The sequence below is a fragment of the Medicago truncatula genome, chromosome 8 (genome assembly GCF_003473485.1).
Source record: "Medicago truncatula cultivar Jemalong A17 chromosome 8, MtrunA17r5.0-ANR, whole genome shotgun sequence".
Lineage (NCBI taxonomy): Eukaryota > Viridiplantae > Streptophyta > Magnoliopsida > Fabales > Fabaceae > Medicago > Medicago truncatula.
Window position 1 is genome coordinate 25,460,847 of NC_053049.1, and position 72,089 is coordinate 25,532,935.

Sequence of the window (72,089 nt, forward strand, 5' to 3'; positions counted from 1 at the left end):
CCGTAGACGGAATTGCATACTCTTTAAGAGTGCATTCCTCAACCATATTAGTATTATTTTGTGTTTCCAAGAAGTTAACGGTAAAAAGAAAGAAATAGAAAAGATAAAAAGAAAGAAAGAAAGAAGAAGAAAAAGAGAAAAAAATATTTTATTATTATTTTTTATTTATGGAGAGAGAGACAGAGAGAGTTGTATATATATATATATATATATATATATATATATATATATATATATTAATTTGTAGCTGAAGGTGAAAAAGAAAAGGAAAAAGAAATATTATATTTTTTTATGTTTATTTTTATTTTATATATATATATATATATATATATATATATATATATGGGGTTTGCTACAATAGACCCACCCTTTTTTATGAAGGTCTATTTTAGCAAGCTGCACCTTTTTCTTTTGACATAAATACCCATATTTTTGTTTTTTTAGAAAGAGAAAAGGAAGGGACAGAGATGTAATTATGTTTTTGTCATTAATGTTTTTATTTCTTTTTTCTTTTTTGTTCTTCTCTCTCTTTCGGTTCCCTTTGTTCAATGTTCCTTTTTTTCTTCCATTCTCTCAATAACGAATCAAGCATAGGATTATGAAGAAAAACCTTAAGCTCTCAATGTTACTTCATAGCATCTTTGTAAAAGGCACCACCAAACAACGATCTCTTCATAGAAAAATCTGAATTACCTTTGTTTTTGTTTTGCTTGAAAGAAATTGGTAAAAGGAAGTAGTTTTTTTTTATCTCTTCATTCTTAATTCAAACAACAATCACCATCATAAGACTTAGATCTATGGATTCAAACAATTGTGAGTTTGATTCAAAAAATTATAAATGGAAAGGCCATCTCATTGTTTCCCTTATCTTTTTTACTTGTGTGTTTGATTAAAAAATTAAGGTATGTTAATGTTTTGAGATTTTTGTTATAAATTCAATTGGTTTCATCAAATTTTATTTCTTGCATTAGCTTTGTGATTAGGGATAAAATTGTGTTGAAGATGGCAATGGTTATTAGAAAGTCCATGAAAAAGAATGGAAGAAGAATAGAAAAACTGCAACCTGAAAGGGAGAGAAGAAAGAGAGAGAAGAACAAAAAAAGAGATAAAAAACATTAATGATTTCAGTCAAAAAAATAAAAACATTAATGATGAAATCAGAATTACATCTTTGTCCCTTCCTTTTCTCTTTCTAAAAAACAAAAATATGGGTATTTATGTCAAAAGAAAAAGGTGCAGCTTGCTAAAATAGACCTTCATAAAAAAGGGAGGGTCTATTGTAGCAAATCCCTATATATATATATATATATAGACATATATTTTTTTCTCTAACCACTATTAAAAAGTTAATCAAATTGCAAAACTTTCCGGCAGCGGCGCCAAAAACTTGACGAGATTAATCTGCAAGTGCACGGTTTATCGAAGTAGTAATAAAAGCGCCTTGGGATTATTGGTTCATCTAAATAACAAGTCATTCACAAACAAACCCTAAATCGGAATTTTATATTGAATTTACTTTCTAAAGACAAGTTTCTCTTAGGCCTATTACATCTCCTTTCGGTTTCAGTGAGTGTGTTCCTCTAGAAACCACGCCTATTCTCATGGTTGATTGCTATTGGAATCCTTGAAGAACAAATACTAACCCTCCACTTTCGCTTTATGAGTTTGATATTTGTTAATTCATTATAACATCGGTGAAATTAGATTAGAAATTAGATTCATATAAAACTAGGGTTCAAGGCTTGGTTTGATTAGGGTTATGTCATTTAGACTTACCCAGCAATCCCAAGACAAGAAGAGTCTATTCACTCACGTTCATTGAAGACATGGAAGAGAAGAAGAAAAAGAAGAAGAACATAAAACAAAGGGTGAACTTTTATTCAAAGAAACAATTGTCACTTATTATTTTCAAGAAGAAAAGATGAATTGTTATGATAGTTAGCTACTCTATTTATAGTTTATATCGACTTAAGCCATAAGCAATACATCACTAGAATGTTCCACATGAAACCATGGGCTTTTAGGTCAGAAATAAACAAATAGGTAGCTTGTCTTTGAAGCAAAAGCAGCTAGAGCTGTCAATACGGGCAGCCCGGCCCGTTTAGGCCCGGCCCGGCGGGGCCAAGGGCTTTTAAGGGCCGGGCTAAAAAGCCCGGTTTCAATATGGGCTGCAAAAAATGAGCCCGAGCCCCGCCCTATACGGGCTCCCGGGCTAACGGGCCATCCCTGGCCCGTATGTTTTTCTTCCCTTTTCCATTCTTGATACAGACAATTGTGTCGTTTGATTTGAAAGAGATAATTCATTATTCATATGTGGACTTACCTGTGGGTTGCAGTATGTGGTGTCAAGAATTAAAGTGTGAATAGGACATGTCTGCAGTAAAGGATTGTTTGCCATTTCTTCACTGTAACGAAAATCACCCGTATGAAGTACTGCCTAGATAAACAAAAACAAAAAACAGCTGGTCAGTGGCCCGAACTCTTAATTTTGTGCGGGCTGCCAGGCTTTTTCGGGCCGGCCCATACGGGCCGGCCCATTTTGACATCTCTAGAAGCAGCAAAAGAGCATCATGGGAGTTGGCACAGCCGTGTCGACGGTGGCACGGGCCGTGCTAAGCTTCTAACTTGGGGGAATCGTATTTTTCTCGTCAATCTTCGTATTTTCAATCTGAATCAGCTCCTAGTCCTCTTTATTTTGCTCCAAGACTCAATCTTTCAATTATTCGTTCCTGAAATTAAATAACTTGCAAATGAAGTAAAATAGTTCTAAAAAGAAAATATTATTAAATAAAACGAAATCAAATCTAAATAAAACGGACTCAAATATTATATTAAAAACACTAATTATTGACTCATCATCCACCTCTAAGGGTGATTTCGGTACTTGTTGGGAAAAAATAGATGAGATGTTAGCAAACCAATTTGGGGAGATATAATCATCGGTTGGTAGGAGCGTTATGGTCTTGGAAAATAGTTACAAAGATGTCACTTTGTACTCCGAGTTGGGGGGTCACATGTCTAGACAAGCCATAAACTTTATTTTTGTGGAAGAAGAGTGTGCTACGAAAACCTTGTGCATCGAGAAGAAAACTTGCGGTTGTGTTCAAAGGACGTCGTATAACCTACCTTGTGCATGCTTCATTACTATCAAAATCCGTCACAACAAACCCATTTGATTGGATGAGATACACCCGCATTGGCATAAGTTTTATATGGGTGAAGAATAAAGTAATGAAGATTTGTTTTCGGTCACGGAGGAGTTGCGTGGTATCCAAGAACGTCTCGAAAGAGTTCCGTTCCAAATGAAACTAGAAATCAAATAGGGTTTGCGGTTGTTAGCGTTTCCGAAGACCACAATGTTGTCACCACCTCCAAGAAAGGTGCCAACCAAAGGAGCTCCCAAAAATATCAAAACTACACCAAAAACACACGTAGGATCCCATCTTCGTGGAGACTATTGATTCTCAACATCCAGAAAGTCAATCTTCACCACCAAAAAAATCTTCACAAACTAAACGAAAAGGTGTTCGAATTGGCATTTCTCCGGTTCCGGTTCCTAAGCCTAGCTTGGTTTCAAGAAATTATGATTCATCGAGTCCTATGTATTACATGCCAAAATTCATGAGACTATACATTGAGGGAATTGTGGATGTTATTGGTGATAGATGTAACAACCCAATTTTCGCTAGATTTATTTTTAATTGTTTTAATATGTGTTTATATGTGCTTTTGTGTGATTAATTATCATTGGGTGCATTTAATATGTTTTCTGTAACGCCCTAGTTGTTATAATTAATTATTTTAATTTATGTGGAGTATATATATATATTTATATATGATGTTTGGTGATTTATGCGGAGTAAATATATATATATATGTGTGTGTGTGATTTTTGGATGATTTATGTGGTGTATTATTTTATTATATGGTTTATTTAATAATAATTAGAGTAAATATGAAATATTGGTTATTTTGGAGTTTGGGGAGTTATTTACTATTTATTATAATTAAAGGGAGTTAAATGAAATTAGTAGGGAGTTACAATTAATGGGAAGTTAAGAAAAGGATGGATGTCAGAAAACCAGTTTTACGTAAAACCAAGCCAAGGGAGAGGAAACCAGGAACAAGAGAGAAGAATCAGAGGAACCCTTTTTGCTGTGCATTTTTCATTCTAAATTAAGGTAAGGGTGAGGTTTACTTCAATAGTGTAGATTTTAAAGTCTGATTTTGAGTTTAACAGGTTTTGGAGTGAAATTGAAGAATTGGGTATTAATTGAATTTATGGTTTTGGGGTAGATATTGCTGTTCTGATGTTAGAATTTGGTTTTGGTTGCATAGAAACATTCATTTCTCATCTGTAAACTGATTTGGGGAGTGATTGGAAGGAAAATGGGATCTTTGGGAAAAACCAGTTTTCTGCCCGTACAGAAGTTCATCGCTCGCCTCGCGAGTAGCTGTGCTCGCCATGGCGAGTGAGCAACTTCATAGCTCGCCTCGCGAGCAGACCAACTCGCCATGGCGAGTAGCCCAGATCAAAACTTGATTTTTGAAAAGTTGTTATAAGACGTTTTGGGGATGGTTTAAGGTACCTAGATGATTAAAATGATGAATGGTGAAGGTTTTAGGTTAAAAAGATGAATAGGGAGCTTAGAATTGGGATTTGAATGAGAAAATGGCATTTTTCCCGAGAGCCCCTAATTTTCACTCGCCTCGAGTTCGCCTTGAACTCGCCATGGCGAGCAAGTAGTTTTGTGAACTCGCCATGGCGAGCAGATGTGCTCGCGAGGCGAGTTTCACAGTTCCTGAGTGTGGAATTTCGTGCCTGAATGGTAGTGATTTAATGTTGATGTGTTGAGCATAGTTTCATGTAATTATGCATTATTTTGGTTGATTGGATTGCTGAGTTGATAATTACTGATGATGATTGAAATGTATGCTAATTATTGAATCATACATGTTGTTTAAGTGGAGTCACATGGAGTTGCATTGCATGGTCAGTTGTATGTAGATATACACAAGTAGGTCCATTGCATATGCATAAAACAGCGGTGAGGGCTTCGGTCCTGGAGTACTAGTTGCTCAACAGCGGTGAGGGCTTCGGTCCTGATGAATGCTTTAACCATTCAAAAGCGGTGAGGGCTTCGGTCCTGTTGGTACCACATGCATATTGCATCCATTGAGAAGTCTAAGATGGTGTCTTAGCAGTGTTGTCATGTCATTTGCATGAGTCGTAGTTGTTGATTGCGGTTGTTACTTGATGATTGATGTTGATGATGAATATGTATTTATATACTTATTGTGATGGAGGTATATTGAGGATGTTGTTGTTGCTTGTGACTTATACATATATATGTTTGCAAGATGATGTGTTTGTTGATTAGGGTGTTAGATTCAATTGAAGATTTTAATATCTATATTTATTGTTGTAAATCTCACCCCTTCTGCTTGAAAATGTTGCCCTTCCTATGGGTAACTTGCAGGTGATCCTAAGTAGTTGGTGGTGGCTCAATGTCGTGTCTAGGGCTCTGATACGTAGGATGAGAATTTATTGCTTATGTTGTTGTTGTTTTTCCTTTCCATGTATCAAATTTTGGAATTGTGTTGTGGAGCCTTTTATTGTCTTATGAACAATGTTGTTGACTTATGCTAAGGCCTTTAATGTCATAGACTGTTGTTGGATGTTCAGGGGGTTATGGATTTGAAAACTATTCCGCTGCTATGTTTTCATATTTTATCAAGTGGTTAAATTAAATAGTTTTATTTTCTACTTAAGAAATTTTGAAATGACATGTAGCATGCCCGTTGTGGAATTACTCTGATGTATAATTGTTATTTAATTGCTTTTGGGTAACGGGGTGTTACATTTTCGGGTTAGAAGGGTAATTTAGTTATTTTGGACTCAGGGGTATTTTGGTTATTTTTACGAGTAAGGGTAAATTAGTAATTTTAGTGAGAATTATTTTTAGTGTTTTAGTGAGAACCATTATTTCACTAAGTTACTTGTATAGTAATTAGTTGTGAACCATTTAGTGACCGTTGTTAGTATTTTACAGTTAAGTAGTCGTTATTAGTATTTTACCGTTGAGAATGTATAAACATTTTATATTTGTGTTTGAGTGGGTTAAGTCCACTAAGGTATTAGGTTAAGCCCAATAGAGGGACTAGCCTATATAAAGGGTTAGAGAAGAGAAGCTTGAAGATTCAAGAAGAGGTGAGGATCCTAGGAGCTAAAGTGAAGCTTGGGCTAGGAATTTGTGCTCATTAAGGTAAAGGGGTTAGAATTCATCATAATCATTTTAGTGCAATTTTTCAATTATTGTATGAAAAAGTGTTTAATTGGAATGATTAATTGTTCATAGATGTTAAAATTTGTGCTCTAACTATGATGATATGTTTGTATGCATGAAATTGATGATAATTGAGTTGTTGTTGGTGAATTTGCATGTCAAAAGTATGTATAAGTGTTAACTTATGAATTATGCTCAAATGATTGAATTATGTTATGTTGTTGTTGAATTATGATGAGAACCATGTTCAATTGATGTTGTTGTTGCTAAGTGATATTGTTGTTGATGATTCATGGCTTGGGTATTCATAATTCATGATTTGATTATGAGAAATGGATTGTTGTTGTTGGTTTTGTAAGAAATGGGTTGATTGGTGAATTGTGTTCAAATGACCATTGTTTCCATGTTTATTGTGTTTTTGTGAACCCTTTTAGTTGTTTTGACATGTTAACAAACTTTGGAAACACATTTGGACATTAGGGAATCAAAATTCGGGGTTTTGGGTGAAAAAGGGTTGAAACCCGTATCATTTTTCTGAAGAAATATGGTTGTTCGCCTAAGCGAACGCGTAAGCGAGCATTCATAAGCCCGGTCGCTTAAGTGAGCCGTAAGCGAGCAAGTCTGGTAGCTACTGGAACATGTTTCGGGTCTTAGGGGGCCAATCCGAGCTTTGTAAAATGATTCTTTCAACTTGTTTAACATCTATTTGAACCCCTAAACCTACTGGAACATGTTTTGCTCATTCAAATTTGGAATTCTTCACTTTGGGTTGAAACTTGAAATTTTGGGAATTATCTGATTTTGTTGAAACAAACTTTTGTGAACTAACTAAGGTTACAAGTTGATTCTACAGTTCCTATAGACTTAGGCAAGGCTTTTAATACTAGTTAAATGTCTTAATCATGTTAAACTTGAATTTCGGATGGGAATGTGGAAAATGTGAACTTGGGTTTTCTCATACGGACTTAAGCTATTCTTTGAACTAATGTCCAATAGTTTGTAAGTGGCTTGAGCTTATGACTAAATGATTGATTAAGATTGTCTTGTGAGCTTTCAAACTTAAACAAGTTATTTTATCTTGGAAATTATCAATGTTAGCCGTTTGCTACTTGATATGGATTTTGCCGGAAATGACCCTTTTTAGCCAATTGTCTTACAACCTTTCGTGACTAGCCTTATGTGATTAAATGAAGATGTGTGATGAATTGTTAGATGTTGGATGTGATATTGATCATAAGAAGTTGTGTTTTCTCGTTATTTGCAATATGAGGAACGTTTGAATTGGTGAAACTATATGATATAGTTAATGTTGAATGATATTGATGATCATTAATGTTTGTTGATAATGTGAGGATGACTTTTATTGGATTATGACCTAATTGATTGTGTGGATGTAAATACTTGATAATGCAATTTTTGTTGGAGTTGAACAATGTAACTGGAGGTGTACTTTTACATTGTGTTGGTGTGTATGAATTGAGTAGTTGCATTATTCGGTCTTTTCTTATGTCCATGCATTATCGTCATATCGAGTCATATGTGAAATGTAAAAGGAGGTGTACTTTTACATAGTTGTGCATAAGAGGAGGTGATGGGATAAAACCGCAAGTGCACGGTCTTAGCGAAGTAGTAAAATATGAGTATCGTTCCGACAGGGAGTTATGAATTCAATTAACTTTAGATAATGATTAGACTAAAGTTTTATAAGGCGGAAAGTTTTGGATTTTTAATTGAAATTAAATAATAAAAGAAAAGATAAAAGTCTTGGAATTATTGGTTCATCCTAATGACAAGTCCTTCACAAACCAAACTATTAAACTTATAACCTTATGTTAGACCTAATTTCTCAAGACAGTTTCTCTTTTGTTCCTCTAGCAACCAAGCCTATTTCGCTGACTTGATTACTATTAGATTTTGGTTCCTCTAACAACCAAGCCTATTTCGCTGACTTGATCATTATTAGTTCCCTTGAAGATCGAAACTATATGTCTCAAAGATTGTAAAGACTATTTCGCTGCCTTTACAATCTTTGTCTAAATTCACTTGTTCGAATATCAAAGCTCCACTTTCGTTTTATGAATTGATATTTGAGATGATGGATAAACAATTATCAAACCCTCCACTTTCGTTTCCACAGTTTGATAATGGTTGATCCATGTTAAAACGGTGAAATTAGATAAGGAATTAGGGTTACATAAGATTAAGGTTTAAAGCTTGGTTTGATTAGGATTATGTCATTAGACTTATCCAACAATCCCAAGACAAGAGAAGTCTACTCACTGATGTTCATCGTAGACAAGGAGAAGAAGAGAGAAAGCGTAAAAGTAAATAACAATAAAGTAAATGAACTTTTATTAGAAAGACAATTGTCACATATTGCATTCCAAGAAAAGATGAATATTTGTGATGGATGGCTACTCTATTTATAGCATTCATTCGACTTAAAATCTAAGCTATTACATTCAGGCTAAAAATAGAGTAGCTTAAAATCTAAGCAAAAGCAGCAAAAGCAACTCTGGAGGGTGGCACGGCCGTGCCAATGCTAGCACGGGCCGCGCCAAGCTTCTGACTTTAGGGGAGACATATTTTGTCTTCCAATCTTTGTATTTTCGTACCGAATCAGCTCCAAGTCCCTTTCTTTTGCTACAAGACTCAATCCATCCAATATTCATTCCTGAAATATAATAAAATGCAATTTGTAGTAAACTATCTTAAAAGGGAAATAATATTAATATAAAATAAACTAAAATCTAATTAAAACTAAACTAAATAACATATAAAAACAGATAATAAATAACTCATCAGGAGGTGTACTCTTACATATGATGTGCGGTTGGCATCATGGGTAACGGCCTAGACGTTGTTGTGCTTGGTACCACATGCATGCATGTAGGTGTCGGTTTAGGCGCATATCGTGTTGACATGAGTCTTACTTGTTGTATGTGAATGGTGATTGTGGGTGATAAATGTGTTTGTTAATTACATATTTATGAATTTGGATTTATGACAAGAATGTGTTTATGAAAGTTGTTTACTCTCGATTAATCCTATGATACTTGAATCAATTCATTCATGTTAAACTTTTATGTGGATTATGATGATGTAATGCTTACCCCTAGTGGTTTTGACCGCCTACCTGTGTGTATGGATGGGTAGACGCTGTGCAGGATTAGTTGCTCCAGTGAGTTGCTCGGTGGTTGCTGGATAGCGGGAACTATCTCCGCTATCATGTCTTTAGGGTCTAGGATAGGCTCTGATCTAGGTGTTCTTTATGCTTACTCTAGATCATCTGTTTGGATTTATTTATGTTGGATACTTCCCATTTGTCGGGACTAGGAGAACTTTATGTTGATGTATTTTTGATATCACGGCATGTATGTTTGAAGTATATGGTTTATAATTCGTTGCGACTGTTGAGATTTTATATATGTATGATTGTTTGGAATTTTGTATGATGACGTAGCGTCTATTTCTTGAATATTATTATTATTCGTGTGTTTTATCGCTTTAATAGAAATATGACATTACAACGGACATTGTGGGTTTAAGGCTATAGCCGAATGCGTGGGTTTGACAGAAGAAAGTCATGTTATGGTGCGGAGAGCACTTATTAAAGAGTTGAAAGAGCATAGGAACATATACATCGAGATATATGCGAGCGAGTGCCATTACAACTACATCTTGGATGGATTGCATCCTCCCGAAAATGCTAGTAGTTTTGCACCTCCCGACAGATGGTTAACATTGTCGGATATGGGACACATCGTTGCATCTTGTTACAATAGGCCGGTGGTAGAGATGGCTACCCTTGATATTGGAGTCTCCGAGACTTTTTTTCCCACTTAGAGGTTAGCCTCCGGTTAACCCAAAAAGCAGCATGATTTGCCTTGGTTTAATCTCAAATCATTTTGTCCTTCTTTCATTGAAAGATGGTTGCCCACTACCTCCATCATCCACGGAGTGGAGAAATCACAGGAGCAATGAGGCGGCAACATGGGATCATGAATTCTTGGATCAACACGATCGCTTTCGAACACTCATGGAGATTGAGGACAAAGAGAGACCGGTTCCAACAAAAAAAACCAACAAATCAAGAAAATCCAATTATGTTTAATGACACTCCCGTTAAAGCAAACACCGAATTTGAAGATGTTCTGGAACATTTAGATGATTTACTTTTATTAGATGAAATATGACACTTTTTATTTGGTTTTAATTCGTTTTTTGGTCAATTCACACCGACGTATTTTTTGGGATATATAATGTAATGACCAAGTTTTTATGCTAATATGTAACTAACCTTTAACTATATATATATATATATATATATATATATATATATATATCATTAGATTTGAGTTAGTTGATGATTCTCTTAGGTCTTTAGAGAGAGAAACTCCAACTTCTCTCTAAACTTTCTTTCTCCTTCGTTCATCGAGGATGGGTGTTTTAGGTCAATTTTTGACCAAAAATCACCCCTCTACATCTTTTTTCCCCTTTTTCTTTCAATCTAAATAAGTGGTTTTCATATCTATCAAGTTTTTTCTTTTGTGTTTTTGTGATTTCGTCGTCTAAGTGCGGCGATTTGTTGTTCGTCGTCTTGTGCGGCGTTTGATTTCGCGTCTTGTCGCGGTGTTTGTTTAGTTCCTATTGGAAGATCTACATCAGTCAATTACAAATTCAACCAATGACTTGGGCGTCAACGTTGCAGATCCGGAAGCATGGGTATTTCGGTGACTTAGGTTTTATCATATTATTTGTAGGCATTTTGTCGTTGTATGCTATTAACTTGGGTGTTGTGAGTTTGTTCGCAGATTCACCATTTACACTTTTAGCGATGTTTGTATCTGATGTACTCTATCGATTTGAATGAATGAATATCGTTTTGCTTTTGTCAAAAATAAAATCATTATATTTGAGTTTCGCATTTATTATAAATTAATGTATTTTATGTTTAATGTGTTGCATAGTGTGGAAAATTTGACGAATTTCAAATAATTGTGAAACGTTAACGCATTATCGGTTTTGTGTAATGTTACTGAATAATTGATAAACTATGAAATGTTGATGTTTGTGATTGTTGGATGTTGTTGTTTCGCTTTGATTTCATGCAGAATTGCCGTTTGAAATTATAGGTACAAATAGGCCAAAGTTCTTGGAAATCACAATGCACTGGTTTTTTTTTTTACTAGTGTGAACGACAGTTTACTGCCGCTGGTGCCAGCGGTTGTCAACTGCCGTCGGTTTCTGAAGCGGCTGTTAACTGCCGCTGGAGGCTATTAGGTAATTTACTTGTGTCATTGTGAACTTTTCTATGTCAGAAAAACAATTTTCTTCTCCTTTTAGGTCACGTGACATAGGCCGATTCCTATCTCATCATTTTTATATTTACACCACCTATGAATTACAACTCTTTGTGTATGTGGCTCTTTTGAATCAATCACATCTTCTCTTGTTTTCATTTCTTTCCTTGTGTACATGTTCCTTCTCAAAGTTGGCTGCCCTATAGCATATTTCTCTATGTTTTACTGGTTGGAATTCTATGCCACCCTGCCTCTTAGAGGTTTTATTTAAGGGATCTTTGTAATCTCCCTGATTTTTGATCTTGTTGATGTTTTATTTTAAATTCACTATTTTTATTTTGGGTTAAGGGTAAAGTCCCGATGTATTTGTATATAATTGTTTCCTATTAATTCTGTAATAGGTTCCTAGAGTTTTACAGGTCTTAGACATAATATGAGAAAATGACCTCTTATATAGTATATCATAAATTTTTTAGCTCATTATTATGATTTTATTAGGTCTTCATTTCGTTTTTTTTTCGCTTTTCAATACCAAGTAAATATTTTTTTAGGCAACATCCGGAAATAAATCAAATATTTCATTGACACCAAAATAAAATAAAATACCGTAGAAGTAGAGAACAATAACACCTACGAAGTATACTGAAATTTTAGTACCTAAGAATAATAACACAAAAAAGGTTGACATTACTAAATGTGTCTCATGATCCAAAAAATAATTAACAGCGGAGAAGAATAGGGCCACATGATCCTAAATGCGTCTCACATCGGTTTTATGATCATGAATGTGTTTCACATGATTCTGCATTATCAAATTCAATTTTGCAATAATTTAATTTTTTGGAACATTTGAAAGAAAAGATTAAAATTAATTTCTTCAGTAGGCTCATTTTCAATTAAAATATAATTTATTTTGGTTATAAAGTTATCCTAATTTCTTCAATAATAAATATCACCAATATTTTTAATATTGGCGAGGCACAATATTAGAAACAAAGGGCTCAAAAAAATACCACCAATTTTTCGATGATAAATTTTTTGACACATTATTAAGAACAACCAAATTTTTCTATATGAAGGGTGTATATAGAAATCTTTGTGAAATACGGGTGTATATATAGAAAATCACGCCAAAAGGGTCAAAAACATTAACAGACTTCAGCCTAACCTTTCATCATGTCAACTTTTTGGACCTTTAAGTGAATTTTTTCTATATACACCCCTCCAAAAAACAAAATATGCATAGGGTTGGCCCTGAATATATACTAGCACTTGGCGTTGAATTATAGGATATAAGGGGTGTCAACCTAGTTAAAATGTCTTGTATCCTCTTTAATGTCATCATGCACTTGATTTAGCAAAAAAAAAAAAAAAAGAGTTAAAAGGACAACCATGTTACATCAAAGCAATAATGAAGTCTAACTACATGCAATAATCTTGGACGAGCTATATCCAATGAATTAAAGGGACAAACATTATACATCAATGTGATGATATGATGATATGGGGAGATTTTTATTATATAAATATATAAAACAATTAATATTTGTTACCTTGTTTAATTTTTTTATATTGTCAATGATATGGCTCACCTTTTAAAATAACAATCTAATTTATTTTGAAAAGGTGACAATTACTATTTCTTCTGCAACGTGAGGTTGTTTAAAACAAAACAAAACAAAATGTTATATCTTTAAATCAATGAAACCAAACAAAACAAAACAAAATGTTTGGACAATCAAGAAATGAAATCATAAACACCTTACCATATTCAAGAACTAGAAATCAATAAACTAAATCAAATAACTTAAAGCTATGAAAAGCTAGATAAGAAATATAAAAAATAATGAAACGTTATAAAGACAATAAATATTTTTATGTTAGCTATACTCTATGAGTTAAAGGGACAAACATAATATATCAATGTACTTTCGAAACATTTAGAAATTGTTCTAATTTTAATAAAGGAATTCTTGCAACAACATTATTATTAATAATTATTTAATTGACATAAACATATCATGAGGTATTTTACTATATAAAGTAATAAAGGAGTTCATATTTTTTACACACAAAGATAAAAAAATGGCTGAAATGTTCAAGTTTTTTTATACTATGATCATTTTAGTTTCCCTATTTCTTGTTGTATCCTTTTCTAATGGTAAGTTCGTTCAATTTTTTTCTTTTGTTAATCTTAAAGGAAATCTTTCATCTCATCTTCGTAACGTGTCTTTTGTATTATTTTTTTGAGCAAGTCTTTTGTATTATTTTATACTATAGAAGAGTGTACTTCGGACGCCGATTGTTATAAAATATATCCCCATTTAAGTCTTTTACACATTAGGTGCTTTGAAGGTATCTGTTTTTTTACTTTCTTTCTTCCAGGTAAAAAATATTTATCTATTATGTTTAAGCTTTTCATTTTCTTTTGGCTTAATTGCACTTTTGGACCCCTATCTTTTCAAAAGTTGCGGTTATAGATCCCTAACTAATTTAAATACAAAATGGCCCCCTATGTTTTGATTCTTTGGCAGTTTTGGACCCCCAAGGCAAAACAAAAAAAAAATTTGACACGTGGCACCTCACTTAGGGTGCCACGTCAGCGTTGACCGAGTCAACAATGGACTGGGGGTCCAAAACTGCCAAAGAATCAAAACATAGGGGTCTGTTTTGTATTTAAATTAGTTAGGGGTCCATAACCGCAACTTTTGAAAAGATAGGGGTCCAAAAGTGCAATTAAGCCTTTTCTTTTCTCCATAATATATATATATGTGTGTGTGTGTGTGTGAGAGTGGAATATGTTGATTCCAAGAGTACTTATGAGATAAGTTGGTAATTTTAATTAAGTCATTATAAACAATTAATTTAACTAAAATCGAGACGAGTCACCTAGCTATAGAGAGGAAAGGATGATGCTCTGGTGATAATTTTTTTATGGGCAATGTTATCCGGTGCCCCGGGCATTGGTTAAGGAGTAATATGAACATGTAATAAATGAATCAATTTCATTTATTTTACCTCTATTAAAGTGAAAAATAAATCAACTAATTAAAATAAGGAAAATGTGCATTCAATACGTTGTCAAATTTCCTATTTTTTTTTATACAAGCATTGAATCCTTTTTTTTTTCTTTTTAAAAACGATTCATAAAAAATTCACGGAGGTTCGAAAGAGAAAAAATGATTCATAAAAAATTTACGGAAAAAAGAAAATTGATTTGAGTAAAATCCATGTGAAAAAAAAATTGTTAAGAAATGACAATAATAGAGCTCTCTTTTATTTTAATTAGTTGACTTATTTAAAGGAAATCATATTTTTAATAGGATAAGGAAGTAAAATCCAGGTGAAAAAAATTACCAAAACTAAAATCACAGAAAAAATAAAGGAAATGAAATTTGATATAGTATTAAATACAACTCTCTTTTATTTTAATTAATTGACTAATTTATCACTTTAATTAAAGTAAAATAAATGTAATCTATTCATTTATTACTTCTTAACCAATGCCTCAGGGACATCGGTTAGCAACACCCTTTTTTTATTACATACCTAGCTTGTGAGAAGCGAGGACGACATTAATATTTTTTAGATGAGAATTAAAGGATATTCATTTTTTTTTTTAAATATGTATCATAATAGATTGTTTCACGTGCTTGTGAAATGCATTTATTATATAATTTAGCATAAAAAATCATATGACTCCCTTTTTTATTATGTGTTTTTCTTATATTAATTATATGTAGGGTATCCTATAGGACATGCCTGAACAACACTATCATTAACAAGAATAGAAGTGGAAAATTATTCGCTCACCTCTGCTATGGTGTTCCTGAAAGTGTGTTGGATTATAATTTATGTATAAGTTATGTTCTAAGGATCTGATATTGTGACGTCAGGGCTGGTTTTAATAATCTAGGGTTGAATTATATTTTTTTTATCTTTAAAAAATACTATGTAGGTTATTGTATTATGATGATAAATTAAAGCATTTAGAAGCCAAAATATTTTATTTCAAATTATGACATTGAGTTGTTATTTTTTCGTGATAATGACTTATTCGATATTGCACGAAAATTTATTTATTCTACAAGAAAAATTATTTATGAGGAAGATGAGGAGTGCAAAATGGTGATATGTGATGAAAGAAGTGAAGGTTGATAGGATGAAACACTCTTAGAAACCTTAGAACATGTCAATGTTACCTTTAGTGCTCTTGAGCATAAACCAATCTTTCTGAGGTTCACAAACAAGTTCCTTGCTAAACAACATGAACTTCGAGAAATCGAGGAGGCAAGAAAAATATCTCGTAGCCAAACAGTGCATAACGAACTAGTGTTTTGGACTATGAGATTTCAGAAATCTAAGGGAGTCAAAGGACAAATTAATTTGGGTAGAAAAGAAAGTAGGAAAGAGATACTATCAAATGAACCTAGTCTTGCAAAAGAATTTAGTTGAATTAGAAATTAAGGAACAAAGGGAAGAAAGATCAAAGACAACTATCCTAACCATGGATGTGTTGTTTGTCGCGTTCATTTTTCGGAGATCAAACTATTTAGTTAGCATTGACTCACTAATTTTATTCACGACTGAACTTTTAATTTTTCAAAAGAAAGGGAAAAAAGTTCTAAATCACCACATTTTAAAAGATTTAGGGTTCGAGAGTTAGTTACATTTAGCGAAGGTGTTAGCACCCTAGACGTTCGTAATATTCTACGAGAACCTCTTGATTTTATTTACTTTTTGGGTATAATTTGCTTGCTTTTAAGAATAGAATTGAAGTAGTGATTAAAACAAAAAGAAAAATGTTTTTTTTTTTACATTTTTTATGAGTTGGAAGGACAATGTCCTTTGCCTACGTACCTGTGAGGGACCAAAACCTCGTAGTTCGGGATAAATCTGATAACGTTGACATCCGGCTTGTCAGAATTATCAACCTTTCCAATGCTGTCAATATTCTTCTTAGATTCTTCCATTGAAACTAAGAACGTTTAATTTGGTCTTCAAAATTAGTTTGACCATTCCTGTGGTAGGATTATTTGGTAAAATGCAAAGGACTTGCTTCATCTTCACTTTGCTTTGCTTTCTTCAAAGAAGCGTCAGCTTTTAGCTTCGACAACCTTCCTCCTTCGGTTGCATCCCTTTTCCAAGATGATAATGGTAAATTTAGAAATATTTCAAGACATAGGGTAAGAGGCAATGGATTTTCATGATGAAAAAGAGGAAAGTGCGAAGTTCGAATGAACTGAAAAAGGAAGGAAGAAAAGGCACATACCTTTTTATAATTTCAGATTGTTAACAAATGTCAACATCTTAGGTTGACGGTTAATAAAAGCAGAAAAGAGTGGTAGTTCCCAAAAAATGGGACGTAGCCCACTAAGTGGGATTTGATGACATCGTAAAAGTTTTTTCAACTGCCTTTGGATGCTGAATATAGGGATGTTATCTATTTCGACGGGAAAGATATGTTCAACGAAGTTCAAAAACGTCTTTTTCTAATTCTATCTGAAGATACAAACGAAAAAGACATTTTTGGGGGGCAATTTATTAGCCTGTATTTTCGGCAGGCTACAATAAATATAGTCAATTAAGTTTGACTTAGGTTTTGCAAGAATCTAAATGAGTTCGACACACAAGCTGTATCGAGTTTATGGACTTAGAGAGATTTATCCGTTCGATGGAGAAGCTTTGAAAAGCAAGCAGGATATCGAAGAGAAGTTGGTGCCAAATCAACAAGCCGAGAAGCAGTTATGTCGAAGAGATGTCATTTAAAATTCAAAAGATATCTAGAGTAGTTATTAGCGGTTATGTTCGAAGGTTTTTGTATAGGCAGTTACTTAGTATAAATAAGAGTTTTTCATATGAAAAACGGGTCACAATTCAAATACACACAAAACTTACACACTCAAACTATCCGCACTTTAGGAGAAACGAGTAAACAAGTTGAAAATGTATGAATCTGTGTACCAATTTACATTCATTTATGCAATTTAAGTTTATCCTTTAGATTCCTTGCAATTTAATTTTTCTTTCTAGCAATTTACTTCAACGGATTCAACGCGTGTTTGATTCCGACAATTACATTCGTATTTTACATCAAGAACATTCGTGCTTTTCTAGAAAACATTAACACAATATGCTCTGAGATTTACTGGTTGATCTTCAAAACGAACCTTTTTTTGAAACAACATTTGTTTACCCAAAACCAAGGTAAACACTTTCACACTCAGCGACAAACACATGCACAAGTACATATTCGACCCTCTTTGGAGGCTACCAATAAGATTGCACAACAAGAAAATGTTGTGCCTCATTTGAGGTAGAACAGTTACAACAACCCAAGCAAATTCTTCCAGATAAATGAAGTTCATCTTTTCACTTTGCATTTAAAAATGTTACATATGATATTGCAAGCCCAGTTTAATACCATTTCTCCACCAACAATATTGGAGCTCGTGGATATTATACATATGGAGAACAATGAGCAAAGTGCCACTGATCCCAACGATAATTTAAAAACATTACAAATGCTATGCCAATATAAAGTTAAACATGTTGATAACAACTTGGTTGCAACATTAAATGATGAGCAACTGACGCAACACCATTTTACTACTTATCTTACGAATAAGCAGAAGAAACAACTCAACAAATTCAATTACTACAACACTAGATCTAAACGTGAACACAAGGGTGGTTGAGCAACACCCTTTTTTTTTTTTCCTAGGGTATTCTTTCTTTACTTTATGTTTTCTTACTTTTTTTTTTTCTCCTATTTTGAGGGTTTTGGTTTGCCCCCCCGCATATAATTTTCTCTTTTTATAAAACATATTACGAGTAGGCGGCATTAAATAGGGGTATCTGTCTTTTAAACTCACCTTGATGCCTCATCTATCTCTTGGCCTAATAGAAAAAATATTAATAATAACTATTTAATCGTTACCTTGTTTTATATTTTTAAAATTTCAATTAATTGGGCTCACCTTTAAAAATCTCGCAATCTAATTTATTTTTAAAAGGTGATAATTATTGTTTCTTCTTCGATGTGAGGTTGTTTAAAAAAGATACGGTCGCGCTATTAAAAATCAAGTTGTTGCAATGTTAAACTAATGAAACAAAAGAAAAAAAAATGTTGGATAATCAATAAATGAAATTAGAAACACATTATCAAATTCAAGAACTAGAAATCAATAAACTAAATCAAATAACTTAAAACTATGAAAAGCTAGATAAGAAATATAAAAAATAATTAAAAGTTATAAAGACAGAAAATATTTTTATGCTAGCTACATTCTATGAGTTAAAGGGACAAACATGATATATTGATGCACTTTCGATACATTTAGCAATTGTTCTAATTTTAATGAAGGAATTCTTGCAATAACCTTATGATTAAAACTTATTTAATTGACATAAACATATCATGAGGTATTTTACTATATAATGTGATAAATGAGTTTATATTTGTTACGCACAAAGGTGAAAAATGGCTGAAATGTTCAAGATTTTTTATATTATGATCATTTTTGTTTCCCTATTTCTTGTTGTAACCTTTTCCAAGGGTAAGCTCATTCTGATTTTTTGTTTGTTTATCTTAAAAGAAATCTTTCATCCAATTTTTGTAACGTGTCTTTTTTATTATTTTATATTATAGAAGAGTGTACTTATGCTGCCGATTGTTATAAAAGATATCCTCGTTGGAGTCTTCTACCCAATTATTGCATTGAAGGATCTTGTTATTCTGATTTTTTGAATTCAGGTAAAAAATATTTGTCCCCGTGAGCATAGCTCAGTGGCAGAGACATTATTGTTATATGTAGGGGTCGGGGTTTGAACCCCGGACACCCCACTTATTCACCTTATAAAGTGAATTTTAACCACTAGACTACCTGACAAAAATAAATAAATATTTATCTATTATGTCTAAGCCTTTGATTTTCTTTTATCGTCATCATTTTTTTGCTCTTATAATTTCTCTCTCAATTTCATGCAGTTCTTAGACTTTCTAATTTCTTTGATAGCTGTAGAAATTCTTAAATATTTTGTGTGTGTGGTGGAATTTGTTGACTCCATAAGAACCTATGAAATAAGTTGTTATATTTAACAACTCATTATAAACAATTAATTTAACTAATATTGAGACGAGTCACCTTAGGACGCTGGTTAGTAAAACTCTACGAGGGCCAATATGAATGTGTAGTAGAAATGTAGAATCTACTATTTTGAGCATGATATATTGGTACACTATGAATGTGTGGTAGAAATGTAGGAACATTTTATTCGATATAGATCTATTGTATAGTTTATGTGTTCGTTTCAATCCATTGTTATTTTAATACTATTTTAAGTGACTTGGAACATATGTCACCTTTATTTAATTTGTCTTTATCATAAATGAATTATATGTAGGGCCTAAAGGACATGCCTGAAAAAAAGAATCAAGGTGTTTGTTCACAAAAATAAAGTGAAGAATTATTCGCTCACCCATACTATTGTGTTTTTAAGAGTTTGTTAGATTATTGGTTATGTTTAAACTATGTTGTAAGGATTTGATATTGTGACATCAAGGATGGTTTTAATAATCTAGCCTTGAGTTATTTTTTGGGATCTCTCAAAAATACTATGTAGACTACTTTATTATGAGTATATAACTTAAATCTTTAAGAAGCTAAAATATTGTATTTCAAATTATGATATTAACATTTTTAATTATATATTTATTTCACAATAAAACACATCAAGATAGCAAACTTTTTAATAAATGTAACATCTGACATCCATGAGAGCTTAGCTCAGTTGGATAAACACTAACAATAGAGACGACGTTAGATAAACCAATGTGTGTTCCTAACAAAACATACAACTAATTCCAATATATGAGAATATATAGATATTAGAGGAAAATATAAGGTGCAGTTTCATAATTTCCCCACATAAGCTGCAACATATTTCAATGGGGTATAAGGTTCGAGAGAACCTTCCATTATGAGGCTTCTCAGACCCAAACCACCTGCACAAAGAGGGGTGCAAACCTTGTCTCAAGAGAAAGAAACAACTTTCTCAATATCCACGTTACTTGCACTACAAGAAAATTCTCATTCTTCATCGTTATTCCTCAAAATTGGAATCCCAAATCGATCGAGTTCCATATTGGAAGGCCTAATCGAAGTAAATCTCCACATACGGTTGAAGTTTTTGCATCAATTTTACTCATCACGAATCCCTAATCGATGTGCCTTATAATCGCAATCGTTCATCACCAAATCCCTAATCAATGTTATCGTTCACTGAATCCCTATCTTCTCTTCGCACTATTGCTCTTGCTGATTTTAATCTCATCTGAATCGCTCACATCAAAATCGCTCTCACTTGTTCTCAAATTTTGCAACTGATTTTGCTTATTTGTCATGCTTTGCCGCAATCTAAGGTATTGATTTCCTCTACTTTGTATAATAAAATATTTGGTAGTAATTGATTTTTCTTGATTTTTTGTGTTAATTTAATATGATCATTTGTTGTAATTTTTGTGTTAATTAGGTGGTATTTTTGGGTGTGTTTGATTACAAACTATTGTTTTGTGTTTTTTTTTGTTACATTGCTTGTTTTGTGTTTGATATAATATATTTATGTTGATTTTATGTATTTCAAATTGTTTGTCTAATTTGACTGTCATTGTGTTGCATATGAAGTGTTTGATAATTTGACTCAATGAAATTTGACTCTCTAATCGTGAGTATCTCCTTAGAAATCCGTTGCAATTTGTGTTTAGTGATCTTAATATTTTATGGCAATGATATTACCGAGAAATTAGGATTGAACTATATTGATTTTCTGTTATTGAATTTAAACTTTAATAATATTCTTAGTATCTTTAATCAATAGTGAGGCATGTGCTCACTTTGATGAAGTTTTGATTATTATGAATTTATGAGTTACTTTCACATTGTTTAATGTAGAATGAATTTACATGGTGGTGGTAATTTATTATGAGTATATTTGACATTGCTCTCATGAATCAGAGGAATAAAGATGTACAAGAGTTATAGATGCCTCGAGGCTAACACAAACTTGGTCTTCAGTGTAACAGTCTGATTTTGGCTAAAATTATTTTATTTATTTATTATGTGTATTTACATGTGCTTGTGTGTGATTAATTGTCTTTGTTTGTATTTTAATCTGAATTAATGGATTTTTGACCTGGAAGGGTATTGTAGTCATTTTAGACTTAAGGGTTGGTCTTTTGGTGAGCAAGGAAAAAATAGTCTTTTTATTTGGGAGGTTAATTTTAGTGTTTTAAGGGGGAATAATTATTTTTACTAAGTTACTAGTGAGTTGGGGTAATTATTTGGAGACGGTAATAATTCGTTATTTTGACGGTTTACGTGTGTAGTAACTATGGTGAATTAGTTGGTAAGAATGTTGAGCCCATTAAAACAAATAGAGAAAAAGCCCAATTATGTGGATAGTATATAAACACTTGTGAGAAAATTAGGTCATTACATTCATTCACTCATTTCACAAAAATATTTTGAGATAGAGGTAGAGAAAGAAAGGGGATCAATAGGGAAAAGAGGAGCTAGAGAGAGAGCGCTTGGGATTGAAGGCTATGAGCTAAATTGAAACTAGGGTTTGAAATATTGAAGAATTAGAGGTAATGGGGATGGTTTCTTTTCATTAATTAATCATAATCTCTTATTTTTCAATTATGGGTTTGTTTACCGGTGTTTTTGGCAAACTACGGGCTTGTTCTGATTATTACAAGCAAGACCGAACTAGAAATCTCAGGACATGTTGTGCAAAGGTTTTGATCGAAAACGGTTTGAAAAAGGCCTCGAGATGCACTCAGGTTACTTAAAGAGCAGGACGAGTTTTGAAATAAAAAGGCACTGGTATGAGATTGCAAGTAAAAACAAGAAAAAATCAAAGGAAAGAGTAAAAGTTTAAACGCATAAACTTAAAGGAAAATTTAAAATGCATTGGATTAAAAGTAAAGTGGTATACAAATTAGTTTACATACATTCTGTATAACTCGTTTCCCTAGACACCGGTTGTAACAACCCAATTTTCGCTAGGTTTTTTTTTATTGTTTTAATGTGTGTTTATTTATGCTCGTATGTGATTATTTGCCTATGTGTGTATTTTAGTGCTAAAAGAGTATTTTGGTCATTTTGCGAGTAAGGGTAATTTAATATTTTCATGTTGAGGATTATTATTAGTGCTTAAGTATGAAACATTATTTTACTAAGTTACTAGTGTGATAATTAGTTGTGAGCCGATAAGTATTCAATAACTTTAACCGTAGGAGAGTAAATACTTTGCGAGTTAGTTAGCAAGTGAGTTGAGCCCATTAAGACATAAGGGTTAAGCCCAGTAGTGGTGAGCCTATTTAAACCTTAGTCTTTGAGGAAATTAGGTCACCTAGTATCATTTGTTCATTCTCATAAAACATTTTGAGAGAGGTAGAGATAGAAGGAGCTAGAGAGAGGGTTTTGACGAGAGAAGATCTTGGGGAGCAAGAAGAGGATAGAAACTCAAGGGATTGGAGTTAAAGTGAAGCACTAGCTTAGATTTGTGGAGAATTAAGGTAAGGGGGTTAGTATTCTCTCATAATCTCTTAGTATAATCTCTTTTCCACTTTCCTCATAAGTGCTTATTTGTGAAAAAGTGATTAATGTGAGTTTGATGTTGAATTTGCATGCTTGAAATGTATATATGGGTATACTTTGTGTTTTGCTCAAAATTGATGTGGAATGATGTTGTAGTTGTTGGATTGTTGATGGTTTCATGATTAATTGTTGTTGTTATTGTTATGAGAAGTGTTGTTGATGAATTGATGCAATGAGTTTTTTTTAATTTTGGAATTGTGGTGAGAATTGAGTTGATTTTGAGAGTTTTTGGAAAACTTGGTGGAATTGTTGAATTGTGTTGAAATGATGTTTTGATTTCAAATTTTGTGTAACTTTGAGTGTCTTTTGATGTACATATACCTGTAAACAACCATAGGGACAAGTTTGGACATTTGGAAGATCAAAATTTGGGTTTTTTGGTGAAAAAGGGTTGGAACCTGAGAGCAGGTGTGCAGAACTGATGACTGTTCGCTTAAGCGAGTTGTAAGCGACTAGCCACTCGTAGTTTTTGGACCTTAGTCGCTTAAGCGAACGAGCCCAGTTTCAGCACCTTTTGTTTTTTGTTCCGGGCATCCAGGGACCAATCCGAGCTTTCTAAAATGCTTCTTTCAACTTGTTTAATCACTGTTTATGCTCTTTAAACTACCGGAACACCTTATGGGTTGGATTTGACTTGATTTTGTGATTTTGAACTAAACTTTTGAAAAATGTCCAAACACGTCGATTTTTCTAAAACTCGTTTTTCTCAAGTAAAAAGGGTAGGGACAAGATTGTATACTTATTATATGATTTCCAAAAATGGTTGTGATTGGTTTCATTGAGTTCTAACTTGTTTTGCTTTGAAAATGGAACTGAAAGATAGTGTGTAAGAAGTGTTGTGAAAAGTGATGTGTATCTTGAGGGTGAAGCAAGTTCACTCTTATATACACGCGCCTTGAGCATAACCGTCTCTCTGAGACGCGGCGTGTGATTAGCGCAGCTACGAGACACGTGTAGCGTGATCTCTGCTGGAGGCGTTCTCTTGTGTGGCACGGTGCAGGCAAGCTAGGGTGCTCCTTCGAATGCGGGGCCTTAAGGCGGTGTATTATAGTCCAGATGTAACATCTATCAAACAGCTGAATAGCACCAGAATAAGCAAGCAATATCAAAATTGTTAATACGTTCACTTGCGATGCTTTTGTTGGTCATGCTATATGAAAACATTGTGTTTCTATTTTTTTGTCATATTGTAACTGCTAACACAAAAGAACTCAATCGTTTATAAAATGAATAGCAAACAAAAGAACGACAACAAAATACTTATAACAACATTTTGATCAACAACTTATACGAATTCTTTCTATAAATAACTCCAAAGATTAAGAAACTAGAGAAAAATTAATATTCATTCTAATCTGTCGTGTTAAACTCATGTGTACCCTCTATTTATAAGATCTATATTACATTACGTTGCAAAAATCATAATTAAAAAAAAAATAATGTATTTTTACCATAGTTACATGTTTCACAATGGGTTGATGATGGTAGATATTAATATTAGGGTTAAATTGCATTTTTGGTCCACTAACCATTTATGTAGTATCGCTTTGGTTCTTTAATTAAAATTTGATTTATTTTGGTCCCTTAACTTCTCTCTGTTACACATTTTGGTCGTTTCCGTTAGTTTTAATTCAAAAACGTTAGGTTTTCTTCATTTTCTTATGGAATTTTTCTGGGATTCTTGTTGTTGAAGGTTGATGGAGATGATATGAAGATGAAAAAGAGGAGAAGAAGATGAAGAAAACCTAACGTTTTTGAATTAAAACTAACGGAAAGGACCAAAATATGTAACATAGAGAAGTTAAGGGATCAAAATAAATCGAATTTTAACTAAGGGACCAAAGCGATACTATCTAAATAGTTAAGGGACCAAAAATGCAATCTAACCTAATATTAGTTAGCATTAAGCATACCCCTTCAATGCTTCATCTGATTTACTATATGCCCCACAGATATATAGGTACCATGTATTCCAATAAACGTACCAATGACTACAATTCCAATAATCATTATCACCTCTAACCCAAGTCTCATAGCAGCTTTGTTTATCTTTAGGTAGCAAAGGCAAGGGAACAACAATGAAATTGCAACACTCAAGAATGCACCAATGAAGGCCATAATGTACGCAAAAAAGGGAAGGAATAGTGCCACAATTACACTACTAACTACAATTGTTGTTCTAACAATAATGCTAATAGGTTTGCTCATGCATAGATGCCATTTATCCTCGATAGCAATTGTTATTGGGCTGATAAGAATAGCATATTTTGTGAAAGGATTAATTACGGTGGAATAGATTGCTATTTTAGTACTTATAGTGCTTATGGGTAAATTTAATGTGATTTGTGACTTCAAATTATCTCCATACATCATGTAGCCTAAAATGGCAATAGTTCCATAGATAGTAGCGCTTACCACAAAACATACCATCACAACCTACAATTGGTGAAACATCACATTGATAAGAAAGATACCTCGAAAACAGACTGAAAATTATAATAAATATCATGGTTAATATATGTTTACCCCTGTAATATTAGCAATTTCCGGTTTACCTCATGTAATTTGAAGATTTTTAGTTTTGGACTTTCATGAATTTTGACTGTACAAAATCGATGATATGATAGGGTGGTAAACCAAAACATTGATGATATGGCAAGGGGTAAAACGAAATTATCTCAAATTACATGGGGCGAAAGTACCTTAAATTTTAAAATTTAATGCCATATAGGTCCAAAATCAAAAAATCTTCAAATTACAGGGTTGAAATAGAAACAAATTTTTTTACTAAATAGTAAACCGGAAATCACTAATATTGCAGGAGGGTAAACATATATCAACCCTAAATATTATTCGCTCATTCTATAAATGAGCGAAACATTTCATTATATCATACTATCTCCCTCCTAAAATAACTAACGTAGTTGATCAATTCATATATATTAAGAAACTATATAAATAAAAGGAGAAAATTTATTTCCTCAAGAAAAAAGATATATATTTTTTTTTAAAGAGAGTACATAAATTCTTTAAATGAAAGAAAAAATACCTTGGAAAATTGTTTTCTTTCACTCATGGAATTGCGTATTGTGGGAAGTAATGCATGAACATTGTAACAAAAAGCAAAAAGGCTCATAGAAGTAGAAGATCCTCTTAAATTCACAAATTTTCCTCTTTCGTTAAATCCAACACCATCAACTTCACCCACCCACACAACACAACCAATTAGCACAATAGAAGTAAATACTCCACCAATAGAAATATATGCTAGAGCTCCATAATTTCTCAACCATGTTGTTGGTAATATTGCCAAAGCAGTGAGAATTACAAAACCACTTTTACCACCAATTCTTAGGCCAAAGATTGTGAATCTCATATTTGGAAAAAGCTTCTCCAAATTGTCTCCTTCTAATATAAGAAGCTCCACAGCAACTAAAAACAATTCTATGTAAATAAAAGTAGCCATTACAACTCTTCCTTTGTACCCAAAAGCAACCTCTCCTATATCAGCATAAGATTTGATTCTTGGATGTGCATTCATACACCTATCTAAAAGTAAAGCTGTGTAACAACATATCATGGCAAATATAATTAGTAGCATGAAACTCAACCACCCTCCTTGAGAAACTGCATATGGCATTGATAGTATTCCAATACCTGAAAAAACATATTTTCCTAGTTAAGCACAAATTATATCTAAGCACATAGGCTATTAATAATCATTTTCCCTTTCCTATATAAAAAAAAATAAGAAATTGGGCTTAAATCAATCCTTAGTAAGGGTTATACGTCTAGAACGCTACTTGATAGTTCGATAGTATATGATCTAATGGATCTTGTATATTTTTTTAACAACAAGATTTACCAAAATTTTGGAAATTTTTTGAAGGTACTCGATCCAAAAAAAAAAAAAACTAAAGCCCTAATGAAAAATTAAGACATAGAAAATTGAATTAGAACTAACTAAACCATACAAAATCTGCTTGTAAATTCAAAATCATGCACCACTTACAAACACACATTCAGTTTATATCTCATTCAATATAAGATTTTTTTTTGTGGTGGCTGAAGTTTGAACCTCGAACCTTGCACATATTATGCATTGTCAATATAAAACTCTTTAACACTATAGTATAAGTTTCTTCGTAAAAAAAAAAAAAAAAAAAAAAAAAAAAAACTATAGTATAAACATATCTACCCAAGCATTCATAGCTAAAGAACTCTCATTCAAGTGTGCAAAAGTGGGTGAAAAATATAAGAATTGAAAATAATCAAGTTTATGAGAAAATTTGAAACCTGTCAAGGCATTGAGTCCATTGAAACAAGTTTTGAAAAAATTGGTTCCGTCATTTTGATGTCCTGCATTTGAAACTTGGAGTTGATTTTCAGTCACCATACTCTCTCAATTAAATTTTGATAAGACAGACAATTTTTTTCTCCCTATATTATGTGATAGATTCCATAGCTTTTTTTAATAGGCAAAATAAATTAAGAAAATTGAAATCTAAGCAAGGTGTGCAACAGAGATTAATTACTTACCAGTGGAGGTAGTGATCCAATTAAAGCTGCAATTCCTGCTTAACGAGAAGAGACAATGTAGAAATAACTCTTGGTGAGCTTGATTAGATAATAATAATTTTAAACAATAACTAGTATTTAGACGGCTTAAGAGGTGAGCATGGCATTTTTTTTTGTTTTCATATTTAATCATATTTAGATGTAAAATTAAGAAGATGAATATAAAAACAAGCTAACTTAAAAAAATATCTGCTAACTTTTATTATTATTATTATTATTATTATTAGGGTTAAATATGTTTTTGGTCCCTATAAATATACAAAATTTTTCGTTTTAGTCCCTCTAAAATTTTCCTTCAACTTTTAGTCCCTAAAAAATTTTCCATCTTCACTTTTGGTCCCTTCTTTCATATGTAGAATTCTTACATTTTAGTAAAATTTTGCAGAAAAATTCATAATATTATAAAATCTCTCCCAAAAAAATTTAGAATTTTTTAACAAAACATAAATTTAATATGAATTTTTATATTTTTGATGGATAAAAATTCATATTAAATTTATGTTTTGTTAAAAAATTCTATTTTCTTTTATGAAAGATTTTTACAATATTCTACACATTTCTGCTAAATTTCATTAAAAAATATTAAAATTAACTTAAAAATAGATACTAAAAGTAGTTATTGAAAATTTTATAGGAACTTAAATATTATTGTTATTATTATTTATACGTTAACTTTTATTATAATTGGAAACTATGTTAGCAATTAAATCAACCGTGACTAGTCCATATCAACAAAAATTAAATCAATTCTTTCAACAAAAAAAAAAAATCAAGGGCGACTAAAATTATATTTTGGAGCAACCACGTGGCTTTTTTATTTTTTTTTTATTTTTTTAAGAATATACGAGAATGGTTTGGTGGATCACATAGATCTTGAGAGTTAAAAAATTTGAGTAATTGATAGGTGAATGGTTCCGACAAGCAGAAAGCATAGAAACTATTGATATTAACATTTTTTTTTTTTAAGGATATTGATATTAACATTTGTGATTTACAAAGAAAAAAAATAAGTATCAAATCATTTTTGTAAGTAGTTAGACTAGTTTTGAATCTATTGATTGAGACAGTCAAACTTGTACAGGCATGCCTAATGTAACAAAGTTTGGAAACTTTGACCAATCAAAACAATTTCTATCGAATTGAGTACTCTTCCTATCATAGGTGATTGTGCCTTAAATGTTACTCCCTCCCTCCCTCCTTAAATAAATGACCTAGTTGACTCTAACACATATATCAATGCATATGTTTTATCTTTGATATATTCAATTCTCTACTAAAAAAAATTATAAAAATTTAATATTTTAAAAATACTCATCGAGACGAATCCAACAACATCTTACATGATATTATTTATCTTTGTGAATTAGTAGAAAAGTATGGTCAAAGTATATCAAGTCAATAATGCATATTGTCAACTAGGTCATTTATTAAGGGACGGAGGGAGTAATTAATTTAGTGGCTTTTTTTTTTATAGGACCTCACATATGTTATTTTTTTTCCACCCTACTTTTATCTCACGCACCTTACTTAAGTTTTGAAAATATCTTATTCAGATTATACAATCTGATGCCTTTTTAAGGATTTTTGGAATCCAAAACCTCTAAAATTCATGGAAAAAAATAAACAGAACTTTGCTTTGGCCTCTAGTTGGCCAAAACTTTTAAATATAATCTGAGATGTGCCACCCCCCACCTGCAAAGAAATTCATTCTAAAGACATATTATAGTGTGTAAATTGATAGATTATAATAAATGAAGCTATTTCAGCGCAGAAACTAAATGTGTTGATTACTGACACCTTTTTTCGATAAGTTAAGCATCGAGAAATTATTTAAATATACATCAAAACAAATTATAAGCAAAATATCTAATACATGTATTTGAAACAACATACACGGAGTCTTGAAATTCTGACACGTGAGTCTTAAGATGTTCTATGTTATCTTCCAACACCAGACACAGATTACGGATGTTGAATAAGATGTTTAGAACATTAAGCAAACAGATATAAACATAATAAAGTAAAATAAAAGACAAGAAAGTAAAAGGCACAACGAGTTTGTTAACCCAATTCGGTGCAACGTCACCTACTCTGGGGGCTACCAAGCCAAGAAGGAAATCCACTAGTGTAGTCCTTATTATAAGTTTATCAACAAACTCATTGTTTGCAACTCTAGACCTAGGACCAACCTGTATTGACTTCAACCTAGGAACTCCTAGATCTGAGATCCCATCTCACTTCCCACAATCAATCACAGCCCCTGTGGTTATTAGATTACAAACTCAAACAAACATATTAAGTTACCTTCAAACAAACTATCTAACACCGTGCTTCACAGCTTTGGTGTAGTACACAACTCCTTGCTTCACAGCTTCGGAGTAGTGAACACTTACAACATAATAAACTTAGTCCTTAACATGCATCAAGGTGATACACGAAAGGCTCACAATTAACAGAGACTCAAAACCCTAAAGATCTAAACTTCAAAGACGGATTGAATTCTGATTTAGGTCTTGTAGTCTTGTTTACATATTGAAGAAATACGGGTTATAACTTGTTGTTGGGCTTCAGAACAATCCACAAAAAACGGTGACCCGTTTCACAATAATCAACAACAATTATGGAAAGTCCTAAAATGTAGGAACATCTTACGGAACAATCCAAACACATCCAAAGCTTCCTAAATTGTTGACACAACTTTAGTAACTGATAAACCATTTGATCATGTCTCATAAGCACGCAGCTTGGCCAACAAGAAATAAGGCGTGGATTCCTTAAATAGATAATGCGTGCGTAAAACGTGCCACAAGTTCATGGCACACTGAACCATGCCAGGATGTTGGAACATCGTGTCCAATATCACACTTGAATATTTGTTGTAGAAAAAGTGCAGCCAACACACAAATATCCCACAATCTCCCCCTTTGGCAAATTTTTGGCTAAAACAAACTGAGGCCAAACCAAACAAAGACGAGAGATAACGCACAACCATTTCTTCAATCATCACAAACAAACAACCATGAAGAAAGGTACACAACACTCGGATCACTAAAATATACCAGATATATAGTTCTTCAGTCACATCATAATCTTCAAGAAAAGAAGAAGTATAATACAGTTCCAAAAATCTACTTCCATTATTTTCATAAAATCATCACATGGAAAAAGGTATCACAATAGAAAATCAAAGATTTTCAGCAGCGAAAACCAAAGGGAAAAATAAATTCCCATAAAATACAGTTAACTGTCACAACAGGCTACTCAAGGAAACAGAAGGAAAAAAAAAATCAACACAACATACAGTAGCTTAATAGAATGTTCCAACATCCAACCAAACATCCAGGAACATAAACAAGTATAACTCCCCCTCAGAGATACAACCAATGAGTGATTACTAACAGACACAATATTCTAATACTCCCCCTGAATACATGCATGCATACAATAACAAAAAATTCTTTGAATCAGAAAACCCCAGGAAAACTTCACATGCAAACAGAAAACTTCAAACACTTCAAACAGGCCAGATGTTTCAAAATCAACTGTTACTTTTCCCACCCTACAACCTTCTCGCGCGTCCTATGATTTTGACAAAAAATAACCTTTTTTCGGATAATACAATCCGGACAGAATTCGGATCCTATAATCCGAAATGATCATCAAAGGCAAAATACTTTTTTCCCTAAAGCTATTACTTTGTTGTGTTCATATGACATTGGACAAAATGTGAGAGCAAAGTGTAAATTGGATTGCAAAGTGACGGATCTCAAAGGCAAGAATGGGAAAGCTGTAACGCCCTCTTTAATTATTTGATTATTTTAATGAGTTTAGAATATACTTATATGATTTGTATGATTTATATAATTTATTTTGATGAGTGGTATTTTGTTATGTTATATGTTGATATTTATTAGTATAATATATGTGATTTGTTATAGAAATATATATGATTTGTTATAGAAATATATGTTATTTGTTGCAGAAATATATATGACCTGTTATAGAAATATATATATAATTTGTTGTAGAAATATATGTTATTTAGTGTAGAAATATATATATGTTATAGAGATATATATGTTGTTTGTTTATATGATTATATGATTTATTAGGTAGCTTATTATATTGTTTAATAAATAAGATTTGAAAATAAAATAAAATATTTAGTTAAGGGCTGTTTTGTGAATTTAGAGAGTTTAGTGGTGTAAGTGGAATAAGATAAAATAGATAGGAGGGGATATAAATAGGAGAAGACCTAGTTTAGAAAAAACATAACGTAAGACTGTTTTTGGAGAAAAGGGAGAAAAAGCCAAGAGAAGAGGGAGAAGACCTAGAGGCTGCGATTTTCATTCATTAAGGTAAGGGTGAGACTAATAATTCAGTAATATTGATTGCTATAATTCTGATGATTAATTGACAAAGTTAGGATTGATTTAGAAAAGTTTTGTAATTAGGTCAAATCCCTAAATTTGATGATCAAACGATAAAACTGGATTAGATTGATGTAGAAACTGTCCTATAACCTTAGAATATGTTTAGGATGAATTCTGAAAACGAAATTAGGCTTGAAACCATAAGATTAGATGGATTTTTTAGAAGAACCGTATTCTGCCCGAGCCTAAGTTCATCGCTCGCCACGGGAGTCTTAACGCTTCGCCTCGCGAGTTACTTGTCGTAGCTCGCCACAGCGAGCAACCCTACTCGCCATAGCGAGCATGACTAGAGAGCATGTCGAATTCTGAGTTTTTGACTTTTGAGTTGAACCTTAGATGCCTTTGAGTACCTTTAGGTGTCTACTAAAGATTAGAAGATGATTTAGAACGAGATTGAACCTAGAACGACCTTAGTTGGGAATCTGGCTTGTACTCGCCGTGGCGAGCAGATGCTCTCGCCTCGCGAGCACTTCCAGAACTTAGTGCATTTGAAGATTGTGAGACCTAAGTTGTTTGGATTGGTTAGAAAAGGAACTTTAGGTACTACTGAGACCTATTTAAGATAATAATTGAGAACTGTGAAGCTTTTATGAAAATGCTAAGTGATTATGTTGTGATATATTGATTGATTCCACTACTTGAATTATTATTGAATGATCAAGAAATTGTTGAAAATGAATTGTTATTAAGATATTGATATGATCTGATTATGCTGCAATTGTTAATTAACTATGTTGCATGAGTCTGAATAAGTTGATGATGAACTCCAAATTATTGGATGTATAAGTGATTTGTTGATTAAGGTGTTTTGTTGATATAGTCCATGCATTAGCATACATTGAGCTTTGTCCTCACCACGATCGGAGCTTTGTCCTCCACACGATTAAAGTATATTAATACTATGATGAAGATTGGTACCACATGCATAAAGAGTGTCTAAGTTGCATTGTCGCATTTGTCAAGTCTAAGATGTTATGTTATTGATGATGAACTCCAAATTAATGGATGTATAAGAGATTTGATGATTAAGATGTTTTGTTGATAGAGTCCATGCATTAGCATACATTGAGCTTTGTCCTCACCACGATTTGAGCTTTGTCCTCCACACGATTAAAGTATATTAATACTATGATGAAGATTGGTACCACATGCATAAAGAGTGTCTAAGTTGCATTGTCGCATTTGTCGAGTCAAATGTTGTTATGTTAATTACGATGATAGAATGAAATGATTGCTTGATATTTTATTATTAATGATGCTATGATGTTTAAGATGATTATGTTAAGATGATTATGTTAAGATGATGATGTTTAAGATGTTTATGTTGAAGATTTGTGATGTTGATTATAATGTTACTATGTGTTGTTTATATTATTATAAGATGATGAATACGTTGTTATATTATTATAAAATGATGAATATGTTGTTATAAGATGATGTTTATATTGTGATGTATATAATTATTATTATTAAGTGATGATTATGTTGTATTGTATATGATTATTATTCTGTTGTATTATATATGATTATTATTATTAAGTGATGATTATATTGTGTTGTTTAAGTTATTAGTGATGATGATTACATGATGTTATCTATGAGTTGCTAAATGTACTTGATGATGGTTATGTAAGTTGATAAGTTGTCTTTTATTCATGAATTGATAATGAGATGTTTGATGAATAATCATTATTATGAATTAATGATGTTGTTAGGTTGTATATGAATTAGAATTAAGATGTTGTTATGTTGTATATGAACTATGATTATGATGTGATGATCTATGTTGGTTATGATTTGGTTATTATGTGTTATATGATGATGTTTATAATATGATGAATATGAAGTAAATGATAATTAGAAGTTGGTTGAACTATTAAGAATTATTACATGAAGAATTATCATTACTAATGGATGAAGTCATTTATGTTGTTAAATATAATTATTGAATTATATGCTTGATATTATTGTTTTGTGAAATCTCACCCCTTCTGCTTGGAAATGTTGCTCTTCGTATGAGTAACTTGCAGGTAATCAAGTTTAGCTGTGAAGTGAGTCGATTCTCTCACGTGTGTCTTTAGGTGCTCTGATACGTAATGGGATGGGAACTTTGTTATTGCTTTTCTATTCCTTACGTATTGTTTTTGAAGATTTATGAAGAGGCCTTCGTGCCAAAGACTGTTTTAGTTATTGAATAAATTCCGCTGCGAAGTATTAAAGATTTTGTATTTGAATTTTAAAGGATAAATAGTTATTTATTCAGTTTATGATTTTAAGAAAAGAATGTGACATCCCGTTTATGTGAAAACTCTGATTATTTAAATGAAATTTTTACGTTGGGAAAACAGGGTGTTACAAAAGCGATTAAGCCTGGTTCGGTGGTGAAGACTGTGACGGCTGCATGGATGGATATTGTGGACTCCGAAAAGGAGGAAGCATACATTGATAATTGGACCCGGTTCAAAGTTCTATGCGCAAAATTTCCCAAGTTTTTGGAATATGTTGAAAAGATAATTTTGGATCCGGTTAAGGAGAAGTTTGTGAGGTTTTGGGTTGACAAAAACCTTCATATGGGGAATACTACAACAAACAGAGCTGAATCTGTAGACGCTCGATTGAGAAAGTATTTGAGTAGTAGTATAGATGATTTGAGTACAAACTGGCAATCCGTTCATAACATGCTAGAGTTGCATCATACCGCAAAACATGCTTCATTTTAGATGAGCATAATAATGCTTGAACATATATAGGTTCAAAGGAAAGATGTTGTGGTGTAATTTGATCCGGAACATTTCAAGGGAAGCATTACATCATCTCGTAGTGGAGTACAATAAAACACTTGAAATTGGTGCGGATAAATAAAAATGTGGTTGTTTGAGTTTGATCACTTACGGATTACCGTGTGCGTGTATGATTGGTTTGAAGATCAAGAACGGAACCACCCTTCGTTTGGAAGAAATTCACACCCACTGGAAGAGGTTGAGGTTCGAGTACGAGGTTGACCCGAAGCTGCCAAAAAAAGAAGACATCTCTCTATTGCCATAATGAGATATTCTTCAGGAGATTTTTTTAAAAAAAAATTGTGTTACTTTTGGTTTTGCCCAGGATTTCTATTTTAATTTCCTATACTGGTGAAATCTGGATTTTATAATCCAGACAATGTTAATGCGTTACGGATTATAAAATCCGAAATGTAGCATTTACGTCCCATGCAAGCGCATTTAAAGCTCATGCAAAGGGTGTATAGGAAAGTTCCGGATTTAATATTCCGAATTAGATAAGTTAGTTCCGAATTTTAAAATCCGAAATGTATCAGTGCACAGATCAGAATGACAGTTTTCTTACAATATTGCAGGCTCAGTTCAAGGACGCCGATTACAACATGAAGTTGAATTTGAAGGAACAATTTCGACAATTTGTTTTACCAGAGACCACATCTATGCGTCCACCGCCAAATAAGGTCACAACCAAAGGAGCTCCTAAGAAAGATAAGCAAAGAATTCGATCGACAAGGCAGTCCCTTTCGCTATGGGAGATTGTTGACTCCCAAGAGCAAGAGACACAGGGTTCACAGACAAGATCAACAGGGACGAGTAGGAAGAGTGCACGAAAAAGCAACATGTCACCTACTCCTCCTAAGCCAACTCCAAAAAATCCGAACAAGCCAACACCGGTTAAAGTCAACATACCGCACAAAGACCAAATCCCGATTTGGATGCCTAAATTTATTGAAAAGGTTACAGATGTACCCGGTGATGGCCATTGTTGGTTCCGAGCAGTTGCGGTCCTACGTAACTTGACTGTTGATGATCGCACATTAGTCCGATACAACCTTTACAAAGAGCTTATCGGTGTACAAAATGCCGCTATCGGACGATGATTAATGATGATAGGCGGTATAAAGAGGTCTTAGACGCTCTATCCTACGCCGGTATTGGCAATGCACCAAGGTATAAATGGATGACAATGCTGGATATGGATTTCCTCATCGCACAAAAATTCAACCAACCGATTGTTGTGTTGTCCACTGGGTTAGGGCCATCGGCAACCTATTTCCCTCTATGTGGTCCACCGCCGCCGCCAAGTATCTCTTTGTTGATGTTTCTGGCATATGTAAATGACAACCATTTTATGACATTGGATTTGAAGGATGGTTGTCCAAATCCTCCCACTTGCAATCTATGGAGACGACATCATCGAGAGGATGCAGACAGCTGGCCTGATAGATATGCCAGCCGGATGGTAGATTATAATGAGCTAAGTCGGGCGGCGAGTCAAGCGGTGGTAGAAGATGATGAAGAATTGTACATTATTGAAAATCTTGATCCCGATGAGAGGGTTGGTCCTGGTCCTGGTGTGAAGGCTGAAAATGATGATAGCTCCATTGATCTTTCGGCGCCATAGATTAGATATATATCATTGGTTTAGTTGAAATGTATATCATTAGGTGAAATGTGTAATGATATAAATTCAACTCTTTTTTGGTATAATGATATATATATATATATATATATATATATATATATAATCATTTTTTGATATAATATTGAAGTTAATTGCCTTTTATACATACATATATAATGATTTATTGAAAAACAATGATAAAACCCACAATGACATGCAAATCTGTTTCAGTTCTGTGTACTGGTTGATTCCGGAATATACAATCCGGACGCGTTCAGATTACATAATCCGGAATGCTCCGAGGGTAATTTTGAAAAAAATTGGGCGCGCGGGGAAATGAATAGGGTGGGAAAAGTAACAGTAAAAAAGAAAAGCTACAATTTGTAGCATTAGAAAAAACGTGGTTTGGCCCATATCCAACGGACGCGTTCAGATTACATAATCCGGAATGATCCGAGGATAATTTTGGAAAAAATTGGGCGCACGAGGAAATGCATAGGGTGGAAAAAGTAACAGTAAAAAAGAAAAGCTACAACTTGTAGCATTAGAAAAAACGTGGTTTGACCCATATCCCACCGTGGATCCAAACAGACACTACATCTTATTCTTATATATACTCTTGAGTTTTGTTCTCTCACACTAATGGGCTTAGTCTATATTCTTCTCCATAAATGAAACACTATTTTTTACTTCACTTAAACCTCCATTTTACTCATACACCTCTATTATCTTAATTCCACAAAAAACTCTCATTACAAATAACTTCACAAAAATACACTCCACTCCTAAATTACCAAAATACCCTTATTTTTTAAAAGTCAACTAACCCACCAATTCAACCACATCAAATAATTAATTAAATAAATAAACAATTCTAATAATACTAATAATAAAATCGGGGTGTTACACATTACAAAAAAAAAAAACTTAGAAATACATTCCATCCAATTAACACACCAATTGGATAAATAAAAAAAACTAGACCGCCTGTGCACCAATAAACAAAGTCTTGATTTTGATGAGTGACGCAATAACATCTGTCATATTAATTCTTGATTCAGAAGAATATTCGCAACAATGCAGGGCTAAACCAAAAATAGATGACATGTGAGTCAAAATATCATCAAGTTGTTCCCCAAATTGTTGGACTAAATTAGAATCTAAGACCTCCATAATTGAATTAGGCAATGATCCATCGATCCATGTCTTCAAACTTAGTTCTTCAACGAACATATCATCTGTTGGCTTTCTCCTTGTGAAGATTTCCATTAGCATAATCCCATAGCTGTATACATCTCCTTTGACAGAAATAGTTCCCTTTGATCCATACTCTGCATGTTAATATATACCCTAGTTATCAAATATTCTTAACTACAGTAAAGATGAATAAATTGTTTGAAACAATTTAATATTTGTCAAACATTTTTTTTTTTAAGGATTCAAGAGGTTGTTTTAATAACGAGAAATTATATTTGTACAATCAATTTGTGAGAACTTTTCGACAACTTTCTCTCTCATACTCACATTATACTATTATTCTATCTCTTCCTTTTTCTCTTTCCATTGTTTTTGACCAATGAAAAGAGAGAAAAAAGAAGTTGTCACAAAAATTGTTTCAAATGGTTGTTCAAATATCACTACTCTTTAATAACCAGCATTAAAAGCGACGAAATAACTTTTTCGTACTTTAAATTTTTCTATAAGGAATGGTAAGTTTCATACTCAAAAACTTAAGAAGCTCCTTCACATATTTACCTAAACTAAAGAAAATAAGAAAATGTAAATTAAAAGAGAACAAATTACCTGGTGCAAGGTATCCAAGAGTAGCTAAAGTTTGTGTATGAGTTTCAGATTGTCCTTCATCCATGAGCTTTGAAATACCAAAATCACTAACATGTGCAACCATATTTTCATCCAACAAGACATTAGAAGGTTTTAGATCGCAATGAACCACGGGTATTGAAGAACCATGATGGAGATATTCCAATGCAGATGCAACATCTATCATTATATTTAACCTTTGCAAGAAATTTAAGCAATGGTTATCTGAATATAACCATTTGTCCACACTTCCATTTGACATGAACTCCATCACCAATGATTTGAAATCAAGATTGGAACAACTGCTGATAATCTTAACCAGATTTCGATGCCGTAGATTTCTCATTGCATTGCATTCTGCATCAAAGCTCTTTGTTTGCAAATCAAATACTTTAACTGCAATCATCTCACCATCAGGAAGCTTCCCTTGATACACAGAGCCAAAGCCCCCCGTTCCAAGTAAATTGCTCTCATTGAATCCATTTGTTGCTTGCACAAGTTCATAATATGATATTCTTCTTGGAACTCCTAAGGTTGATAAACCCCTTTCAACAATATTTTCAACATTTTTTCTCTTGAGTCTAAAATATATGATGCATGCAACAACCAAAATGGCTGACACAACTATGGGAATTATGCATTTGAGTAATATCTTCTTTGCCATTGACATTTTCTTATCATGTTTACGACAAAGCGATACTTGGAAGCGAAGATTTCCACAAAGTTCTCCATTATGCATAAAAGATTGAGCTGTGAAATTCCTAAAAGGTCCGCCATCAGGAATCTCTCCTTGTAATCTATTATACGATAAGTTAATGTTTTGAAGGTACAAAAGTGATTCTAATGATTTTGGAATAATACCGATTAGCATATTTTCGGACATGTCTAAGGATATCAAGCTTATCATGTTACCAAGTGATGTGGGAATTGATCCATTTAGCATATTGTGTGCTAAGGAGAGATTTTGCAAAGTATTTAGCGAACTGATGGACGTTGGAATGTTGCTTGAAATTTGATTTCTTGATAGATCGAGTATTATAATTGCTTTCAGATTCCCAATCTCGGGAGGAAGATTACCGATTAAAGCATTAGAAGTAAAATTTACTTCTAATATATCTCTAAGACTCCAAAGAGATAAAGGTACTCTAGAGTTGAAACTGTTATATCCTATGTGTACTCTTATAAGAGAAGTCATATTTCCGAAACATGTTGGTAAAGCTCCAGAAAGCTTATTACTGTCTAGAGACAACTCACCCAAACTCTTCATTTCACAAAGCTCCTCAATAAATGATCCTTGTAATTTATTTATTCCAAGATCCAAATACTGAAGTTGTTTCTGCAACCCTTTGAATGTACCAGGTATTGGTCCAGTCATATTATTCCCAAAAACAGAAAAATATAGCAATTTACTCATGTTTCCGACTTCTAGGGGAATTTTACCAACAATTCCACACAAATCTGCAATAAACTTTGACGAAGTTATGTTTCCAATTGACTTTGGAAGATTGGATGGTATATGATTTCTTGCAAGTTCTAGATATTTCAAATGTCTGCAATTTCCCAAAGAAGTAAAGAATTGAAGAGAATCATCTATTGTAAAATCATTGTTATTTATGATAAGTGTTCTGAGGAACCTTAAATCTCCGAAAGCAATATTGGGCAGAGTTCCGCTGAATGTGTTGTCACTCAATTGAAATTCAATGAGATTGGAAGAGTTGAATATACTATTTGGAACATTGCCAACAAAACTGTTATGATTCAAGTGTAGGTATTGCAGCATAGGAAGGTTATATCCATTATTCGACGGAATCATGCCTGAGAGGTAATTTAGGGCAAGACTCAAGAATGTCAGTGATGACATGTTGAGGAGTTTAGAAGGAATGGATCCACTCAAGCTATTGTTTTCCAAGATTAGAAATTCAAGTTTATCAAGATAACCAATCTCCTCAGGTATATGACCTGAAATTGGATAAGAAACAATGTTATTATATTCATGGGTTATTAGTAGACTTCTGATAAAAAATGACACAACCGTTTTTTTTTTTATAATTTCATAGGTTGTTTTACCGGAATACTTCCGTGCTCGTATAATCTATAACAATATATAAAGGAATATTTGTTTTTTTTTTACTAGACTTTTCATTATTCAAATTATACCCTTAAGCAAACAATGTTGTTAATGAAAAATATCTTACCGTCCAAGTTGTTTCCGTTAAGATATAAATATTGAAGTTTGGTCATGTTTCGGATGCCACCTGGAATGAGTCCTCTGTTGAAATTGTTGTTTGATAGAATCAAGTCTTCCATCTCTTCACATTGATGCCAATCATTCGGCATGTCACCAGAAAGGCCGTTATAACTAAGATCAATATATCTAATATTTCGAAGCCCTTGACAAATACTTGACGGAAGACTTCCCGAAAGATTATTATTTCCCAGTACCATTGTTCTCATATGTGTAAGATCCTCGAAGATCCCTTTTGGAATTTCTCCTTTAATTCAACAATATAAAAGGAAAAACATAGACTTATAGTTAGATAGTTCAAACACCAGCAACTATATTTTTTCAAAGATGGATGATTTTAAAGACTTAGGATCTGTCAATCTTATTGACCATTGATATTATGTGGAAGAAATTTATTGGGTATTTAAGATTATTAAGGTTTTGGTTTGTTAATTTTCATTGACTTTTTCACCATTTATGTGTAACGTTCTTGGTTTTCTTAGTCACTAAAATTGACTTCAAATTGTGGATGGTATAAATATCGCAACGCATTATCAATGCCATTGTACTATCTTTATTTTATCACTTGAATGAAATTTATTTTCCTGTAAAAAAACAAAACTTTGGTACTGCTTTTGAAAAATATTTCCTGCTGCTCCAACTTAAAATCGTTATATTGATATCCTCGTGAGCTTAGCTGAGTTGGTAGGGATATCGCATTTCATATGCAGGGACCGGGGTTCGAACCCCGGACACTCCACTTCTCCACAATTAAATTGTGTGAGCTCTACCTACTAGACTACTTGATAAAAAAAATAAAACCGTTATATTGATGTCGGAACTTGCATCCCTTAAAATATGGATAGTGGGAGTTATGGGTGGTTATCCTCAATTTTTGGTTGAAAACTATTTGAATAATTTAGTAAAATGACATTTCTTTTTTGTTCGTTCATTTATCATTTCTTTTTTCTTAGGTAATCTACTGGCTCATCTAAAAAAATAAAAAAATAACATAGTGGCTAAAACGTGAATATCAAACATTAATATGTGACATATGATTAAATGTGCAACAATTATTGTGAAACTAAAAAAGTAATAATAAATCATCCCCTGAAACTTGACCAAAAATAAATAAATAAATCATTCCTTAAAAAAAAGTAATAATAAATCATATATTACGATTCTTAAATTACATGTGATGTTAAACAATGAAATTAGGAGTACCTGAAAAGTAGTTAATATCTAAACGAAGATATTCAAGTGAAGACATGTTTGAAATTGTTTGAGGTATGTGTCCAGAGAATCCGTTGCTACTAGCATCCAGTATTGTCAACCCACGAAGGTTACCGATAGATTGAGGGATTAAACCACTAAAATTGTTAGTGGCAATAGACAAAAGTTGAAGTTGCGATAAGTCCCCCAACCTTGTAGGAACTCCTCCATTAAATTCGTTATTGCTGATTGCAAGAAACTTTAATCGACGCAACCGACATATCTCTTTAGGAAACGGACCAACAAAGGTATTGTAGGAGAGGTCAAGTTTAACAAGGAAAGATAGATTCCCCAAGTTTGGGGAAACAGTACCTCTAAGACCCATGTTTGTGAGATTCAAACTGTGAACTCTACCGTGTCGGTCGTCACAAGTTACACCAACCCAACTGCATACTGAAGAGGTGGTTGACCAATTATTTACCAACGGATTATTGGGGTCCGAAGTAATTAGGAATTTGAATGCTAGAAGAGCAGATTGATCTGTGGTGATGTTTTTTGTATTTGCAGCAAAGCAAGCCACAAAATGATGCAGAACAACCGTAAAAAGAAAGAGACCAGATAATAGATTAACCATTTTCCTGTAGTGTTTGTGAGATAAGAGAAGCAAGAGGCAGATGGGGATATATATAGTGGTTTAAAATTGAGTTTCCTACACTATTATAATTATCAATATTATTGTTTATTTCACATCCAACTTTTTGTCATTTTTCGTAAATGTCAGTGAGATTATAGCGTTGGTGGGGACTATGTGGCTCTAATCAACTGATTAGATAGATAGATAGATGTTGAAATGATTTTTATATTTGATGAATATACTCTCTCGAAATGATATCTGTACATCTACGTTTTAATAACTTTTGAAACAACCCTCTCTTATATATTCATATGTGTTTTTATTCTCTCTCTTCTTCTTTCACTCTCTATTATTTTTGTCTAATAAAAAGAGGAGAAAAATAGTTATCACAAAAGTTGTACAAAATTGGTTGTAAAAATATCACTCCTCTATCTTTATTAAGGAACATAAGAACTTCTTTTTTACCATTGGTTTTGTTGTCGACACATATTTAAATAAGTGTTGACTCTCGATGAATTTATTAGGTGGGTGAAGTGTGTATCCATTTAAACTTTTTGCAAAAGGTATCATCGTGGTTGTATCTCAAAATCCTCGTCCGTTTTATTTTGGATTAGTTGAAGATGTTCCTTGCATTTTCTTCGAATTCTGGTAGCTTGTTTGTGACTTGTAGCGAGATCCAATGATGTGTAGTCTTTTGTTCTATCGGTAGTCCCTTGGTCAGTTTTCATGCTAGATGTATTACGTACGAGCTTGGTATACTTGGTGAAGTTCTTCTCTATCCGTGGCCGGTATTATGTGTTGGAACAAAATGTGTTTAACATTACCCTTTAAGAGTTTTGATGATAACAAGGTATTAAAAATTGTCAATTGGATACTAATATTTGTTCAAGTGTACAGGACCATAGACAAAAGTTTGTTATCTTAAAAGGTTCTCGAAGAACAAAAGAGAGCAATGAAATCAACAAAAAGAAAACCAAAAGGAAGCTTAAAGTGCTTCTGAAGAGAAGTGCTCCTGAAGTAAAAGCGCTCCTGAAGTGATGACGTCATCAGAAGCAAGTTCATCAGAAGCACCTCATCAGAAGCAAGATCATCAGAAGCTGAAGTTCATCAGGAGATGCAAAACTTAAGAACTTCAAAGGTTGTTCAATAGATTTAATCTCGTCTAAACAATGCAGAAGACTAGAAGAGTGAAACAATGACTATTTTGAAAGGATTTGAAGGCATTGGATGTTTGTTCTTCAAAGAGCGTTGACAAAGTACAGTTGTACGAAGTGTACAACCACTACCTCCACTACCATGTTTTTGTTTCTACTACAAGAAAAGAAAAACAGCTCTGCCTGCAACGATGTTCCCTCTCAATTGGAATGGATTTGAAATTGATCCATCATAGGACAATAACGATATCATACAAAAGATCATTGGTGATTGATCAAAACTTCAAACGACTCTAATTTGATGTGTTGGCAATTCACAACGTCTCTTTCACACCTCTATATAAAGGAGTGAAGACTTAGAGAATGGCAATGCAGTAAAAAGGACTCAATAACAATTTACAAAGTGCCAAAACTCTACTGAAATTGTTTTGCATTCAAAAGTTCACTTATAATTTCTTATCAACTTTCATATCTTAGAAATTCTAGAGTCTTAAGAGTCTGTATCTGATTTGTATTGTGAACACCACTGATTGTATATCAAGTGCTCAACCCACAAACATTTTTCTTTGTAATTCTGTTTGAATTAAGAAGTCTATTGTAGTTGTGCTTGAGCATTAGAAGTCTCTTCATTGTGTTCAAGAGCATAGGAAGTCTCTTGCAGTTGTGCTTGAGCATTGAAGTCTCTTGCTAGTTTTAGCAGTGAGCAATTGTAATCAGATATTACATAGTGAACTCTCGTTGGAAGTGCAAGGGGGACATGACTGACTTCTGGTTTGTGGATGGAACCTATATAATTGTTTTATGTCTTTCCTCTCTCTCTCTCTCTCTAGGTTTTAATCCGCTGCATCTAGTCCTGAACATCACTTCAGAAGTAGAATTCTATCTACTTCTGATCAGTGTTTTCAGCTTAGGAGAAAAGGAAGAAAAAGCCAACACAATTCAACCCCCCATGTCTTGTGTTTTTTTCTCACCTTCATTATGTTCGCCAATTGTCTAGAAGAGTTTGGCATCGAGAAATTGGTGGGTCGAGTTTTTGGATAGGTTTAGATGTCTGCTCTGGCGGTTTGCAAATTGAGGGGTGCTTTTTAATTTGTGTCGGAAGTCTGATGGACCTATCAATTTTGATTCGAGATCGGGAGTCAGTTTGTTTGATTCAAGTACTTTTAGGCTTTTTTGGTGTCTCCTCCGACATATCGGAAGTTAAGTGGTGGTCGAATCTGATCGTTTGAAGCAACAAATCATTGTCTGCTGCTTTATTGAACTCCGTTGGTGGTAATGGAAAATTGACGGTGTTGTTGATTTTTCGCAATAAATTTTGTGATGTATTCTGTTTCGTTTTTCGAAGGAGTTGCCGATATGTTGTCATGCTTTTTGTTTCATTTGCGTTGATGGTAGCAGCCTCCCAGCATATATATATATATATATATATATATATATATATATATATATAACATGTGCCGTTTGGTATTGTATATTATTTGAATAAAATTTACTTTCTTTTGTCTCTTCCAAAGAAAACACAACGGAATAATAATCTTAGCATTATTAGAAAACACAACGGAATAATAATCTTAGCATTATTAGAATAATTAAATCACCAGCATTCCTAAAAAAAAAAAATAGAGTAATGATATTTAAACAACTTTTTTGTTACAACTTTTGCGACAATTTTGTTGTGCTCTCTTTTTATTGGTCAAAAACAATGAACAGAGAAAATGAAGAGAAAGAGAATAAGAAGATAATGTGAGTATGAGAGAAAAAGTTGTATAAAAATAGTTATACAAATATCATTTCTCAAAAAAATAATAGTGACCACCTTATTTAAAAAAAAAAATGATAGTGACCACATAAAACTTTGTCTTAAAAATGGTAGACCCTCGTTGCTATTGAGATGACAGGAGACATCTCACCAGGAAATAAAAGAACAAGCCGACGAAATCAATCAGGACAAATGCAAAGAGTTCTCCCTTAAACGTCAAACCTTTCCAAGTTGCAATTTAAAAGTCACTCAAGGGAAAAATCTGACGATATGAAGCCCAAATACTTTAAAATAGACGACATACCGTATCTCCTGCGTATTCTGCACTGATATCTGTCCAATATTTCCCGATACGTATCAGGAGAGTATCCGAAGATTAATTTTTTTTTTTAAACAATTATCCGATACTTTACAGATATGAGATACGTTGGATAGGCGGTGGAAAACCGATATGTGCGAGTTACCTGATGTTTCTATTATATTTGGTAATTGACTAAGTAATAATGTTTTCTATTTATGATATATCATATATGTAGTTGACTAATTGTCGCTTTCTTTATTGTCAATATTAATTATATTTGTATTTCTATTGTTGTCGCCGTCTGTTTTATGTCTCTTTATTTGTTTGAGAACGATTGTCGCGTCATTTTTTGGAGGTCAAGGCTATTTGATTAGCTTTTGACTCACTAATTTATTTCACGACTGAACATTTAATTTTATTAAGAAAAGGGAAAAAAAAAAGTTCAAACTACCCCTATTTGAAAAGATTTAGGGTTCGGGGGTTAGTTACATAAAGGGAAGGTATTAGCACCCTCTATGTCCGTAGTACTCTACGGGAACCTCTTGGTTTTATTTAATTTAATGTGCTATAACTTGCTTGCTTTTGAAAAAGAAGTTAATGTGATGAAAAAGAAAATAAAGTGAGACCTAATTTATATACATTTTTTATTGTTTGAAAGGACATGGTCCTCTGCCTACGTACCCGTGAAGGATCAAAACCTCGTAGTTCGGGGTAGAAAACGACGTTTGATTGGTTTTGTGTTTTTTATTAGTTTTTGAAAAAAAGATTTTAAAATGAAAAGCCAAGTGGCAAAGTGATTTTGTTTGTGTTTTTTATTAAAAGAAAGATGACTCAAAGTATAATTAAATTGATTGATATTTGATTAAGAAAATAAAATAAAAGGACGATCGCTTGATTTAGGATCAAGGTTTGTTTATGAAAATATTTTTGTGATTTTTTGGTTATTTGCATGTTTTTTGTGATTTTTGAATAAATATATAAACTAACGGAGCATAAAGAATAAAAGCGTGGCTACCCTAAGTTAGAAATATAAAATCTATGACTATTACATAAAAAGCCTATTTACATTCTAAGGTCTGCAATAAAATTAAAATGCTAAAAATAAATAAATACGAAAAAGAATAAAAAAAGGTCCAAACACATGGTGGGGTGCAGTGGTAAACAGGGGTGTGCAGAAAGCAGAAAAAAAGAATTGGGCTTAAGGAAACGAACCGGGTCGTGGGTCATGGGTCATGGGTTGACCCGTTTGGGGGAGGTATATAAGGGTTGTAAACCCTTTTTCTTTCATTTTTCTTTTCCCTTTCTCTCTCTTCTTCCCTAAAACTCTCTCTTCTCTCTCTTCCCATTTCTTCTTCTCCGGCGGGGGGTGAGGTGACCGGGAGGATTCCGGCGCGGTGGCCGGCGAGCCATCGCGGCTGCGCCGCCGCGCCGGAGCTAAAAAGCTCCTTTTTTTCGTTTTTTTTCGCTCTTTCTCTTCTATTTCCTTCCCTCTGTTCACTTCTAGCCTTCAAATTCCCAAAACCTTTACCCAAACGTCTAGATCTAAAAAAGAAAGAAACTTATACCTTTTTGTGGATCCGGTTTTGTGATGTTCGTGCGCGTGTGTTGTTGTGTGATGCAGTGTCGTTGATATTGCGGTTCCGTGCGTGTGTGTTTGTCGCTGTTGTGATTTGGACTGGTGCGTGTGTGTTGGTGTTGCGGTTTGGACTGGTGCGTGTGTGTTGGTGTTGCGGTTTGGACTGGTGCGTGTGTGTTGGTGTTGCGGTTTGGACTGGTGCGTGTGTGTTGGCGTCTCTGTTTTTCTTGTGTTTTGCTGTGTTTTTTTTGTGTGTTTTTGATTGTTGTGCAGGTCTCTATTTATAGAGTGAGTTTGAAGCTTGAATTTGTTACTGATGAGCACAAAATCAGTGGCTTGTGGAGGAGAAAAAAGGAAATGCGTCTGTTTGTTACTGGATTTGTTTCAGAGGAAGCGTGAATCCGGATTTGGATTAGAACAAGTTATCTTGGACCTGGACACTTTTTGGACTTTTTGGACTTTTTGGGACTTTGGACAATTTTGGGATTTAATAAAAAAGAAAAACTAATAATAAAAGGATAATATCTATATTTTTGGTTTTAAAATAAAATAAATAAAAAAAGAAAAATTTAATCTAATCTTGGACTAAAATTAAAATTAGAATTCTAAAATAAAATAAATAAATGAAAAAAATAATTAAAGACTGAGAGAAGAGGGTCCGATTCGGAATTTTATGAGGTATTTCAAAATACCTCCCTGCCGAATTTTTCACTGAAATGTGAGTCTGATCCGAGTTCGGAGACGTGTGTCAGTGGGACCTTAGGTCAAAATTTGGGGTATGACAGATGCCCCTATTTAAGTTTCTTCGCTCAGAGATTCGAAGGTAAAATCTTTGACTCGACGAGCCGAAGAGACTTAAATACAAAAGTGCACCAATTTTGACCTAAGATGTTTTATGAATGCTCATGATTTAATTATGAATGCATGATGACAGTGACGGCTTGACTGGAATGAAAAGACCCTAGGATACCCAAATTCTTCGAAGAAAGGGATCCGACTTTACTGGGGAATCTGGTTTCACTGGGGAAGATGGTTGTTCCTCATTGTCTCGACATCTCGAAACAAAGTGCAAAGGTTCAGACTTCAATGTCCATTCGTGGACTTGGTTTTGAAAAATGAAATAATAGAAGGGTGCAAGCTACTTGTTGGTTGAAATTGGCCACTTGTTACAGGCTGTTCGTTGGTTGGAACTGGTCGCTGAGCATAAAGATAAAAGATTGACATGAGTTGTTCGTTTGTTGGAACTAGTTGCTCGGAAGGTAAGAGATATTGGCATAGGCTATTCGTTTGTTGGAATCGGTCGCTGGGCATAAAGATAAAAGATTGACATGAGTTGTTCGTTTGTTGGAACTAGTTGCTCGAAAAGTTGGATTGGTGACATCTCTGGAACAGCTATGCTGGGGATGATACTTAAAGTTGAAGTTGACATTGAGATTAACTAGCGCCATGACTAGTACGGCTTTCCGCCGGGGATGACACTTCGAAACTAAAGTTGAAATTGACGTTGATTAGTGACATGACCTAGCACGGTTTTTCACCGGGCATGACACCTTTGAAATTTGAAATGGAAGACGCTTTACTCGTAGAAACTTGCGGCTTGATGCCATGGTAAACTAAGACTGAACCGAAGTGACATGACCGAATCGATTGATGAGTTTATGTATGAATTGATGTCGTGCACATGTTGTGTACGCACGAATGCATGATTATCAGTAAATGCATGATTGTTATGAGTTTGTGGTTGTATGAGTGCATGGAAGCGTTGATGTGATGAATGCAAGATGATTCGACTCGAATGAGAAATGATAACGGATATCCAAATTCTTTGAGAAAGGGATCCGACTCTGCTAGGGGAATATTGTAGTTTTACTGGGGGAAAAAGGTTGTCTACTATCTGTATGGTAGATGTAAGAAGACAAGAGTTGTATTACCTTACTACCCGTATGATAGTTGTATGAAGGCAAGATGAAAGAAAACATTGTCCACTATCTGTAAGATAGCCGTATAAAGACGAATAAATGAGATTACCTACCACCCGTAAGATAGTCGTATGAAGGTAAGACACAGAAGACATTGTCTACTATCCGTAACATAGTCGTATGAAGACAAATGACATAGATTACCTACTACTCGTATGGTAGTCGTAAAAAGGTAAGACGAAACCAGACGTTGTCTACTATCCGTAAGATAGTCGTACGAAGACAAATGGAAAAAACTAGATAAAAGGGTAACCTCAAGCGGTCCGTTGGTGGACTTGGTGACTTGTTATAAGGTAAAGAGATAAATGCAAGCTGTTCGTTGGTTGGAACTTGTCACTTGAAATAAGGTAAAAGGGAGATGCAAGTTGTCCGTTGGTTGGGACTTGCCACTTGAAATAAGGTAAAAGTGAGATGCAAGTTGTCCGTTGGTTGGGACTTGCCACTTGAAATGTTTGATTGGTGACATCTCTGGAACAGCTACGCTGGGGATGACACTTTTGATAAAGAAAGTAAAACAAGACGTTCATTTGTTAGAAACTTGCGGGTTCACAAAACGATAAGTTAAGACCGAACTGAAGAGATACGACCAAAACGAGATTCCGGATGATTGATGCAATTATGTGTGAATTGATGTTGTGCATATGCTATGTACGTATAAACGTATGAATATGTGAGAAGATTGATGAATGCATGATTGTATGATTGTATGGATTTGAATGTATGAATGTGCGAATGCATGACTGTATAGACCGTATATGCCAGATGACTCGATGAACCGAGACAAGACAGATAAGATGGGAGGTGGACTAACATCGCAGTACAAACACTCGGCAAACATCTTTGGAGATGATACTATTGTGAACAAATCGAGCCGTTGACGGTGTAAGATCCGGCACAAGGTAGCAACTGACGCCTCCCAGGGGTAAGTCCATTGTTGATAAAAAAGTCTGGAAGAAGTCGCCATTTTTGAACCGGCACAGAGTGTCCTTCCATTAGTATGCTTCAGCAGTCATGCTTTTTTCTTTTTTTTTTTTTTTTTTTTTTTTTTTTTTTTTTTTTTAAAAAAAAATCCCTAACTTTTGCCTGGACTGCCCTTTCGGGTTTTCAGTCCATCGGGAATATAATCCTTTTTGTGTGCCCCTAATTTTTGCCTGGACCGCCCTTTCGGGTTTTCAGTCCACCGGGACGCTCTCTATTGCCTAAGTCGCCTTTTCAGGTTTTCGACTTAGCGAGCTTTGATTTTTTTGCATTTATATTTTTTGTATTTTTATTTTTGGACTGTGACAACATTTTGCTCAAGACAGAGGTCCTCTCCACAATGCTTAGCCATGTTTCTCTTCCGGAGTGTAACCGTTATCGAGGCGGATGCTGATGTATACTTCACCTACTCACGAGTTCAAAGAGAATGTGTTTGTTGTTCACACTTTTCAAGAGATGTAAAAAAAAGTTTTGTATTTTGAAATTTTTTTGCCTTAAGAAGAAATTATGCAAATAGAATAAATGAGAGTTCCAAATAAATGGGCACAGGCTCAAGTTTGATGAATTGAGTGGTGACCTGCCAAGGGCATGGCTCCACGGATTTTTTTTTGAAAATTTTGGAAAAATGGTAAATGTAATGGGGAGGGTACATTGAACACAGTAACCATTATTCTCCCTAACAACTTTGAATGCCCCTGTTCCGAGTCTTTGATCTGCAGATGCTTCGAGTCGGAGGTCTTTTGATAGCTGGATGCCCCAAGTGGATTGTGCTTGACCGGATGTAGTTACTTTGTCTTTTTGATCCTTAACTTTTGCATAGATCGCCCTTTCGGGTTTTCAATCTATCAGGATAATCATTTTTGTTCATGTCTCTAACTTTTGCCTGGACCGCCCTTTTGGGTTTTCAGTCCACCGAGACGCTCATTTTTGCCTAAGCCGTACTTTAAGGTTTGCGACTTATCGAGCTTTATTATTTTTTGACAAAGTATTTCTTGACCGCACCGACATTCATAGGAAGTGCGAGTTTGTCATCCATGGTTGGAGAAGTTATTGCACGCGATCCTTCATAGTTAGGCGCCCACTTGCCCCTGGAGTCTGATTGAAAATATAGTATCCTTTTGAGCACAAAGTCTCATTCTTGAATTTCACGGGGACGAACCTTCTTGTTGGAAGTTTGTTTTCAAACTTTTTTTGACATGATTGTACAAGGTCGTCATGCATTTTAAGTTTGTTTAAGCTTGGACTTTGACATAACTCCTATTGTTGGGACTTTGATCGTGCGGGAAGCATCACCTCCCTGTTGTATACTTGAGGGAAAGAGGGGGGATGCCCCTGTTGAAATGTGTACTGAAGCACGATATCCGAGCAAAGCGAATGGTAGCACCTCGAACTAGTCTTTGTAAGTGAGTGCCATCTTCTGGATTATCTTCATGATTTTTGTTTGGTAGCTTTGATGGCTAGATGCCCCAGTAGGCGAGAGATCTTGTCATGAGTCTCTTCATTCATGTCTCTTTCAGCTTCGGATACAAGGAACTCAAAGTTGGAAGAGAGTACATGGTAAATGTGTTCAACGGGTTTATTAATGCATGATTTATTGTTGATTTTGACAAGTAAGTATAAGTTATGATTATGCAGATATTTGAGAATGATTAAAGAAAGATTTTTTTGGTTTTTTTTTTGTATTACCATTTTCCAAGAAAAAAGCACAAAATAAAAGCAAAGTCGGGATCAAAAACGACCTTTTTATTAATGATGACAATTTCTTAAAGTAAAAAGCCCTACACCAGTTCACTTTCATCTCAGGCGGGACGAAAGGATGTTTTTTGAAAAGATAGTAAACAAACAACATATTACCGGAAACAAGTTGAGTAGCAGAAGAAGACATAAACATCAACCCAATTGCAGTTACACACTCGGATTCAAATTCTTGAAAGGCAAGACATTATCGTCAATCAGTTTCTGGACTTCAATCTTCAAGGAGAAACAATGCTCAACGTCATGACCTTGTGCCCCTTGATGGAAGGCACAAAAGAGGTCAGGTCTCCACCTAGCCGGTAATTCTTTAGGTATCGGCGGAGGTGGTCTGGTCTGGACAAGGTTTCTTTCAAGCAATGAAGGAAGCAGCTCCGCATATTTCATAGGAATCGGATCATACTGCGGTGTTTTCTGAGCCTGATGAGGTGGATTTAATTGCGGATGAGCCTGTCGTCGAGGATGACCTTTCGCCATATTTACTTCTTGGTCTTTCTTTTTTGAACTGCCTGCGGGGACACTTTCATTGACCAATCGTCCTTCTCGGACCCCTTCTTCCAACTGTACACCCATACCAACCATCTCAGCAAAATTCTTGGGCGTACTTCCGACCATCTTCTTGTAGTAGAACTGATTGAGAGTTTTTAAGAAGAGCTTGGTCATCTCTTTCTCTTCTACACGCGGGATGACTTGGGCAGCGGTATCCCTCCATCGCTGGGCATACTCCTTGAATGTTTCCTTGTCTCCCTGAGTCATTGCCTGAAGATCGCTTCGGTCTGGAGCCATATCCACATTATAACTGTATTGTTCCACAAAAGCTTCACATAGATCCCGAAAAGTTTGGATTTTTGCTTTGTCTAGATTCGTGTACCATTTTGAGGCGGGGCCAGTCAAGCTTTCTTGGAAGTAGAAAATTAGGACCTGATCGTCCCGAGCATATGCATACATCCTTCTTACATACATTTTCAGATGTTCCTCAGGGCAGGAGTTCCCTTTATACTTCTCAAAATCTGGAATCTTGAACTTGTGAGGTATCTGGACATTCGGCACCAAACAGAGATCATAAGCGGTCTTTCCAAATTTTTCTTTCCCGAGGAGAGCCCTCACTTCTCGATGCATTTCATCATATTTTTCCCGCAAGTCATTCACTCTATCGTCGGGCTCCATGTTCCCTGAATGGAAGATGGGTTCTTCATTTTGTGGAACGGTATGCATCATAGGTGTTGAATAATTCATGACAACTGGAGGAGCTCTTACAGGAAGCGGAGGAACATGAGCTGCATATTGATGAGTAGGCATCTGAGTTTCAGAAGCAACAGGGCAGAATACTTCACTGAGACAAATAGGGACACCCCAAGGACGACCTTCTGGCATTGAATTTGGTGGAGTACTGACAGGTATCGTCCATTCAGGGACAATAGAGACAGTTGCTTCGGCCTGAGTGCTGATAGGAGGAGGAGGTGGCGGTTGATTATGTGCAGCCGTCAATGCTTTCATCAATTCAGTCATTTCATCCATCTTAGTTCGCATGACTGCCACTTCCTTACGGAGCAATTGATTTTCTTGTTCGAGGAACTCCATCTTTTCCTCATGATTGTTCGAGTGTTGTAAATGCGAGTGGGTTTCAGACGAGGACGCCATGACTCTTTTGAGATGAATTGACCTCTAGCAGAAAATGACACAGTGTAAGACTCAGACTGGAAATTATGAATGCAAAATGATGCATGTCATGCTTATGCAAAAATAGACACATTTTTTTTGTTTTTTTTTGAAGGACTTGTCAAAGTAATTGTAAACTTGATAAGGAACATTGTTTTATTTAAAAATTGTAAAGACGTTGCAATTGGTTCCCTTTCAAAAGTAAGAACGAAACCAAGGAAAAAAAGTTCTTAACTAAAGCTTAGTTAAGGTTTTTGAGTTTGTATTTCTTGGTGTTCCTTCTTACAAGATCCATATCTTTGATGTTTACAAGAACTTATCTAAGTCCTTTGATATTAATGAGAGGAAAAAAGTTTTTATGAATGAATGCATGTATGCATGATTATGCTAAAGAACATGGAATGCATGGTGATGTTAGGTCCATAACGATGGAGCTTAAAGGTAACAACGCCATTTGGTAAGGACTATGGTTTCATTTGTACCTGTATCACGGGTTCTACCAAGTTCCCAAAGTCATTAACCACTTCCGAATATTATCGGGTTACAAGACTACTCTTGATCCAATAAGATTCGTAGGAAAGTTTCGTTTGAGTGTAGTATCGCGTATCAACTAATTCAAGACTACTCTTGGTTAGCCACCGCACTACGTCCTAAAAGGCTAAGATGGGTTAAGGGTAACTAAAGGTCCTCAACTTCGACGGTCACTTGAAAATATAATGCCAACACGACTATTCATGCCAACATAAATTACTTTCAAGATCCCTCCATTGAGTGGGGTTGTACCACATGAACCTAAACACGAGACTTGACTCTCGGAAAGGCACTTTGGTTATACCACCGTCCTATCTTATGTTTCTCTCAAGCCCGGGTGTAGGGCTTTATCTCACCACTCATATTTAAGAGAAAAGAGGAGAAAGAAAAGAGAAGATATGTACAACTATTTCCATCTTTTTGTTTTTTGTTTTTGTTTTTTTTGTTTTAAGCAAGTTATAGCATAGAGAATTAAATAAGGCCAAGTTAGGCTCAACCCTCTTAGGGGATCCCCAGTGAAGTCGCCATTTCTGTCGCGTCATTTTTTGGAGGTCAAGGCTATTTGATTAGCTTTTGACTCACTAATTTATTTCACGACTGAACATTTAATTTTATTAAGAAAAGGGAAAAAAAAAGTTCAAACTACCCCTATTTGAAAAGATTTAGGGTTCGGGGGTTAGTTACATAAAGGGAAGGTATTAGCACCCTCTATGTCCGTAGTACTCTACGGGAACCTCTTGGTTTTATTTAATTTAATGTGCTATAACTTGCTTGCTTTTGAAAAAGAAGTTAATGTGATGAAAAAGAAAATAAAGTGAGACCTAATTTATATACATTTTTTATTGTTTGAAAGGACATGGTCCTCTGCCTACGTACCCGTGAAGGATCAAAACCTCGTAGTTCGGGGTAGAAAACGACGTTTGATTGGTTTTGTGTTTTTTATTAGTTTTTGAAAAAAAGATTTTAAAATGAAAAGCCAAGTGGCAAAGTGATTTTGTTTGTGTTTTTTATTAAAAGAAAGATGACTCAAAGTATAATTAAATTGATTGATATTTGATTAAGAAAATAAAATAAAAGGACGATCGCTTGATTTAGGATCAAGGTTTGTTTATGAAAATATTTTTGTGATTTTTTGGTTATTTGCATGTTTTTTGTGATTTTTGAATAAATATATAAACTAACGGAGCATAAAGAATAAAAGCGTGGCTACCCTAAGTTAGAAATATAAAATCTATGACTATTACATAAAAAGCCTATTTACATTCTAAGGTCTGCAATAAAATTAAAATGCTAAAAATAAATAAATACGAAAAAGAATAAAAAAAGGTCCAAACACATGGTGGGGTGCAGTGGTAAACAGGGGTGTGCAGAAAGCAGAAAAAAAGAATTGGGCTTAAGGAAACGAACCGGGTCGTGGGTCATGGGTCATGGGTTGACCCGTTTGGGGGAGGTATATAAGGGTTGTAAACCCTTTTTCTTTCATTTTTCTTTTCCCTTTCTCTCTCTTCTTCCCTAAAACTCTCTCTTCTCTCTCTTCCCATTTCTTCTTCTCCGGCGGGGGGTGAGGTGACCGGGAGGATTCCGGCGCGGTGGCCGGCGAGCCATCGCGGCTGCGCCGCCGCGCCGGAGCTAAAAAGCTCCTTTTTTTCGTTTTTTTTCGCTCTTTCTCTTCTATTTCCTTCCCTCTGTTCACTTCTAGCCTTCAAATTCCCAAAACCTTTACCCAAACGTCTAGATCTAAAAAAGAAAGAAACTTATACCTTTTTGTGGATCCGGTTTTGTGATGTTCGTGCGCGTGTGTTGTTGTGTGATGCAGTGTCGTTGATATTGCGGTTCCGTGCGTGTGTGTTTGTCGCTGTTGTGATTTGGACTGGTGCGTGTGTGTTGGTGTTGCGGTTTGGACTGGTGCGTGTGTGTTGGTGTTGCGGTTTGGACTGGTGCGTGTGTGTTGGTGTTGCGGTTTGGACTGGTGCGTGTGTGTTGGCGTCTCTGTTTTTCTTGTGTTTTGCTGTGTTTTTTTTGTGTGTTTTTGATTGTTGTGCAGGTCTCTATTTATAGAGTGAGTTTGAAGCTTGAATTTGTTACTGATGAGCACAAAATCAGTGGCTTGTGGAGGAGAAAAAAGGAAATGCGTCTGTTTGTTACTGGATTTGTTTCAGAGGAAGCGTGAATCCGGATTTGGATTAGAACAAGTTATCTTGGACCTGGACACTTTTTGGACTTTTTGGACTTTTTGGGACTTTGGACAATTTTGGGATTTAATAAAAAAGAAAAACTAATAATAAAAGGATAATATCTATATTTTTGGTTTTAAAATAAAATAAATAAAAAAAGAAAAATTTAATCTAATCTTGGACTAAAATTAAAATTAGAATTCTAAAATAAAATAAATAAATGAAAAAAATAATTAAAGACTGAGAGAAGAGGGTCCGATTCGGAATTTTATGAGGTATTTCAAAATACCTCCCTGCCGAATTTTTCACTGAAATGTGAGTCTGATCCGAGTTCGGAGACGTGTGTCAGTGGGACCTTAGGTCAAAATTTGGGGTATGACAACGATGTTATTGTTGATTGTTGTGTGAAGACAATTTCATTGACGTGCCTTATCATTTTTCTATGTTTTATGGTCTAGGTTTTATGTTAATTTTTTTGCTTTTGAATTTTGGTCCATAATTTGTAGTTTGAGTTTTAATATGTAGTTTAAATTTAATTTTTTATTGAAGTATCCCAGCCGTATCATATCTTGAATTTTAAAATTTTCCCGTATCATGTATCTCGGCTAGCCATTAAGCATCGATATTCTACCTCTTAATCTTTCATGACAACATAATTGTAACAATTTCATTCATGCTTTTGAAGGTATATCTAATTGTATATGACAGTGGTTTATAAAGGTGATGACTGGTAACAGTATGTAGCCAAGTGACTGTAGCGATGGCTTTATATTTTTTGAGGTACACATGGTCTCTTTTTTTCTTCTTCTTCCCTTCTCTATTTATTAGTGGTCACTATTTATTAGTATGCAGCAAGCAGTGCTTTTATTCCACAATATTAGTTTTGTGGAATTTTCAGGATGAAATGTGAGATTGTTTTTTAATTGAAGCAACAGAGTTCGTTGATCCTCAAGACATTTAGCAGAGGAAAGAGAAGTTTGGAAAAAGAAAAAAATGCAGTAGTGGCAGAAAAGGAAGGAAAACAATGAAAGTAATGTAATTGATCTCATTGTTGATTAATACTCTGAATGAAAACAACAGAACAAATGGTTTGTTTTGTACAGTTTCAGAAATATGCATATACTTGTGGAAGTGGAACAAGCTAAAAGTCTTGAGAGAAATTTCGTGGAACATGAGCATATTTTTGCTATCAGGTGATATTAATGATGACTTCCAAGTCTTCCATTATGATGCATTAAAGTTGTCCACTTTCCATATTAAACATTATTATCTTTTTGGGTCGTCCATTGTGGATGAGAAAAATGTTACTACCTTTAAAAAGGGCATTGAGTGTCTTTGTACATCCATGCTATGTTGTTGTGACTTGTCACCAGTCAAATGATAGGAAAGTTCATTGTATCTGTATCAAAGAATTTAAGCATTGTAGGAAATTGGAATCAAGAAAGTTAATTAGGCAAGTCAATGTAGGGTCACTTGTAGGAGCCGCTTCTAATGCACTCAAAGAAGATGGTTCTTCTACAAACATTTTTTCTCAGTGCATATGATCTTCCCAGTGAGTATGGATAAGAGGCAATAGTTGCGGAAAATGCTCTGGTACGGTGGCGATGAGTCTTTGCGGTGGAACGAAAGGTGTCTACAGGCAAGTTAGCACTCCAACACTTAAGTCAGTAATGGAACTGATAAAGAGTGTGTAGAAAGTGAATCGTACCTTGAGGGTGAAGCAATGTCACCCATATATAGGCGCGTGTTGAGGATAACCGTCTCCGAGTTTTGCAGCGTGTGAATAGGGAGCGGTCAGAGTGATCCTCGCGCAGAAGCGTGCTTAGATACGGTCTAGTGTGTTGGAACAAAATGTGTTTTGTTGGAACAAAATGTGTTTCACAATAAACCTTAATAAGTTTTGATGATAACAAGGTATTAAAAATTGTCAATTGGTTATTGCTAATAATTGTTCAAGTGTACATGACCAAAGGCAAGTCAATAAATTTCAATAGGTCTTGGAAGAACAATGAAGAGCAAAGGAATTCGAAGCATCTGAAGAAAACTGCGTCTGAAGCTAAAGTGCTTCTGAAGCTGAAGTGCTTCTGAAGTGATGACGTCATCAGAAGCAGAAGCTCATCGGAAGCAGAAGGTCATCAGAAGCAAGGTTTTCATCAGAAGCGAAATCATAACCAGAAGTTACATTTGAACAGTAAAATTCAAACTGAAGATTCAAAGTAGCTGTTTAACATTTCAACCTCGTCTAAGAAGAACGAAGAATTGAAAGGGAGGTATCAACGGTCATTTGGAGAACACTGAGTATTTGTCCTTCGTTAACAGAGTTGACAAAGTACAAGTGTACAACCACTACCTCCACTACTCTGTTTTTGTCTACGCTACAAGACAAGACAACAGCCATACCTGCAGAATTGTTCCTTCAAGATGGGAATGAATTTGAAGCTAATTCTTCAAAGGACTACACCCAAATCAGGCAAAGAATTACTGGTGGATGATCAAAGGAACTCAACGACTCTTTAGACGTGCTAATCATCTCAATGTCTCTTTCACGCCTCTATATAAAGGAGTGAAGACTTGAAGATTGTAGATAGAGATATACAAGTTAAAAAGCGCCAAAACTCTGTCAATTTGATTCTACAAAGCACATTGAATTTCTGCACTGATTTGATACATCTTAGAAATTCACAAAGTCTAGAGTCTGTATTGTATTGTATTGTGAACACCACTGATTGTATATCAGGTGTTCAAGTCAAACATATTTCCCTGTATTTTTTGTTTGATCAGAAGACTCTTGCCTGCGTGCTTGAGCATTAGAAGACTCTTGCTTAGTGCTTGAGCATTGGAAGACTCTTGCATGTGTGCTTGAGCATTTTGAGAAGTCTCATACTTAGAGAGTATTGAGCATTTGTAATCTTTGTGATTATAGTGAAATCTCCTTGGAAGTGCAAGGGGGACTGGACTACTTCCGATTTGTGGAAGGAACCAGGATAACTGCTTGTGTCTTATTCTTCTTTTCTCTACTTTGATCTTTTCCGCTGCATATCTGATTCTGATCATTACATCAGAAGCATTTCCAAAATGCTTCTGAAGTATTATCAGAAGAAGTATTTTTTGAGAGAAAAAGAAAACACAATTCAACCCCCCCTTCTTGTGTTTTTCTCACCTTCATGTTTTACAATAAACCTTAATGAATTTTGATGATAACAAGGTATTAAAAATTGTCAATTGGATATTGCTAATATTTGTTCAAGTGCACAGGACCATAGTCAAAGTTGATCAACATAATAAGTCTTGGAAGAACATAGGAGAGCAAAGGAATCAACAAGAAGAGAAACCTAGAAGCATCTGAAGAAATCTGCATCTGAAGTCTAAAGTGCGTCTGAAGCCAAAATGCATCTAATGACGTCATCAGAAGCAAAAGTTCATCAGAAGCTATGAATCACCAGAAGCTACAGTTGATCAGAAGATTCAACCTGAAGTTTCAAAGAGCTGTCTTTTGGATTTAACCTCGTCTAAGAAAGCGAAAGACTAAAAGGAAGGTGCCAACGTTCATTTGAAAAACATTGGGTGCTTGTCCTTCATTGAAGAGTTGACAAAGTACAAGTGTACAACCACTACTTCCACTACTCTGCCTGTGTCTACGCTACAAGACAAGATAAACAGCTCTGCCTGCAGAAATGTTCCTTCAAGATAGGAATGGATTTGAATTTGATCCTTCATAGGACAACATCCAAATCAGGCAAAAGATCATTGGTAAATGATCAAAGGTTCTCAACGACTCTTTAGACGTGCTTAAAGATCTTAACGTCTCTCTACCCACCTCTATATAAAGGAGTGAAAACTTGAAGATCAGTAGAGACATTACAACAAGTTAAAAGCGCCCAAACTCTGGCAAATTTGTTTCACAAAAAGCACTTTGAATTTCTGTGTTGATTTGATATATCTTAGAAATTTTTAAGTCTAGAGTCTTTCATTGCATTGTATTGTGAACACCACTGATTGTATGTCAAGTGTTCAAACTCAAACAATTTTTTGTGTAATCCTGTTTGAATAGAAGTCTCTTGCTTTAGTGCTTGAGCATAGGAAGTCTCTTGCCTGCGTGCTTGAGCATTTGTGAAGTCTCATACTAGGTAGTATTGAGCAGTTGTAATCTGTGTGATTATTTCTTAGTGGAAATCTCCTTGGAAGTGCAAGGGGGACTGGACTACTTCCGGTTTGTGGAAGGAACTAGTTTAATTGTTTGTGTCTCTCTTTCTTTTCTCTACTCTGTTTTTACTCCGCTGCGTATCCGATTCTGAACATCATATCAGAAGCACTCTCAAACAGCTTCGGAAGTGATATCAGAAGAAGATTTTTCTGAGAAAAAGAAAACACAATTCAACCCCCCGTTCTTGTGTTTTTCTCACCTTCATAGTGCACTAAAGTCGGTGTGTTCCTTCTGGCGCGGGGCCTTTAGGAGGTGCAAGTTTAGGCCTCGTGTCAACGTGGGATTGGTCTTCTGAACAGTTCAGCTTCAGCTTCGACTTGTAGAAAAACATCAATTGAAACACCTACATCGATAATAATTTGAGACGCTTGGGTTGATTGTTCTTGCGTAGTTTGAAGCCTACTTTGTGTGTTAGATGCGGAAGCATTATTGGTATTTGGACGAGCCATTTCATAAAAGGCTTTACCACTTCTTAAACGCATACACATATGAAATTTTCAGAAATTTTTAGGCCAAAACAAACACACCAACCAACATAATTAAAAACTTTCTAAATTAAATTTATTAATAGATTTGCACAAAAAAGGTCCCACCGGACGTGCTAAAATGAAGCAGAAAATCAATACCTAAACAGTTAACCCTTCCTAATGATATCAACTCTGGCGGGTGGAGAATTTCGAAGTAGGATCTTCACAATTTTTCTTACTGTCCCATTAGATATGTCGTCATTTGATTTCAATTCCACTTTCAATGACTTCAATCTAACAAAGCAAGGAGGTTGAGCACCCATTTTGAGAATCTACATAAAAAGAGTTAATTGGATACATTCTAATGAATGAATATTTGAAAGAAAAGATTATAAAGAGGAGAAAAGATTTTAAAGTAACTTACACATAGTATCTGAAAAAGGGTTTTAAAATGAAGTGTCATTATCTTAACATTAGCAAGTAATTGCAACCAACTAATCATGATGGAATATTCACACGGTCTGTAAGGAAAAGTGTAATCAATATTTATTTCTTCTAAAAAGGGTAGACCGTGTGTAGATGGTGCTTCGAAAGTAGGATGACCACTGGCAGTAAGAGAAGTAAGTTTTGGAGTACAAAGCACAACGTTGTAATTGTGAGCTTCATCGTAAACGTAGTTACTACCTACGGTCAAACTAGAAACATTAGAATTGGATATACATAGCACTTGTGCATTTTCCTGTAAATAACAACAAATAATGACCAATGTATCCAACATGTTACAAGCTGAAAAGGGCTCAGCACGGCCATCATCACTAGTAGTGAAAGTGAGACACCACAAATGCAAAGTTTTCAATGATGGCAAGTTCAAGGATTTTGGAAACATTGTCTTACCACTATTTGAGCCATATATCTGCCAAAAGCCAAGCTTAAGATATGTCAAAGAACGACTGTAAAATATCGAAGGGGGCAATTCAAGATCACTAATTTGCCTTACTTTGGCATAGACTGTGAGTTGCTGCATATTATGTGACGATGCAGCATATCTCATGACCTCTAGGAGTGTAGTTTTAGGGGGATCTACGTGATCCTCGTGCTCAAAATCTAGGCTATGAAGGGAAATAGAGTCATTGCGACCACTCAAAATCTGGGACACGAATTTGAAAAAGATTTCACTATTGTCAGGGTAGGAGTGATGCAACTTTAGATTAGTGAGATGTTTCCAAAGGTTCTTCCATCGTTTAGACAGAACGCAAGTCTGAACAGATTGTTTTATGTTCATAAATTCAATGATATGAAGAAGGACATGGTCAGGAAGGTCACTGAGTCTGTCTGTGTCTACAACGTGTTTATTTTGTCTTTCCATCTTCAATACTCCTTTGTTTCTTTATCTTCGGTAACCTAACAAAGTTCCACGAATAAGTAAAACATGATAACAAAAACAGCATCAGGGTCATCAGGGCCGTATCCTAACAAAGTTCCATGAATAACAAAAACATATAACAAAGTTCACCCAAAATTTTGAGGCCTAAAACCCTTGTTTGGGTTGCTTGGCCCTTAGGACGGCCCTGAACACCATCAATAATAAATTAAAAAAACACAAATACTTGTGAAACTCACTTGTTTTTAAATCATATATCTAAAATCGCTATTGTTTCAAAAAATCAAGAAACAGAAGTGCATAGATTACTACTAGTAATAGAGAAAAAGAATTCAATCTTCAAAAGCAACCATAAATTAAACAAATGAAATTAAAGATACGAAATAACAGTTTCTCACCTTCAATTATCGGACGGATGGATGATCCAGTCGCCAGTCGGTGTCTCTGCTTTTTTGGTACGGCGGTATGTGAGAGAGAGAGAAGTTGCGCAATGTTATTTATACTTCCCTTCAAAAAATTGTATAATGTTGTACGCGTGCTCTCTTTGTTTTTTTTTTTTTTTTTTTCTTTTCTAAAGAAGTTTGTTTTCTTTATCTTTTTATTTATTAAAGTTAACATGTTAATTGTTGTCATAATTTTAACATAAATTCAATGCTTACTTTTACTGTATTATCTGTTTAAAATATAATTTTTTATTTATTAAAATTAACCTGTATTATAATTGTTGTCCTAATTTTAACCTAAATTCAGTATTTGCTTTTACCGTATTACCCCTATTTAAAATATCAAATTGCAGAAATCTCCTATTTAAAAAAAAAAAAACCATTTCCTAGCAAACAGATAAACATCAAAAAAAAAAAAAAATCACTCATATTAACAAATTCTTCCTATTTTGTTTGCAAGACAAAAATCGTATAGATACATACTAAGGCAAATTCTACGGTACACTCTACAATTTGAGTGTATTGGTGCACCAAATCTTTAAATTAATAGTTAAAGGAGTTATTTTTTTTAGAAAAAAAAAAAATTTCTATCACCTATAATTATAATAACTAAATCTTATTTACCAAAAACGTCAACGCAATAAAATTTGATTTTTCTGAATTTTTATTACTCATAATAGAGAATTTTGATTATTTTTTACAATAAAATGTAAAAAAATTTAGTATGATTTTTATAAAAAAATGAATGATATTTTTTCTTATAAAATGATATTTTCTAAAATGCATATGTCAAAAAACACCTATTTTCTTCATAAAAAATAATAGTTAATTTATAAAAATTGTAAGCGAGAGTACCCGGTACACCTTAATTTGCGGGTGTATCGTAGAAGTTCCCACTAACTAAACATATAAACATAAAAAAAAAAAAAAAAAAAAAAAAAATCACTCCTATTAACAAATTCTTCCTATTTTGTTTGCAAGTGATCAATCTGAAACCTACTCCTATTAACAAATTCTTCCTATTAACCTTCGTTAAGCCAAAGTTGATTTAATAGAAATGACCTATCTGAAACAAACTCGAAACTTAAATGACCTATCTGAAACCTTAGAAACTTAAAGGACCTATCCGAAACAAACTCGAAACTTAAAGGACATATCTGAAACCTTAGAAACTTAAAGGACCTATATGAAACAAACGTTAAACTTAAAGGATCTAGAGAGGTATTTGGCCAAAACTAAAACATGTAAAAGAATAACTACCGTAAAAAGAGGACTTGTATATTTCAAAAACTGAAAACAAAAACTATTTCAAAGAGGCTCTAAGACTTGTAGAGTTTGCTCCACAATTGAACAAACAACATAGTTGAACTTTGAAGTTATTTAACACAACTTTCTCCACAATTAGAGTTTTCTCCAATATTTCGCCATGTGCAGTCTTGCTAGATATTCGTTCAGTGATTCACCTTTTTTCATGGCAAGAACTTCAAATTCACGACGAAGACTTTGCAATTGAGCTCGTTTAACTTTTATAGAACCATGATAATTTCTACGCATGGAATCCCATATATCCTTGGTTGTGTCAGGAACAAGAATTGTCTCCATGATTGAGCGATCAATGGATTGAAAGAGATAATTCTTCGCTTTCAGATCGCGAAGTTTTCTTTCTTCTGCAAGCCTTCGTTGTTCCGGTGTTGGATTTGGTGGAGCAACAATGACACCATGTTAAATAAGTTTCCAATATTCTTTGCAGCAAAGAAGATTCTCCATCAACATTGACCAATGATCATAGAAACCATCGAATTTAGGATTTGCAGGCTGAAGAAACGATGTTGATTCGGTCATTGCAGTGAAGAACAGATGAAGAAATGGATCGGATTGAGAGGTAGAAGATGAAGATAACCGTCGCCGCCGTAACTAACCACCGTCTCCGTCGTAACTAACCACCGTAACTAACTCTTTCCATTGTAACTAACTCTTTCTCTCTCTCCAAACAAAACTGCATTTTTCTTTTGGAAATAGAGACTTAACAGGAGCCCAAAATACCACTTGTTAAGATGGTAAAACTCACATTGCTTCTTTCATTAGGTACTTGGCTATATATAGCCATCTCAGTTACAAGTAACACCTTATTCTACACTCAACAGTTTGATGCATCAGTGCAAGCCAAGGTTAAGTTTTTTTTTTTTACTCATTCTGATTGCAATTTTGAGACAATATTTTGGTTATAGCTTACAAATTCCAGTATTGAAAAGCTAGAGAGATAATTATATGACAATAATTATGATACGATAAAATAAGAACTAATGATATCAAGAATGGAAGATTAGTGATCAAGACAAGGAATTGAAAGACTAAAAATGAAATTTCTGAGTTCGTGAGATTGAAAGGTTCCTTGAGTGAACTTTGAGTGCTTATTTGCTAGGAATTGTTTATCTAATCATTAAAGGGAGTCTTCAACAATTAAGACTTAAGATAGACAACAATGTTGTGACAAAATGGGAAAAAAAATAAAAAAATGAAAAGCTTCTAGAGATTTGATTAGTCTAAAATAAATGAGACAAAGTCACAAGATGTAGCTGAACATTGAATTTGAAGCCTGAATATGATATTATACTCTATGGTAACAAGAATGACAAATCTAATGGTAATTAGGAGAAACAATTGCGTCCAAAACATTTAATATTTTTTATCAAATCACTGTAATATATGTCTGATCAACAGTTAACTCTGAAAAGCACCTAATTAAGAACAATTATACTATAACCATGTGAATATATGTATGCCACTTCACTTGTGGCTCATGAACATTTTTAGATGGAAACTCCTATGTATAACAGTATCTGTCTTTAACAATCCATTTCTTTAAGAAAGTAAGAACTATAGCAGCCTGAAACTTCGATTCTACCCCACAAGAACTCAAATCCTGCATAAACAAACCAAAAATGTCATATAATTTTAATGCATATGAATGATGTGTGTCTGTTTATTTGATCAGATTTTATAGTTAAAATAACTATATCACTTATTAAATTAATAAAACTGAACACAACAGATTGTAAATCGTACCAAATGTAGATTTAATTCACAAATTCCTCCATTTGCATTTGAAGTTTAAAAGACATAAACCCCATTAAGAATGCTAAATCTGCTACACCAGTTTCTTTTTTTTAATTTGAAGATCAAGTTTGGTTTCAAACTTCCAACAGTTTGTACACAAACAAATATGAAATTATGACACCTGCTTATATAAAAAAACTGTTGTGGCACCTTCAATTTAGTACTTTTCACTTGACATCAGTAGAATTAAGCAAAGAAATGTAATGTGGCATTCGATTAAATTTCATTATTTTTTGTTATAAATCGATATTGACGACGATCAAAAGCAAATCACGGCACAATATACTGATAATAGACATTCATCCAAGCACAAGGTTCCTATAAAGATTGCAGGACTACCCAAATGCTAATGCTGAAACTAGCTTCATAAAGTATTTGAGTAAAGTAGTAACAAATAACAAATGGAACACAAAGATCAAGATAAATACTAGGGACTTCAAAACATTATAATATCCTAAGCATGTATAACCAGAAATACAGAATTATCCACACCCAGGTACAACTTTACTTTAGCACACAAAGCATGGTTAGTAGCAGTCCCATTCTCTCTAAGTGGAATCATAGTACTTTATTTGACATAACAGATTAGAGAAACAAAGATACTCAGATAACGGTAGTTGTAGAATGTACATCAAACTCTGAGGGAAATTGGAATGATGCTACAGATTTTCCATAGAACAGTTTAAAATACGCAGTTTTCCATATAATAATTTAAAATATGCACTCTCTTACTCGATTATTATTTTCTACTAATATAATTAATAAGAATACAGCGGGAAATTGTTCTAAACTTTTTAATACTTATAGTTCTCCCAAAGATGGCTTATTTGCTAATACTCTTATGACAAAGTGTGGTGACCGATAAAGGAACATCCCTAAGATCAACTCTGAGAACAATATGAAAGCTGGCTCGTTAAGGTTAATTTCACCTATGTATATTACTATAAGTCTATAATAATAATAAAACACTTAAAAGTACTTAATTGACTCATAATGCATAAAAAGATTAACTTAATGCAGAGGGAAATATGCATCTTTCAACAAAGCAAAGGGACATAACAATTTGAAATCATGAACGTTGGAAGCAGGAAAACAAATCAGATTTTGAATCAACCTACTGATATAAACTTTGAATTCAGAGTGATAGATGAAATACCTGTTTAATCCTCATCATCATCATCAGAAATGTTCACCACCTCGTTTGCAGGAGCCTTCCCTTTAGCCTTGTCACTAGCAACCCTATTCAGCCAAGCATTCTTTTGCTAATCCAATGGGATCACATAAATCAAATTAAAATTACATTAAATTAAATTATATATAACAATAAAGAAAAAAAGAGAAACAATCAAAACTTTCTAAGGGACTCACCACATCAGTCATAGTCTGCCACATCATAGTTGCAAGTCCCTAAATTTTTTTAATTAAGAATGTTAATTCAAGCTTAAATAAAACCAAATGATATTGATTTATAAAGTTTAACTTACCATAGCCTCAGAGGTTGAAGAACCTCCACCCTCTTTCCTATAAAAGAGAATCAAACAATAATCAAAACACAACAATAAAAGAAACCACATTTAAGAGAGAGCAAGAGATAGAATATATATACATGAATAGCGAAAAGGCTTCAGAATAAGCCTTTTCTTTTTCTTCTTCAGCTCTTCTCTCTCTCTCTCATTTGCATAATGTTGTGCATAAGCCCTTTCATGCTCAACATGCTCCTTCATGCATACATCACTACTGCAAAAGTGAAAAAAGAAAGATAATTTCTTATATAGAGATTAATTAGTTAATATGATAATATGAGGACAAGAGAAAGAGAGAGTGAAAAGCACCATCCACCAGGGGTAAATTTTTTTGCAGATGTGGGAGGGTTCTTGACCAGCAAAACATTCTCCTCTATTGATTCCTGTATGCGGCGAACATAAGGACAAACATTACAGTAGAATTTTGTACCACCATCATCCGTAGCAGGTTCCAACATCAGCAGACTATGGCACATTGGGCAAAAATTCGTCATATCTTTGTTTCTGGAAATCAAATTAACCATATAATGAAAGTTACTAAACAAAATTCGAGGTAAAAGAAAATAGAACATTAGTAGCATATGCTGGACTGAAAGATCCAAAATTAGCAATTATCTAGAGCCCTGAGGCTTATACAAGAAATACAACCTAGTGCTGTAATTGAAGATTGCGGCAAATAGCGGTATGTTCAAATTCCTATACGTAACAGTTTTATAATATCCGCCATTTCACGATATTTATATTAAATAGTGTATCGATTGCGATTTGTTTGGATTCCACTATTCAACAGTGCCGCCATGGCTGGTATTTAACAACATTGATATAACCAACAACTATAATACTCTTTCAATTCAAAGTACATAAACTCCGACCGAAACGCAATTGATACACTAAAAGTGATGTCGCATCCACTATTATCCGGTTTGCATTTTAAACCCTAGCAACACCAACCATATCAATAATGAGATACCAAAAAAACATGATGCTTCCATCAACACTAAATATCTTAATCTACAAAGCAAACACCAATGCTGATCTCCTTGAATTAAAAAAAAAAAAAAGTGCATTCTTGATGATTTTTTTGAATCACAAGATACTAAAACCAAATCAAGAAACAAGAGCACCATGGAACTAAACGAAATCAACATGAACATAACCAGAACAGTGAAATCATCATGAATGAGACTAGAAACTGCGAACTTAGCACAAAAGGCAACGAAATCAGAATCCAGAAAATTGGAAACATGAGCACCACTGAAATTAACGAAATCAGTACATGAAACATAATCAAAACAGTGAAATCATAACAAACAAGAGAATAAATTGTGAACTTAGCACAAAAGGTGATGAAATCGGAATCAAGAAACGGCGCGAAAAGCAACAAAAACCACGAAAAGAGAAGCAAAAGAAAGGAAAGAAATAAGCAGAACAGAGAAGATGAAGTGAAGACTCTCTCTCTAGTTCATTAGAGTTCGCGGGAAATGAAACAAATGGTAAAGTTTGGTTTCCATTTTTAGAGTACAAATATTTCTTTTTTTCTTTTTAATTATTATTTTTTTCTTTTTTTAACAAAGAAACTTGCTAGAGAAGCAAGACCCACGGATATATATTAAAAAGAAAATATTAATTCAAAATTTAAATATATTTTAAATAATTAAATATATAAATTTACTTGACATTAAATATATAAACACCTTTTGCATTTTTCATATTTCTTAAGAAAAATATTTCTTAAGAAAAGTTGTTACTGTAATTAATTGTGTTAATATTACTAAATTGTCCTTTGTTTGTATGTTTATTAAATTTGATTTTTCATATTACAAGCCAAGTTAGTAGTATTAATTAGAGGTACGTTTAAGAAAAAAATAAAAGTATTTAGTAATTTGAAAATAGATTTACATTTAGGAACAAAAATAAAATAAAATTGGTGCTTATATATAGAGATGGATGAAGTATAAGCTATAATTAAACAACCACTATGTTAGGGTTTCCATCTTGGAGTAGAAAAATAACTTTTTTTAAGGTTTTTTTTCAAAGATTTTATTGATTTGGCTCCTTTGCTTTGCTAAGGCTCAATAAAATCTCATTTGTTAAATTTATCAATGCTCCATGAAGTCAATTTAAGTTTGGTCCTTCTATGTTAAAATTCAGCCTTTTGGACCCTTAGTTTTAATTTTTCTCAACTATTGGTTCTTTCTAGAGGTGACAAAAAAATACGTGCCCGCGGATATCCACGGATAAAATCCGTCATAGGCACGGATGCGGGTAGCTAAACGGATACCCGTGGGTATAATAAACGGGAATTTAACTACCCGTTATTTTATTGACACAGATTTGATGATATCTGTGTCCGCGGGTCTCCGTACCCGTTAATAAATTAAGTAAATTGCTTAGAATGCATATGAATATTTGGATGTTTATTTAGATTTTAGTCTTTTCTAGCTTTTATTTGGAGGTTTTTATGCTTTTTGGATGTTGGTTGTTTTTATCCTTTTATTTTACTTCAAGAATTTGTATGGATTATCTAAGAATCATATGCATTATGGTATGATGAATTTTCTTGGTATTATGTAAGAATCATGATTTTTGTTGGATTATGGTATGGATTATAAAATTTGAATGGAATATGTTATGTATGGATCTTTAAAAGTTGAAGTTTATACGTAATAAAAAAAGTATTTTTCTTTGTATAAAAAAAAAATTAATTCAAAAATCCATGGGTACCCGCGAATATCTGTGGGTATCTAAATACCTGTGGATTACCCGTATATAAACTACCCGCACGAATACGGGTATTTACAATACATTAGAAGCTTATCCCAACAATCAAAATCATCTTCAATAAACTTGAAACATTTTTATCATCTTCACATATCAAAATTTTCAATTCTCATTATACCCTTAATTTACCAAATCTTGAAAAAAGTAATGAATTAAGAATAATTAGTGAGCGATTATTCTTTATCATTATACCCTTAATTTTTCCCTTCGCTTACCAATTATTCTTTATCAAATCAAAATTTATAATTATACCGTTACATTTTACCAATTATTTATAATTATCTCAGAATTAGCCCATGATACTACCCAGTCTGTCCAAAGAAGAAAAAAAAAATCTTGAAAATTTTATATTCAATGGATTGAAACTTTAAAAAGAAACATTTTTTACGTACGAATTACAAATAATTTTATCAATTAAATTCTTAACAAGTGCCCTTAAAACACTTGGTAGCATAACCCATATATAAAAGAGGAAAGATGAAATGTTCGTCATGATGTTAGTTGGTAATAAATGTAGAAGTGACTTTTCTCCTTAAAAGGTTGAGTTGACTTTAACAAGTTAAAATGCTTTTGTCTGCTTTGTTTTGTTTTAACCTTGTGTGTTTTTTAGATGAAGGTTTTTTTTTTATTTTTTTTATTTTTTTTTTATTTTATATGATTAGTAATTGGTTGTTAGAATTTGTTTTCCTTACGTTCAGATTGGAACTAATGGCGGAGTCAGAAATAATTTTATGGATGGGCCAATTATTGTGTAAATTTAAATTTTTTTATTAGTTAATTCGATTGACTATTAGTTTTTTTTATATAAAACATAATTTAAACCGGTGATAAAGATATTATAACATAAATATTATGTAATTTATATTATGTTACACATATATTTTGAATTGAAAATTTTAAAAAAAAAATATGTTATCCACACAAAATATAGGTGAGATATAAAAATTAAAAGCAAGTTAAAACTATTTTAGTGTTGTTGCCTTGGTGTGGTTAGGAATACTTTTAATCTCTAAGCTAGGGTTGCACCGGTTCAATCCCCCTTGAATGTTTTTTATATAATTTTATTAACAAAAGCACATAAGAAATTAAAAAAATAACGATAGAGATTTGAACTCAATGCATCATAGGCAACATATCGTATATATAACATAACTTTATACTCTAATATGTGTATATCTATTAAAGCCACTCGACTTGAACATAATCCTTTAACTCTTAAAGTCAAATCAGTTGAGTTATTCATAATTTAGAGTTCAACTAGAGGTAAGTAAAACGTGACCAAAAATTATTAGTTATTGGAACCTTTGTCTCTAAATTTTTTAGTTATACCATTGGTTTATTCAAGTTTAATTTTATTTACATTTTTGATCAAGTAGCTTAGTGATTAAAGTTACGCACTTTAATTAAGTATGAAGAAATGGAGAATCCATATTCAAACCCCACTTCATATAGCTTATCAATTGAGCTACATTTACTATTCAAGTTCAATTTTTTTTTTTTACCATAATCCAAAGACACATCAAGTGTCTGTGAGTTCAAGTTTAATATGAATGAAATTTGCCTTAGGTTTGTCTACCTCAGAGTAATTTTTTTCTTTTTTCTTCTTTCTTTCCCGTCTCTTGGTAAAAAAACAAAAATTCATGTTTTTTTTTTAACCAAATACTATTTCTATAGTTTTCTTTATTTATCAAAAACTATTTCTTTTATCTAAGCGACTAGTATGGATATTTGACTCATGCACGGACTATAAT

General features: G+C 33.8%; 3 protein-coding genes and 2 long non-coding RNA genes across 6 annotated transcripts; 2 read left to right on the plus strand and 3 right to left on the minus strand.

Annotated features, from left to right (window-relative positions):
* Positions 1-13,631: 13,631 nt before the first annotated feature.
* On the plus strand, positions 13,632-15,609 carry LOC112417562 (uncharacterized). Its single transcript, XR_003008155.2, has 2 exons — positions 13,632-13,751; positions 15,334-15,609. It is a non-coding gene; the product is annotated as an uncharacterized lncRNA (long non-coding RNA).
* Positions 15,610-19,033: 3,424 nt separating this feature from the next.
* On the plus strand, positions 19,034-20,041 carry LOC25502599 (uncharacterized). Its single transcript, XR_003007739.2, has 3 exons — positions 19,034-19,149; positions 19,242-19,346; positions 19,997-20,041. It is a non-coding gene; the product is annotated as an uncharacterized lncRNA (long non-coding RNA).
* A 4,985-nt stretch (positions 20,042-25,026) lies between these two features.
* Positions 25,027-27,761, minus strand: LOC25502600 (amino acid transporter AVT1I). The gene is made up of 3 exons (XM_013590148.3): positions 27,550-27,761; positions 26,303-26,910; positions 25,027-25,689 (listed from the first exon to the last, which is right to left on the minus strand). Exons 1-3 carry the CDS (start codon positions 27,647-27,649, stop codon positions 25,171-25,173), a joined length of 1,227 nt encoding a protein of 408 aa, XP_013445602.1. The 5' UTR covers positions 27,650-27,761; the 3' UTR covers positions 25,027-25,170.
* A 9,809-nt stretch (positions 27,762-37,570) lies between these two features.
* LOC25502603 (receptor kinase-like protein Xa21) lies at positions 37,571-42,633 on the minus strand. The gene is made up of 4 exons (XM_013590151.3): positions 41,938-42,633; positions 40,685-40,981; positions 38,472-40,448; positions 37,571-37,999 (listed from the first exon to the last, which is right to left on the minus strand). The coding sequence occupies exons 1-4, from the start codon at positions 42,557-42,559 to the stop codon at positions 37,647-37,649; spliced, it is 3,249 nt and encodes a 1,082-aa protein (XP_013445605.1). The 5' UTR covers positions 42,560-42,633; the 3' UTR covers positions 37,571-37,646.
* An 18,532-nt stretch (positions 42,634-61,165) lies between these two features.
* On the minus strand, positions 61,166-62,996 carry LOC25502605 (F-box protein At1g60400). 2 transcript variants are annotated; one of them, XM_024772246.2, is made up of 4 exons: positions 62,873-62,996; positions 61,988-62,494; positions 61,518-61,777; positions 61,166-61,425 (listed from the first exon to the last, which is right to left on the minus strand). In XM_024772246.2, the coding sequence occupies exons 2-4, from the start codon at positions 62,457-62,459 to the stop codon at positions 61,261-61,263; spliced, it is 897 nt and encodes a 298-aa protein (XP_024628014.2). In that variant the 5' UTR covers positions 62,460-62,494; positions 62,873-62,996; the 3' UTR covers positions 61,166-61,260. The 2 variants fall into 2 exon arrangements, with proteins under 2 accessions (XP_024628014.2, XP_013445607.2); XM_013590153.3 differs by having other exon boundaries at positions 61,518-62,494.
* Positions 62,997-72,089: the final 9,093 nt, after the last annotated feature.

Coding starts and splice junctions, on each gene's coding strand:
- LOC25502600 (XM_013590148.3), bottom strand. CDS start 27,649: ATGGTGACTGAAAATCAACTCCAAGTTTCAAATGCAGGACATCAAAAT. Junction 26,911..27,549: donor TGGACTCAATGCCTTGACAG/GTTTCAAATTTT, acceptor ATGTTTTTTCAG/GTATTGGAATACTATCAATG. Junction 25,690..26,302: donor AAAGAAAACAATTTTCCAAG/GTATTTTTTCTT, acceptor CACCAATTGTAG/GTTGTGATGGTATGTTTTGT.
- LOC25502605 (XM_013590153.3), bottom strand. CDS start 62,459: ATGGAAAGACAAAATAAACACGTTGTAGACACAGACAGACTCAGTGAC. Junction 61,426..61,517: donor CCCTTTTTCAGATACTATGT/GTAAGTTACTTT, acceptor CTTTTTATGTAG/ATTCTCAAAATGGGTGCTCA.
- LOC25502603 (XM_013590151.3), bottom strand. CDS start 42,559: ATGGTTAATCTATTATCTGGTCTCTTTCTTTTTACGGTTGTTCTGCAT. Junction 40,982..41,937: donor AGATATTAACTACTTTTCAG/GTACTCCTAATT, acceptor GTTGAATTAAAG/GAGAAATTCCAAAAGGGATC. Junction 38,000..38,471: donor TCTTGGATACCTTGCACCAG/GTAATTTGTTCT, acceptor ATTAACATGCAG/AGTATGGATCAAAGGGAACT.